The sequence below is a fragment of the Diceros bicornis genome, chromosome X (assembly GCF_020826845.1).
Source record: "Diceros bicornis minor isolate mBicDic1 chromosome X, mDicBic1.mat.cur, whole genome shotgun sequence".
NCBI lineage: Eukaryota > Metazoa > Chordata > Mammalia > Perissodactyla > Rhinocerotidae > Diceros > Diceros bicornis.
The window spans coordinates 60,233,232-60,305,320 of NC_080781.1; the positions used below are offsets into that span (position 1 = coordinate 60,233,232).

The 72,089-nt window shown below is 40.8% G+C and overlaps 1 protein-coding gene across 1 annotated transcript; it reads right to left on the bottom strand.

Annotated features, from left to right (window-relative positions):
* Positions 1–9,104: 9,104 nt before the first annotated feature.
* On the bottom strand, positions 9,105–34,332 carry EDA2R (ectodysplasin A2 receptor). Its single transcript, XM_058535077.1, has 4 exons — positions 34,246–34,332; positions 31,580–31,592; positions 12,306–12,470; positions 9,105–9,466 (listed from the first exon to the last, which is right to left on the bottom strand). Exons 1-4 carry the CDS (start codon positions 34,330–34,332, stop codon positions 9,105–9,107), a joined length of 627 nt encoding a protein of 208 aa, XP_058391060.1.
* Positions 34,333–72,089: the final 37,757 nt, after the last annotated feature.

Here is a 72,089-nt window from a genome sequence, read left to right on the forward strand (position 1 = left end):
GGTTTCCCTATGTCCTTCTGAGGTAAGGAGTAGGAGTTCACTTCCCTGTGAGTGGCACAAACATACACTGATATTAACTCAAAAACAGACAGGGCTGCCCACATGCTATCCCTTCCTGTGCTTTAATCACCATCCATAAATTAGAGGGTTCAATCTCCCCCATGGTACCAGCATTCAAAATTTTATTGAATGAGAATGGGAGGCCTGGTTGGGCAAAAAGGTCTTTTCTGACATGGATGCAGGACAGGTTCACCACAAGCCCTGGCCTCTTATCTACCAGATAATTCCCAGTTACTTCTCCCCTATTCTGTAGTGGCTCCCTCAATAAACTCCTCTGTAGCCTGTGATGGTATCTCCCAATATCTCTTTTCCTATACCCATCCCTGAAACTGTAGTGGTTTCCTTTGTTCTTCCTCCTTTGGTCTGAATGATACCTCTTAAGTCTTCCTCCTCTAAGTTCCTTCTGGATGCATCCTATCTCTCTTTCCTTCAGGCTATGTAGAGAGCTCAAAATGAAGAGAACTGAATAGGACTCAAGTTCTGTCTCTTTTGTTGTCTTGAATTGAGTAATTGGGTCGTGTGTGTGTGTGTGTGTGTGAGAGAGAGAGAGAGAGAGAGAGGCTGAGATTGTTTCTGACAATGCAAGTGTTTGGAAAGTAATCAAATTGCTAAACCAACATGAGTCTACTCAGAATTCAGTGATCCTAGAATATTTTTAAGACAGCTTTATTGAGATATATTTTACATATTATATAATTCAGCCATTTCAAATGTACATTTCAATGATTTTTTTTTTATGAGGAAGCTCAGCTCTGAGCTAATATCCATGCCAATCCTCCTCTTTTTTGCTGAGGAAGACTGGCCCAGAACTAACATCCCCACTTAACCGCTACGCCATGGGGCCGGTCCACTCAATGATTTTTATTAACTTTACTGAGCCACCATTGTAACTCAGTTTCAGAACATTTTCATTCTCATAAGATCCTCATGCTTACTTAAATTTAATCCCTTTTCTCACCCCCAGCCCCAGGCAACCACTAATATACCTTCTGTATGTATTAGCTTGCCTTTATGGATATTTTATATAAATGGAATCATATAATATGTGGTCTCTCGTGTCTGGCTTTTTCACTTAGCATGCTTTAAGGTTCATCTATGACATACAGAGTGTCATTGCAATCTTTTTTATTACTGAATAGTATTCCTATATATATAGGACATATACATATGACAATTTGTTTATCCATTCATCAGTTGATAGACATTTGGGTTGTTTTTACTTTTTGGATATTATAAATAAGGTTTATATGAATATTTGTATAAAAGTTTTGCGTGGACATATGTTTTTAGTTATCTTGGGGTGTCTACCTAGGAGTGGAATTAGTGGATCATATGGTGACTCTAACTTTAACTTTCAGAGGAACACCCAGACTGTTTTCAAAAGTGTGTGTATCATTTTACAATCCCACCAGCAATGTATGAGGGTTCCCATTTATCCACATCCTTGCCAAAATATATTGTTGTCAGGATCATAGAACATTAAAAATGGAAAGAAACTTGATTTCTCTAGTTCTTAAATAATATTATAGTAAAGCACAGCATTCAAAGTTAAATGGTATCTCTTAGGTGGTTGCTTGAATCTGATGAGATTGTAAAGACAAACATGGACTCTGAAATGGCAAAACAGTACTCTTTAAGAAGTAATCATTTTGATGGTCTAGATAGAATATGCTTGTATTTTAAAAAATATTATGATCAAAATGAAAACACACACATACACAAACTCCTACAGATTTTTCAGGCCTCAAAAGACGTATGCAGGGGCTGACCCAGTGGCATAGCAGTTAAGTGCACGCACTCTGTTGCTGGCGGCCCGGGTTCGGATCCCAGGCATGCACTGATGCACTGCTTGTCAAGACATGCTGTGGTGGCGTCCCATATAAAGTGGAGGAAGATGGGCATGGATGTTAGCCCAGGGCCAGTCTTCCTCAGCGAAAAGAGGAGGATTGGCATGGATGTTAGCTCAGAGCTGACCTTCCTCACAAAAAAAATAAAAAAGACATATGCACAGTCCTCTTAGGGCCATAGAACCCTGTTTAAGAAGTATTAGATTAGAACACAAGAATTTCTGGTAGATCTTTAGCACAGATGAGAAGATAAATTGTCATAATCAATTCAAAAATATAAAAGGAGAACTTGGACTATAACCCAGATTTCCTGGATGACAAGTCACTGAATCCTACTACCTCTAGTGCTGCATCCACTGATAAGAAACACATTTCCTTGCTGTACTCACTGAGCAAAGACACACCAGTCAAATGAGGCACCTTGGTTCTTTGAAAGTAGAGGAATAAACAAGGTGTTTGGATGTATTTACATTTATTGGCTAATAAGAAATATTTCCAGAGCATCAGAAACAAAACACAACTCTGCCAGTAGCCATACATGCACATGACCCAAGATTTAACAACATCTCTATAAATAACTGAAATATGAGGGAAAAGTAATTAAAATTTATCTATGTTCAATGTAAAACACCAAAGACGTTGGTAGTGAGGCAGGCAGGGGGTTAGGGGCATGAGAGATTATCTTCCCAGTATAGTAGTGCTGTGTGTTGGGGAGAGGGTGCTGCAGTATTGACATTCTTACCTAACCTACGTCTGAGAACCTTGGAGGAGAAAGTTACTGTCCCAGACTCTTCCCTGTCAAAATCTAAATCAAAGTGTACAGAAGAGAAAATAGTGAACCAAAAAATAAATAAACTCATCCCCAGCAAACACCTTCCCTCCCTTACAAACAAAAACAACTTTCTTTTACTAGTTCAAACATAGACAACTCAACTATTATCTAGGCTCCGAGGCACAGTGAAAATATTTCTATTAAGTGTCTTTTGTGCTTCCATGAACCAATAACCCCCAAGTATAAAAGATGCATGAAAGCAAGGTGCTCAAAGATGCCCATACTTTAAAAACAATTAAAAGGAAATCTTTAAAAGCACTCTCCAGGAGCAAACACTTGAGTGTGACATTTGCCATGGCTGAACAGCAATTATAAAGAAAAAAAACAATGTTTGCCTCACCTATACCCAAGACAACTTAAAAAGTAAAATAAAACTTTACTTCCATATTCCAATGGCCAACTCTAATTTTTGAACTTCTGAAAGAAAATTAGAACCAAGGTGATTCTGGGTATGGCTTATGGTGGTCACACAATGTTCATACTATGAGGACGTTGCTCCTGGCTGGCACACCTGTGCATTGAGGAAGCCCCAGCAACCAAGGCTGGTGTCTTCATTACTACAGAAAAAGTCAGTGTTAAGAAGCTATTCTGGGCTGGGCATTTCAGCCAGCAAGTTTTTGTCTTGGGTGGGGCTCACATTAAGCTTTGTAGTGATTAAGTTTATGGACAAACCATTGGGGAATTCTGTTACATGGCTGCTGGCTTTTCTGCAATGTTGCCTCCAGTGCCACTATGGTAACTGTACCATCCCAAAGCAGCTGTTAGGGGGAAGCCTTAAAGCAGTGGAAAAAGCCCTCATCTGGGAACTAGGAGACATGGGCCAGACTGACTTCTGGCCTGACAAGCCACATATCTAATATGAGCTGATTTCCTCTTCTTTAAGAGGGATATAATAACACCCAATTCAGGGGTTTGTGAGGATGAAATGAGACCATGGGTGTAAAAGAGCTTTGTAAATTATAAAGTCTAGAGCAGCCACAGTGAAGAGGGCAGACAGTATCATTTTATCATTATATTATTGTTATTATTACTGTGTTACAATCTTTCTCATAGAGAAGCAGTTTTAGACTTGGGCTTGAACCACTGCCAGGCACATGGTGACCTTTGAACACCTAAGGCCTGCTCAAGTTGAATCATCTTCTGCTTGGGTACTGGTGCTTACCCTACCAGGTGTAGACACGACTAATTAAAGCCAATGAGATAGGAATGAATCTTCCCAGAAAGAAAAGACCAGAGAACCTAAAGGCCAAGGCTTAAACCTTTGAATCCCACATATTTGCTAATACCTGTGTGAGGCCAGGCTGCTTGGTGCAGACTTATAATTCAATTGCTTCTAATCCCCAGTCCAGTACAATGGAACCTTTATACTTTTTCCCAGGTGCTTTTAGCACCCTGATCAATGGGTTGCCCCAGAAGCCCTTAATCAGTGTTGTAGACGGACTGTCCCCAAAGACGCATTTAATAAAATTTTGAAAGCAAAAGGCTTGCTGTAGAGAGCATTCCTTTGCCAGGGCTAGGACCTGGTGATCAAGTTCACATGCTGCTTAGTGTAATTAATTAACCATCAAGCACTTGTGGGACAGGAACTAGCTGTATAGGCTTCAGAAAAACAACCAAATAATAAAGAAGAATACAGCTTCCAAGGAACTTGTTTCTCCCTGGTCATGGGATGTATAGGTAGGAGCTAAAGCAAAAACACACTTTAGAAAGAATCAAATGGGAAGGGGTGGTGGGAGAGTTGGGATCCAATTGACATGTCAATAGAAAGAGGCAGTGGGGCTCCTTTCCTCTTCCTACTCAGCTGTCCCTAGATGGATTGGGGGGTATCTTTGGGGGACTGCTGGAAGGTAGTTTGGGGAAATCAGGCCCCAGAGGGTAGGTTAACTTGGCTTAGAAATTCTATGTAAAGTTCCAAGAGGGTAAATTCCAGCCCTGCTACCTGCTGGAGGTGGAGAGTTATAGCACCTCAGATAAAGGGTGAAGCCCAGGAGATCCACAGGGAAGTTGCTTACCCTGTCCTATGCTGCAACACAGGACCATTGCCCTTCAAACATGCATAAGAACTTCCAGCTGACCCAGGGAGTACAGTAAGTCTAGAGGGACCTGTAGAAGGCAGAGTCAACCTTACAGGCCATAGGAGATAAGAACTACAGGGAGAGAAAAGCAAAAACAAACCTCTCCATCATGGATGCAGATAAAGTCATGTGCTATTTTTCAATGAAAGACTACATTGCTGCCTCAGCAGGACTTAACAGACTATGGGGTGAGCTGATTTTCTTGGTGGTGGGGATGAGCTGCCTTAATCAATCTCCTAAGTCTCTTCCTTATGCTCCTTAGTGATCTTTTAAGGGTTATTTAGGGAATGTCTAATGGAGAGAAATAACCAGTACACTCCAACATCCCTACTTGTCCCTCTGCCATAGCCAAGAGCAGTTTCTGCCCTTCCTACCCTTCCCTGACCTCTACTCCCAGCCATGGAATCCACGCTGGGGTCTAGGGGTAGGCATGTGGGGCAGGCTGCCTTCCCCAAATATTAATTGCTTTGGGTAAGTTACTACTCTTGTCTAGGCTTCAGTTTCCTCATCTTTAAAATAGGCATAATATATAAAAGAACTTTTTTAGACCGCAAAGCACTGAAGTGGTATAATTGACAGATTTGCTCAAATATCTCCAATTTACCTGGGTGAGGCTTTTAAAGGTGGGATAATTGCCCCAATCTCACCTCTAAATAAAGTTAAAATTTCAAGTCTTTGCTCAAATTCAGATCAGAGATTCTTCAATTGAACAGAAGAATGTAGGGGAAAGACAAGTAGGATGGATGCTTCTACTGGCTCCAGCCTTTAGTCCTTCTCTTTATGCTCCAGGAACAAAAGGAGATAAGTTAGACAGTTAAAAAGAGTCTTGGCTGACCTTGCAGCCCTTCTCATTTTTTGACCTCTTGAGGGACAGCGCTGAATGGAAAGAGAAGTCTCTTAGCTTCCCACTGGGGTCAGACCTGCCTGGCAGAAAATGTACATCTAGGCTGGCTGCAGGGTGGGGGTGAGGGAGCTGGCAGGGATAGGATAGGCTTGGTACAGCAGGCAAGGACATTATCTCACTCACATTCAGACATAAGGGCCTTATTTTTTTCTCCACCCTTTTTCGTTCCAAAGAGAGCTGTTTTCTAGAACAGATATGCCAGAAAACCACAATTTTCATACTTCAAAACACTGTCTTCCAGAAAATGAAGATTTCAAGACATTGCAGAGACCCCTAGCCTTGCTATTGACCCCTATATCACTGAGCAATTTAAGTCTAGTCACTTTTCATCTCCGGACCTCAGTTTCCTTATCTACAAACTGGGGATGGTAATCTTTGCCTTGCCCACCTCAGGGTCTGTGTAAAGATCCAATGAATGATGGCTGTGAACATACATTGCAAACTGTAAGTGCAGCACTCATATATGTAGTAAATTCCAGCATTCCCACCCCAGGATAACTGTGCCCTATCCCCAGTCCAGGCTTTTACAAATTAAGTCACATTCAACATTGTGGACTATATAGGCTGCTCCCAAACAAAGGAGACAGTTGCTCCACTCATCTGAGCACTTCTTCCTTCCAAATCTGACCCACTGTGAGAGAGTGGGCATCAGCCCAAGTGGCCTATTGTGGGCATAAGGGAGACATAAAAACGATCCATTATGCTCATATCTGAGCCCTGAGGTTCTCATCTGCCCTGTGCCGTCAGTCATGGAGAGAGAAGTTCCGTTTCATTCTGAGAAGTGTGTGAAACTGGTGGTGAGAGCTCAGAAACTGGTTGGTTTTTCTCTAAACTAAGAAAGAACTAATGGTCCCTGAGCTGCCCTAGGGCCAGGCTTCAATGAGAACTTTAGGTCCTGAGTGTCCCCTATTAGATCTCACAAACTTTACTGTCACCCCAAAGACCAAAGCTCTGAGCTTTGAGTTTGGCCCTGGGGATCTAGAGACTCAGCCTTCGGCTTTAGAAGACAAGGCACCAGGAAAGGACAAAAAAGGTAAGAGTAGAAGAGAAATAAAAATGAAAGGAACTTTAGGAAGTACCATTTTAAAGATCAAAAAGACACTGAATTGAATTCCCACTAAAGAATGGTAGAGAACTACATGTGGGGAGGAAGACCCTGGCAAATGGGCTTGCTTCAGAGCACTCACAGCCACAGAAGTCTAGGAGATAAGTGGGGAATCAAGGTGTCAGGTCTCTCCTAAGATGTGTGTGTGTGTGTGTGTGTGTGTGTGTATGTATGTATGTCTGTGTGAGTGCGTGTGTATTGGGGGAAGGGCAGTGTGGAAGAGCTAAAAGGGGAAGGGTTTAATTGTGTCCTTAAACTGCTAGGTACATATATCAACGGAGTACTGAGGGACCCCTCCTTCAGGTCCACCTGGCCAAAGATTCAGGCAGTATAACTCTACCCCATTCATTGGCATCCCCTCCTCTCTTCTCTATAATCAAGCTGAGCTAGTAACATGTCTGGTAGTTCCATGGCTGGGGAATCTGGCTTTCCTGGCTAGCTAGAATAGGGAATCAGAAAATGCTGCAGATCAGCTTTGGGAAAATGATGAAGAATCAATCCACTGGTGGGATGGGATAGGATGTGCCCCATGTGTAGAGTACTGGCTGTTGTGGACACCACATCCTGGGCTCCTGCTGCTGTTGTGGCATAGGAACAAAGCATGAGTGTCCAGGGAGAAGACTGGGGAAGCCTGCCAGGAGCCCAAGGGACCTACGAAGGGAGCAGAGCAAGTTAGAAACCTGTGGGACAATCTCACTAGCTCCATCCTCTCCCCATTCCTCAAAACAAAAAACATGGTTTAGACCAATGGTTTAGGATACAGTAACAGAAGTATATCATCTGGCTAGGGTGATGACAGTTCTACCCTATTCTACACATGTGAGACCATTCTTCATGAAACTGGGTTCAGTTCTAAACCCCACATACTTTAGAAGACCTTAAAGTGATACTTTTCAGAGAGGAGGTGCTATCTTCAGACCTCTTCAGGGCTATCACAAGGCAGAGGAAGCAGATGAGGTCTGTGTGGCCCAAGGAGCAGAGCTAGGACCATGGGTGGGTACTATAGGGAGATAGAAAGATTTTCTTTACATTGAGCTCAAAGTCACCAGTCATAGCTGCAATACATGTTGGGCAATAGTGAGCTCTCTGACACTGCAAGTATGCCAGCAAGGATGACACAAACACTTGATGGAGATATTATAAAAGAGACTCAAGCACTGATTGGAGGACTTGGAAGGGAAATTGGACTAGATGACCTTGAAGGTATCTAGGCTAACTGGTTTTAAAGCAGTCTTGGCTTTCATCAACATATTGTTCACATTATTTTAGGTAGGATATAAGGAGGGTGAAGTCATTGGGAAACCTGGACAATATCTTAGCTGGAGAAATATGGTAATGAATGGTAAAAGGTAGTTGGTTAGTTGAAAAGAAATCTACCCACTCTCCTGCTTCATAGTGCCTCATACTACTTAAGCCTTTGGAAAAGTAACATTGTCTATGGAATAGTCACATTGATAGAATGGGACAAGTTCTGGATTGGAGCCCCAAAACCTGGGCTCTAGCCCAGTTCTGCCACTGATTTGCTCTGTGACTTTTGAGCAAATCACTTTCCTTCTCTGTGTCTCAGTTCCTGCCTCTGTAAAATAAGGCTTTCAAACCCTGACCTGCTTATCACAAAGGGGTGTTATGACAATCTGATGAGTGTAGTGGATATGGAAGGATGTGTAAATTGTGACTGGAGTGGGGGAGGGAAAGAAGAACTAACATGACTTAAACAGCTTTAATGCATCAGACACTGTAAAAGGCATTTGCACATGCATTTCTCATTCAACTCTCACAAGAACTTATGAGGTGTGTAGTACTTTCTACTTTTTACAGGTTAAGGACCTGAGGCTCAGAGAGGTGAAGAGAATTACACAAAGTTCACATAGCTATTAAGGAATGGAGGTAGATTTGACACACAGGGCTGCCAGATGCTAAAGGCTGTATATTTTTTCACTGTGCCATGGTGATTGTACACATAAAGGGAGATAACCGAATATAACTATTAGACAGTGGGGCCCTGAGACAGGTTGCAAAAGGCCAGAGTAGAGAGACTGGTGTCATGTCAACCTGGCCAGTTCCTTGACAATTGTGAGCCCAGAAATGTGATGTCTGATTGACTGGATCAAAAGATTAGTATCCCCTCCATCCACCAGTGTTCCTAGCTTGCTGCTCTTCTATGCCAAGCCCTACTGAACAACAGTATTCCAGAGGAGGATTCTTTGGGGGTGGTCCCCAATTTCTGGTCTTTCTGCCCTACCTTTTCAGCTCACCTCAGTAGAGTTAAGTGCTGGGGACTTCAAAGGGCACGTTGAGCTCCAGCTCTGTCTCCAGAGCTTTCATCTGTGTTCCCCACAAAGGTCTCAGCTCTAGTATAGGAGGCAGAGCTGGAAAACTTTTGCAGGTCCATCTCTGTGAATTCGATGGGACTGTGGACCCAGTGGGAGTGGCTCTCTGAAGTACAGGAGGCCATGGTAAAAGACTTCTGTGTGAGGAAGCCATGAGTCGAGCTGCAGTCGTCATCCAGGATGGGGTTAAGTGGCTGGGTTTCAAAGATGCTTTCACTCAGTGGGGACTCAGGACCGGTCTCCTGGCCAGGTGGCATGGGGAAGAGAGATTCCTCCTCTGCTGCCTCGTCAGCCTCAAACTGCAGCAAAACTCCTGCAACTCGAAGCAGAAAGCCACTGGGTCACCCAAAGGCAGGGGCTCCTCTCAGCAAGGCATCTGATTCTGAGCACAAGACGCAGAAGGGTCTGGGAGCTAACGCTCCCTTTTCCCTCCCTGGGGACCAGAGCACCTAGCACCAGGCTGAGGTGACACAGTTGAGAAACATACTTACATTAGGCTATCAGATTGAGGTTGATCAGGTGATCAGATTGAGGCTACCTGGTGGTGGATCGGGGAAAAGAGTCAATTTCTCCAGAGAAAGAAAAACCTTTTGAGAGAAGCAGGATATTGACACCCTTCCTCATGATCTTCATTTCCTAATGTTATGCCTCTGTGTATGTTATATGGTGAAAGGCACTTTGCAGGTGTAATTAAGATTATAGACCTTAAAATAAAGAGATTACCCTTGTGGGCCCAATGTAATCACATGTGTCCTTAAAAGCAGAATAGGGAGGCTGAAGAGTAAGAGAGTATCAGAGAGATGTGATATGGAAATGACTCGACCAACAATTGCTAGTTTTGAAAATGGAAAAAGGTCACGAGATAAAGAATGTGAGTGGTCTCTAGAAACCGAGAATGGCCCTCAGCTGACAGTCAGCAAGGAAATGGTACCTCAGCCCTATAACTGCAAGAAATTGAGTTCTTCTATCTTCTTGAATAATCAAGGAAGTGCATTCTTTCCTGGAGCTTCAAGAAAATAATACAGCCCTGCCGACACCTTGATTTTGGTCTTGTGAGACTCTAAGCAGAAATCCAGCCTAGCCTACAAAGCTTTTGATCTATGGAAATGATGAGATAATAAATGGGTGTTGTTTTAAGTCCTTAAATTTGTGGTGATTTGTTACGACAGTGATAGAAAAGTAATAGCCCTTCATGCATAAGCCTGAGTCAACATCAGGTTATAAACTGAGAGCCTATGGGATGTGTGTTTTTTTGACCTCCATGTCGTGGTTGTGGTTTTGTTTTTCGTTAGAACTCATTGCCAGAGCTTAATACTATTTCATACAAAGATCCAGATTTTTGGCTTCTCTCAAAAACTCAGAAGATCTTGAAACACTGAATATTCTCACATGGTAACAAACAGCTGGAACTGAATGGTAGATTCTCCTTTAGACAGGGGATGAACTTTTCAGTTTGTCACAGTTCCTACTCCTCTCTATTGCATCTTATATTGGATCTAATTCACATATTAATCTCACCTATACAATACCAATACACATGTAAGTCAGTGACTCCTGATAAACACCTTCCCCAGATGAGAAAATGTCTAACTCTCCCTACGGAGATCCTGAGGGAACTGCCTTCCTTCATATTCCCAGAGAAAGGTAGTGCATTATCATCTTGAGGACAGAGAATGAGCAGAGAATGGTTACCCATTTCTCCTCTCCTGAGGCAAGAAGAAGGAAACAGGCAGCTCTCAGATGTTGTCTCATCTTCTTTCTGGGCCCTGGGTCCCAAATGCTTCATTGCCCACATTTCATGCCCATGCCCAGGGACTGGAAAACAGCTTGTATCTGAGACACTGGCCTTCAAAGTCAGAGATGGATGGTCTATCCTGAACCACAATGTTTCAGGAGCCACTAAAGAGTAAAGGAGAGAGAATAGAGTTTGAGAAGGATCATAAAGGGACAACAGTGTTCCTTTGTGTCCCTGCAGCCCATGAAATGCTAGATTAACCTCTGCTTAAGCCAGAAGTATGGCCAAACACATCTGCTAGGCTTTTTGAAGATCATCTTGCAGACCCTAGAGCCAAACTGACCAAGACAGATCTATATTAGAAGGATTTTCCCACACAAATAGAGGTTAAAAATAGTTGTGTTGTTTTGGGCCCAGAATCTACTGGGCTGAGGAAGAGTCCTGAGCACCCATGTCTCTAGTAAACTTTGTCCTCCCCCTTCTTTATTAAATCAATGCCATTCACTAGTCTGGCTTCCTGTTTTGATGTCTCTTCCTAGCTCTCAGTTCCCTTCACTGCGCTGAAGCTGCACTGAGCCTCAGTACTCTTGGCTGGAGTTATACCCCTTGCCTAGTCCTGGCCAACAATCATCCCACCTCCTCCATCTTTGCCCTCAGTGACCTGGACTTTCTGTTCCATATTCTTGGCTAATGGCTGGAGTTGTACTGAAAACAGATCACAATGTTAGTCCTGATTTTAAATATGACCTTCCATCTGAAATTTCACATGGCCATCTCCTATGGGCTGGGCCAGGCCTCTTTGGATATCATCATTGTCTGTGGAAAAAAGTCTAGGTTTGCCAACTCCGGTAGATGCTGGGCTCTCAGTTACCCACATTTGAGACATTACCATACTGACAACAGTTGCCTAAGACCTCACCTAATTTTATTATAGTCATGTCTCAAATGCAGCCAGCCTTCCTCTATTCCTGACACCTTCCAGAATTTATACCTATTAGTAGAAATGAAGAATTGGAAAAGAACTAAGAAACCAACTAGTTCAACTCCATATCTCATTTTAAAGATTAGGGAGATAGAGGCCCAAAGAAACTAGATGACTTGTCTAAAACTACACAGTGATTTAGAGGTAGATTTAGAACCTAGGTCTCCAGATTCCTTTCCCAAGGGTTTTCCCATGATGTTGTGTTCCTTTATGAACCCCTGTACATTAATGAACCAGGTCCCATAAACTCACAGGTTTGGCCTTGGTCATCTCTGAAGTCCAGTGCTTTCTATTGCCACCCACAAATAGTCCACCCTTGGGATTTTTCAGCACTGTGGGGAAGGCCCATTATCTCTCAACCCCAGAAAATTCCTCTCTGCTGCTAATTAGATCCTTGCTCCTGATTCATGTAATACATGAAGCAGCTATCCTTACCACGCTGGCAGTGCCTGTTGAAGAACTGCTTACAGTAGAGGAAGAAGACCCCCAAGAAGGCCAGGGTAAACACCAGTAGCAGACTGCTCACCAGTGCAACAAGTGTGGCCTCCTGAGGTGTCACTGTGGGTACATCTGCCTTCACTAAGCTCAACTGGAAGGCACCTGTGAGACAAGAAAGTGGGGGAAGTCAGTCAGTAGGGGCAGTCAATAATCACCCTGACACTGGGCCTGGACTTCTTTAGGACATCGCCCTCTCCCTTGGGCCTTCCTCAATTAGGGCTGCTAAGCTGGGTTTATTTCTTTGTGGAGCAGGCAAAAGTATAAAGAACAAAGTGGAGGAACTCATATACTGCCATATAAATTAGTACAATTATTTGAAGATGCATATATCCTATGATCTTTCCATGTTACATCTAGTTATATAACCTAGAAAATGGAAACAAACTAAGATGTTCATCAATAGGGCACAAGATAAATAAGTCATGATATTATCCTATGATGTAATATTATAATATAGCACTTAAAAGACATGTATGGATCAATATAAATAATCCAGAGGGGAAAAACAAACTGGAGAGAGTACATAGCTTGATATTTATATAAAACAATAAACAATAGCATATATTGCCTATGAATATATACATATACTGCAAAAGAATACTAGTATTAAAACATAGGTGGAGAGTATGGCAGTCATAGTGGTCACCAATTATTCACATACTTCCCTGCATTTCCAATACATCCTTGTAGTAAGGCCATCAAGAGTACATCTGGGCAATGGACTGTGAGTGGAAGTAATGTGTGTCACTTGCAGACTGAAGTAGTTAAGAGGCAGTGTGTCTCCTCCATTGCCTCGACTGTTTTATCAACCTGGAAGCCACATGGTCTAGATGGTATAGCCACAAGATGGAGGAAAGTCTGTGCATAGTGAAAAATAAACTTTTTATTGTATTAAGTCACTGAGGTTTGGGGCTTTGTTACTGTAGCATAGCCTACCAACAAGATACATACAATTTTATGATAGTGGTTGCCTCTGGGGGATAGGGAGAGGATCAAAAAGGGAATTCCATTAAACATATGAAATTTTTGTTCTTTTAAAAAAAATCTGGCTCAAAGTCAAGATGGCAGTGTAAGCAGATGCTGAACTCACCTCCTCCCATGGACAAAGCCAATTAACAACTACTCGTGGAAAAATTGTCCCTGAGACAGAACTGAAAACTGGATAAGAGGAACTCCTGCAACAAAGAACAATCTTAATCAAGGTGGAAGAGGCAGAAATTAACTTCTGGAGAGAAAAAACACCACCTTCACAAGCCACCAGCTTCATGGCTGCCTGGGAGCAGCCCAAAGGTACGCAGCCCTCCCTGGAGGAGTGGGGCTCTGAGCCGGGGAGTGCTCCCGCTGTGGGCATTTTGTGGACTGAGCACAATCGAGATGAGTGACATAATATCTGACTTTACCTGCTACTAAAACATTGATGAGTACCCCCCAGAAAAGTTGGTTCACAAAGAAATTAAAACCGGCCCTTAAAGGGCCCACACACAAACTCGCCCGGTTCAGAAAGCAACCTAAAATCAACGAAAAGAAGGGTGCACAGTGTTTTGGTGAAAAGAGACTCACCTAATAGGTTCTGAGTGCATTGCAGTGAGAGGTGAGACCTGTCTAGGGACTGGGACATTGGTGGTGGCCATTGTTGTGGCCTGGTGTGGGCGTGCTGACACAGACACCATTGGAGTTCTCCCTGGGGCCTGCTAGCCCAGGTCTGCCACACCCACTAGAGCACCGATTTAATCTAGCTCACCCAGGGCAGGCAGCCCACCCTAGAGACTGGCCCCACCCAACAACAAGCCCTCACGAAACTTGTGGGCCTGCATAGATTGGTGACTGGATTCTCTGCAGCCTGGCAACTGAGCCCACTTCAGTGGGGCAGGGCGTGCACAAGGAGCAGGTGGAGAGTGTGGGGTGGTGGCAGAGTGTGTGGGGCTCCCGCCGTGGAGAGACTAGGTCCACTGCAGGAGTTCGGGGCACGCACATGGGACAGGACTGAGTTGACCGGGTGTGTGGACCTGTGGGCGACAGGGCTTGTCAGCTCCAGAAGACTTGTGCTTCTCAAAGACCCACATAGGGGGTTTGCCGCACCTTCCAAAGCCTGAAACAATTGGGTTCTCCCATGCCTGCGGCCAGCCCCACACAGCTGCAATCCTCAGAGAGCTGACAAGAGACATAAAGGCTGGAGGCCTATAGCAATTGTAAGCCCCTGAGCCTAACAACAGCCAGGCTGGGGGCCTACTCACTTAAAAGATACAGCAACACAAATCTATTAGAACTTGCAGCCAACTGTGCTGGGGCTCTCCACACCTGATAAAGAGACTGAAGGGCCAACAACAGCTACAAGTGGCTGAGCATAACAGCAGCTGGCCAGGAGCATAACTCGGCCTCCCTGGGCGCCCACAGGGAGAGCAAACAGGCCACAACAGAAGGAACACGTAGCCCACATAGGGATCACCGCTGGAACATTGAGAACTGAGGGAAGTACACTGCAGGCCTCCTAAGGCATCACTTATATAAGGTCACCTATGCAAGAGCAGGAGACATAGCTGACCTACCTAATACATAGACACAAGCACAGGGAAAGAGGCAAAATGAGGGGGCTAAGGAATACATTCCAAGTAAGAGAACAGGACAAAACCCCAGAAAAGGAAATAAGTGTAACATAAATGAGCAACCTACCCTACAGAGAATTCAAACAAAGAGTGTTAAGGATGCTCACTGATCTGGGGAGAATAATAGATGAACTCAACGAGAATGTCAACAAAGAAATGGAAGATATAAAGAAGAACAAATGAGAAATGAAGAATACAATACTGGAAATGAAAAATTCACTAGAGGGACTCAAAAACAGAGTAGAGGATACAGAAGAACGGATCTGCGAGATGGAGGAAAGACTAGAAGAAATTACCCAAGCTGAACAGGTAAAGGAGAAAAGAATTAAAAAGGGTGAGGACAGTCTAAGCGACCTCTGGGACAACATCAAGCACACTAACATCCTTGGTATAGGTGTCCCGGAAAGAGAAGAGTGAGACAAAGGGGCAGAGAATCTATTTCAAGAAATAACAGTTGAAAACATCCCTAACTGAAGGAAAGAAACAGACATCCAGGTACAGGAAGCACAGAGATCCTCAAACAAGATAAACCCAAAGAGGCCCACACCAAGACACATCATAATCAAAATGTCCAGAATTAGAGATAAAGAGAGAATCCTAAAAGCCGCAAGAGAAAGACAAGTTACAAACAAAGGAAACCCCATAAGGCTATCAGCTGACTTCTCAGCAGAAACCTTACAAGCTAGAAGAGAGTGGCACGATACATTTAAAGTGCTAAAAGGAAAAAACTTTCAGCCAGTAATACTCTACCCAGCAAGGTCATCATTCAAAATGGAAGGAGAGATCAAAAATTTCCCAGACAAGCAAAAATTAAAGGAGTTTGTCACCAAGAAACCAGTGCTACAAGAAATGTTAAAGGGACTGATTTAAGGGGAAAAAAGAAGACCACAAATAGGAAAAATTATCTTTTTCCATGATAAGAGGATAATGGGTGCAAATGCACAAAAAAGAGGTTAGATATGATATGAAAAACATAAAATGAGGGAGGAGGGGAGTTAAAGAGTATAGCTTTCAGACAGAGGTCAAACTAAAGAGACCATGAATTCTGTATAGAAGGAGAAAGGAACAGAGGAGGACTACTAAAACAATGAGAAAAAAAAAGTTAAAAAACGGTTGTAAGTGCATACTTTTATCAATAGTTACTTTAAATGTCAATGAACTAAATGCTCCAATTAAAAAGCCTAAGGTGGCTGATTGGATAAAACAATAAGACTCATATATATGCTGCAAACAAGAGACACACTTCAGACCTAAAGACACTCACAAACTGAAAGTGAAGGAATGGAAAAAGATACTCCATGCAAATGGCAATGAAAAGAAAGCTGGGGTAGCAACACTTATATCAGCCAAAATAGACTATAAACAAAAACTGTAAAAAGAGGCAAAGAAGGGCATTACATAATGATCAAGGGAACAATCCAACAAGAGGATATAACACATGTAAATATTTATGCATCCAATGTAGAAGCACTTATATATAGAGAGAGCAACTATTAAAAGACATAAAATGAGAAATAGACAGTAACACAATAATAGTAGGGGACTGGATAGATCGTTCAAACAGAAGATTAATAAGGAAACATTGGCCTTAAATGACACACTAGAACAGGTAGAACTAGTAGATATATACAGAGCAATCCATCCAAAAACCAAAGAATACACGTTCTTTTCAAATGCACATGGAACATTCTCCAGGATTCATCACATATTAGGCCACAAAACAAGTCTCCATAAATTTAAGAAGACTGAAATAATACCAAGTATCTTTTCTGACCACAACAGTACAAAACTAGAAATCAACAATAGGAAGAAAATCAGAAAAGCCACAAATACATGTAGATTAAACAAAATGTTACTGAACAATGACTGGGTCAATGTAGGAATCAAAGAAGAAATCACAAAATACTTGGAGACAAATGAAAATGAAAATACGACATGCCAGAATTTATGGGATACAGCAAAAGCGGTTCTAAGAGGGAAGTTTACAGTAATACAGGCTATCTCAACAAACAAGAAAAATCTCAAATAAACAATCTAACAATGCACCTAAAGGAACTAGAAAAAGGAGAACAAACCAAGCCACATCAGTAGAATAAGGGAAATAATAAAAATCAGAGCAGAAATAAATGAAATTGAGACCAAAAAAACAATAGAAAAAATTATTAAAACCAAGAGCTGATTCTTTGAAAAGACCAACAAAATTGACAAACTTTTAGGGGCCGGCCCGGTGGCGCAAGCCATTGAGTTCGGATCCCGGGCACGCACCGACGCACTGCTTGGTAAGCCATGCTGTGGCGGCGTCCCATATAAAGTGGAGGAAGATAGGCACCGATGTTAGCCCAGGGCCGTCTTCCTCAGCAAAAAAGGAGGAGGATTGGCGGATGTTAGCTCAGGCTGATCTCCTCACAAAAAAAAAAAAAAATTCACAAACCTTTAGCTAGACTCACCAAGAAAAAAAGAGAGAAGGCACAAATAAGTAAAATCAGAAATGAAAGAGGAGAAATTACAACAGACACCTCAGAAATACAAAAGAGTATAAGAGAATACTATGAAAAGCTATATGCCAACCAATTCGACAGTCTGGAAGAAATGGATAAATTCTTAGAATCATACAACCTTCCAAAACAGGGTCAAGAAGAAGTAGAGAATTTGAACAGACCAATCACCAGTAAGGAGATCGAAACAGTAATCAAAAACCTCCCCAAAAATAAAAGTCCAGGACCAGACGGTTTCCCTGGTGAATTCCACCAAACATTCAAAGACTTAATACCTATCCTTCGCAAACTCTTTCAAAAAATTGAGGAGGGAGGAAAGCTCCCTAACTCATTCTATGAAGCCGACATTACCCTGATACCAAAAACAGACAAGGACAACACAAAAAAAAGAAAACTACAGGCCAATATCACTGATGAACATCAAGGCAAAAATCCTCAACAAAACACCTGCAAATCGCATACAACACTACATTAAATAGATCATACATCATGATCAAGTGGGATTTATTTCAGGTATGCAGGGATGGTTTAACATTTGCAAATCAATCAACGTGATACACCACATTAATAAAATGAAGAATAAAAATCATATGATCATCTCAATAGATGCAGAGAAAGCATTTGACAAGATACAGCACCCATTTATCATAAAAACTTTGAATAAAATGGGTATAGAAGGAAAGTACCTCAACAAACTAAAGACCATATATGACAAATCCACAGCTAATATCATCCTCAATGGTGGAAAACTGAAAGCTATCCCTCCAAGAACAGGAACCAGACAAGGATGCCCACTGTCACCACTCCTATTTAACATAGTAGTGGACGTCCTAGGCAGAGCAATCAGGCAAGAGAAAGAAATAAAAGGGATCCAAATTGGAAAGGAAGAAGTGAAACTGTCACTATTGGCAGATGACATGATTTTATATATAGAAAACCCTAAAGAACCACCAGAAAACTTTTAGAAGTAATAAAGGAATATGGTAAATTTGCAGGATACAAAATCAACATACAAAAATCAGTTGCATTTCTATACACTAACAATGAAGTAGCAGAAAGAGAAATTAAGAATATCATCCCATTTACAATTGCAACAAAAGAATAAAATACCTATGAATTAACTTAACCAAAGAGGTAAAACATCTGTACACCAAAAATGATAAAACATTGCTGAAAGAAATTGAACAAGACACAAAGAAATGGAAAGATATTCCATGCTCTTGGATTGAAAGAATTAACATAGTTACGATGTCCATACTTCCTAAAGCAATCTATAGATTCAATGCAATCCCGATCAAAGTTTCAACAACATTTTTCACATAAACAGAACAAAGAATCCTAAAATTTATATGGAACAACAAAAGACCTCGAATACGTAAAGGAATCCTGAGAAAAAAGAACAAAGCTCGAGGTATGACACTCCCTGATTTCAAAATATACTACAAAGCTATGGTAACCAAAACAGCATGGTACTGGCACAAAAACAGACACACAGATCAATGGAATAGAATCAAAAGCCCAGAAATAAACCCACACATCTATGGACAGCTAAACTTTGACAAAGGAGCCAAGAACATACAATGGATAAAAGAAAGTCTCTTCAACAAATGGTCTTGGGAAAACTGGACAGCCACATGCAAAAAAATGAAAGTAGACCCTTACCTTACACCATACACAAAAACTAACTTCAATTAGATTAAAGACTTGAATGTAAGACCTGAAACTATGAAACTTCTAGAAGAAAACATAGGCAGTACGCTCTTCGACATTGGTCTTAGCAACATATTTTGAAGCACCATGCCTCACAGGGCTAGAGAAACAATAGAAAAAATCAACAAATCGGACTACATCAAACTAAAAAGCTTCTGCACAGCAAAGGAAACCATCAACAAAACGAAAAGACAACCTAACAATTGGGAGAAGATACTTGCAAACCATACATTGATAAGGGGTTAATCTCCAAAATATAAAAAAGAACTCATGCATCTCAACAACAAACAAACTAACAACCCAATTAAAAAATGGACAAAAGACCTGAACAGACATTTCTCCAAAGAAGATATACAGATGGCCAACAGACACACGAAAAGATGTTCAAAATAATTAACTATCAGGGAAATGCAAATCAAAACTACAATGAGATATCACCTCACACCTGTCAGAATGGCTATAATTAACAATACAAGAAACATCATACGTTGGAGAGGATGTAGAGAGAAGGGAACTCTCATACACTGCTGGTGGGAGTGCAATCTGGTGCAGCCACTATGGAAAACAGTATGGAGATTCCTCAAAAAATCAAGGATAGAACTACCATATGATCCAGCTATTCCACTGCTGGGTATTTATCCAAAGAACTTGAAAAAACCATTGCATAAAGATACATGCACCCCTGTGTTCACTGCAGTATTATTCACAATAGCCAAGACTTGGAAGCAACCTAAGTGCCCATCAAGGGACGAGTGGATAAAGAAGATGTGGTATATATACACAATGGAATACTACTCAGCCATAAGAAAATGTGAAATCCAGCCGTTTCTGACAACATGGATGGACATTGAGGATAATATGCAAAGCGAAATAAGTCAGAGGGAGAAGGTCAAATACCGTATGATTTCCTTCATTAAGTAGTAGATAATAACAACAATAAACAAACACATAGAGGTAGAGATTGGATTGGGTGTTACCAGAGGGGAAGTGGGGAGAGGGGAGGGCGAATGGGATAATTCGGTACATGTGTGTGGTGATAGGTTGTAATTAGTATCTGGGTGGTGAACATGATGTAATCTATGCAGAAATAGAAGTATAATGATGTACACTTGAAATTTATGCAATGTTATAAACCAAAGTTACTGCAATAAATAAAAATTTTTTTAAAAGTAAAATTAAATTAAATTAAAAAATAGAAATATTAAATCTATCTAGATACTGCTTTAAGAGATGGCTAAAACTGCTAAATAAGTGATAGTGATATATATGATAAAATTATAATATTTTCTGCAATGATTTATCATATGTGAATCCATTACAATATGTGAACGTGATATTTACATTTCATGGTCCATTTTGGAATCTAATTATTGCTTGAAGAAATATATTGATGACTCTAGTAGTTACTACTTCACAGAGCAATGTTTCTCCAATTTGAAATTAATAAAAAACTGAAAACTATGATAACTCAAAAAATGTTTAATCTGGCATTGATTCCATATAATGTGTAAATTATGGGAAAATCCTTATTACAATAAGATAATTAGTGATTTTGCTGAAATAAAAACAAGACAAAAAAAAAAAAAGACAATGAGATGGGCCAGTCCGATGGGATAGCAGTTGAGTTCGCCCACTCTGCTTTGGCAGCCCATGGTTTGCAGGTTCAGACCCCAGGCATGGACCTATGCACCGCTTGTCAAGCCATGCTGTGGTGGTGTCCCATATAAAGTAGAGGAAGACAAGCACAGATGTTATCCTAGCGCCAATCTTCCTCAGCAAAAGAGGAGGACTGGCAATGGATGTTAGCGCAGGGCTAATATTGCTTACATACACACACACAAAAAAAATAAATAAAATAAAATAAAAAAGACAATGGCAGACAAGAAAGGCAGTATATAATGATAAAAGTGACATTCCACCAAGAGGACATAACACTTACTAATATGTATGCACATAACACAGGGGAACCACAGTACATAAAGCAACTATTAACAGACTTAAAGGGAGAACTTAATAGCAACATAATAACAGGAGGGGATCTCAACACCTGACTTACATCAAAGAACAGATCATTCAGACAAAAAGTCGAGAAGGAAATAGTAGATTTAAATGAAACACTAGATCAGATGGACTTAGATATACACAGAGCATTACATGCAAAAACAGCAGAATACACATTCTTCTCAAGTGCAAATGGATCATTCTCAAAGACAAACCATACATTTGAAAACAAGGCAAGCCTCAATAAATTGAAGAAGATTGAAATCATCTCAAGCATCTTTTCTGATCACAATGCTAGGAACTAGAAATCAGCCACAGGATATGAACTGTGAGAGTGAGAAATATGTGAATATTAAGCAACATTCTACCGAAAAACCATTGGATCAATGAGAAAATCAAAGGAGAAATTAAAAACTACCTGGAGACAAATGAAAATGAAAATACAACATACCAAGTCTTATGGGATGCAGCAAAAGCAGTCAGAAGAGGGAAATTTGTAGCAATACAGGTCCATCTCAACCACCAAGAAAAATCTCAAATAAGTAATCTTAAATTACACCTATCAGAAGTAGAAAATGAAGAACAAACAAAGCCCAAAGTCAAGAGAAGGAGGGAAATAATAAAAATTAGAGTAGAAATAAATGAAATAGAGACTAAAAAAACGGTAGAAAGGAGTAATGAAACTAAGAGCTTGTTCCTTGAGAAGATAAACAAAACTGACAAACCCTTAGCCCACTCACCAAGGAAAAAAGAGAGAAGGCTCAAATAATAAAATTAGAAATGAAAGAGGAGAAATTACAAGATACTGCAGAAATACAAAGGATTATAAGAGAATACTATGAAAAACTATATGCCAACAAATTGGATAACCTAGAAGAAATGGATAAATGCTTACACTCATATAACCTCCAAAAACTGAATTCAAGAAGAAATAGAGAATCTGAATAGACCAATCACAAGTACAGAGATTGAAACAGTAACCAAAAACCTCACAAAAAACAAAAGTCCAGGACCAGCCGACTTCTCTGGAGAATTTTACCAAACATTCAAAGAAGAATATATACCTCTCCTTCTCAAACAATTCCAAAAAATTGAAGATGGAACGCTTCCTAACTCATTCTACGAGGCTAACATTACCCTGATACCAAAACCAAACAAGGAAAACACAAAGAAGGAAAATTGCAGGTCAATATCTCTTATGAACATAGACACAAAAATCCTCAAGAAAATATTGGAAAACCAAATACAGCAATGCATTAAAAGGATCATACACCATGATCAAGTGGCATTTTGTCCAGCGACGCAGCAATGGTTCAACATCCGCAAATCAATCACTGTCATACACCACATTAGCAAAATGAGGAATAAGATTCACATGATCATCTCAATAGATGCAGGTAAAGCATTTGACAAGAACCAACATCCACTTATGATAAAAACTCTCAATAAAATGGGTATAGAAGGAAAGTACGTCGACATAATAAAGGCTATATATGACAAACCCACAGTCAACATCATACTTAATGGTGAAAAACTGAAAGCAGTCCCTCTGAGAATAGGAACCAGACAAGGGTGCTCACTCTCACCACTCCTATTCAACATATTACTGGAAGTTTTGGCCAAGAAATTAGGCAAGAAAAAGAAATAAAAAATATCCAAATTGGCAAGGAAGAAGTAAAACTCTTGCTCTTTTAAGATGACATCATTCTACATATAGAAAACCACAAATGGCTAAAGAAGCCATTTGTGATAACATGGATGGACATTGAGGGTACATATAGAAAACCACAAATGGCTAAAGAAGCCATTTGTGATAACATGGATGGACATTGAGGGTATTATGTAAAGTGAAATAAGTCAGAGGGAGAAGGTCAAATACCGTATATTTTCCCTCATTAAGTAGTAGATAATAACAACAACAAAGAAACACATAGAGACAGAGATTGGATTGGTGGTTACCAGAGGGGAAGGGGGGAGGGAGGAGGGCGAAAGGGATAATTCGGCACAAGTGTGTGGTGATGGGTTGTAGTTAGTATTTGGGTGGTGAACCTGATGTAATCTATGCAGAAATAGAAGTATAATGATGTACACCTGAAACTTATACAATGTTATAAAGCAATGTTACTGCAATAAACAAAAAATTAAAATAAAAAGAATCCATCAGAAAACTATTAGAGATAACCAACAGCTACAACAAAACTGCAGGGTACCAAATCAACTTATAAAAATAGGTTGCATTTCTACACACTAACAACGAACTAGCAGAAAGAGAACTCAAGAATGCAATCCCATTTACAATCACAACAAAAAGAATAAAGTATCTATGAATAAACTTAACCATAGAGGTGAATGACCTATATACTGAAAACTATAAAACATTATTGAAAGAAATTGAAGAAGACATAAAGAAATGGAAAGATATTCCATGCTCATGGGTCAGAAGAATCAACATAGTTAAAATGTCCATATTACTAAAGAAATCTACAGATTCAATGCAATCACAATCAGAATCCCAATGATCCCAATGACATTCTTCATGGAAATAGAACAAAGACCCCTAAAATTTATATGGAACAACAAACGACACTGAATAGCCAAAGCAATCCTGAGAAAAAAGAACACAGCTGGAGGCATCACAATCCCTAACTTCAAAATATACTACAAAGCTAGTAATCAAAACAGCTTGGTACTGGCACAAAAACAGACACACAGATCAATGGAACAGAATTGAAAGCCCAGAAATAAAACCACACATCTACAGACAGTTAAACTTTGACAAAGTAGCCGAGAACACACAATGGAGAAAGGAAAGTCTCTTCAATAAAATGGTTCTGGGAAAACTGGACAGCCACATTCAAAAGAATGAAAGTAGACCATTATCTTGTGCCATACACAAAAATTAACTCAAAATGGATTAAAGACTTGAATGTAAAACCTGAAACCATAAAACTCCTAGAAGAAAATATAGACAGTACACTATTTGACATTGGTCTTAGCAGCATCTTTTCAAATACAATGTCTACTTGGGCAAGGGAAACAAAAGAAAAAGTTAACAAATAAGGCTATATCAGACTAAAAATCTTCTGCAAAGCAAAGGAAACCATGAACAAAACGAAAAGACAACCCACCAAATGGGAGAAAATATTTGCAAATCATTTACCCATAAAGGAGTTGATCTCCAGATTATATAAAGAACACATATAACTCAAAAGCAAAAAAACAAATAACTCAATCAAAAAATGAGCAGAGGTTATGAACAGGCATTTTTCCAAAGAAGATATACAGATGGCCAACAGACACATGAAATGATGTTCAACATGACTAATTCTTAGGGAAATGCAAATGAAAACTACAATGAGATATCACTTGACACTGGTCAGAATGGCCATAATTACCAAGACAAAAAACAAAAAATGTTGGAGAGGATGTGAAGAAAAGGGTACCCTCATACACTGCTGGTGGGAATGCAAACTGGTGCTGCCACTATGGAAAAATTATGGAGATTTCTCAAAAAATTAAAAATAGAAATGCCATATGATCCAGCTATTGCGCTACTGGGTATTTGTCTAAAGAACTTGAAATCAATGATCCAAAGAGATTTATGCACCCCTATGTTCGTTGCAGCATTATTCACAATAGCCAACATATGGAAGCAGCCCAAGTTTCCTTCCATGGATGAATGCATTAAGAAGATGTGCTATATATATACAATGGAATACTACTCAGCCATAAAAAAGATGAAATTGTGAGTGACGTCAGCATCATGGCGGAGTGAGCTTTCACGTGAACTCTTCCCCCGACAAGATACAACAAAAGCAACAGTCACAGACCAACAACGGAATCCCAGACAGTGAAAACCTAGAGCGGAGGGATCCACACTGCCGCACATCTGAGAGCGGAACGTGCTGGGCCCCCAGAGGAAGTGGGGAGAGGTAAGGAGAACTCCTCTCCCTCCCCATCAGATCAGCAATCCCGGTCCACGCGGCTCCCAGAGAGGGGGGAGGGGCGGCCCTCACGGGGGAAACCGTGGCTCTTTGGACTCTCTCAGCCAGTGGGAAACTCCCGCACAGAGGACTCAGAGGAGCCACAGGGCTACCATCAACATCTGAGCATCCCAGAGAGCGGATAAAGAGGGGCAAATGAGAAGCCTCCCACGTCAGGGACCCAGAAGGCAAAAGAGAGCGCTCCCCTGTCCCTGCAACCCGGACTCTGCAGCTCAACCGACCAGACCAGACCTAGCGATCCGAGGCAGACCTGATCAAACGACTGGACCCGTGGATTGCAGCGGGGAAAAAACAAAACAAAATTGCGGATCGCAACAGAAAAACCGGGGCAGAGCGCAGGGGGCTTGGACTACACAGCCCTTGACCACCAGACAGTGGCGGCAGGTGGAAATTGCAACCAGAGACTTCCAGGATGAGGAAAAACAAAACCAACACAGGAACCACAATGCAAAAATATATGAAATCACCAGACCAGAAACAAAATAACAAGCACCCAGACATCAACCCCGAAGACACAGAAATCCATAAACTAAATGACAGAGATTTCAAAATAGCTATCATAAAAACACTCAACGAAATACGACACAACACAGACAAATAATTCAACGAGATTAGGAGTTTCTTCACAAAAGAGATTGAAATCATAAAGAAAAACCAATCAGTGCTGATGGAGATGAAGAACACAATGGAGGAGATAAAGGAGAATCTGGAATCTTTAAAGAACAGAGCTGACAATATGGAGGAAAGAATTAGTACTTTATAGGATAGGAATACAGATATACTCCAGATGGAGGGGGAGAGAGAACTAAGACTAAAAAGAAATGAAGAAAGACTCTGAGAAATATCTGACTCTATTAGAAAATGTAACATAAGAATTATAGGTATTCTTGAGGGAGAGGAGAGGGAAAGAGGAACAGAGAGCCTATTCAAGGAAATAATAGCTGAGAATTTCCCAAATCTGGGGAAGGAGCAGGAAATACCAGTAAGTGAAGCCAACAGGACACCTATACATATTAACAGACAAAGGCCTTCACGACGACACCTATGGTAAGGCTAGCCAGGGTCAACGACAAAGAAACAGTATTAAGGGCAGCTAGACAAAAACAAAAAATAACGTACAAAGGAACTCCCATCAGGCTCTCAGCGTATTTCTCAACAGAAACTTTTCAGGCTAGAGGAGACTGGAATGATATATTCAAAATACTTAAAGACAAAAACGTTCAGCCAAGAATACTCTATCCAGCAAAAATATCCTTCAAATATGATGGAGAAATGGTAACTCTCCCAGATAAACAAAAGCTAAGGGAGTTCATGGCCACGAGACCCCCACTACAAGAAATACTCAAGAAGGCCCTCAGGCCTGAAAAAAAGAAGAGAAAGGGAACACAAAGCTTGGAGGAAGGAGAAAAGTAGGTAGACAAAATCAGAGAAATAGTAGATCTTTACCGGAATAGGTTAGCAACCACTTAAATACTAAACTCAAAGATCAAAGGAAGAAATTCACCAAAAATAAATTTAACCTCATCACTGTAAACACACAGCCACAACACAAGATAGAACAAGGTATAACAAGAACAACTTAGAAGGGGAAGAGGAAAGTGACTGAATTGACTTAGTATAAGGAAATAGGTGGCTATCAGATAATGGACTATCTCATACACAAGATTTTTTGCCCAAACCTCAAGGTAACCACTAAACAAATAATCAAAGCAAAACCACATATGATAAACAAAGAGAAAACTAGAAGAATCATAAGACAGAACAACCAAACTGAATTAGCAGTCCAAAACAAATGGGACAAGAAACAAAGGAAATGCAAAAGAACCAGAAAATAAGTGACAAAACAGCAACATTAAGCCCTCATATATCAATAATTACCCTAAATGTAAATGGGTTGAACTCTCCAATCAAAAGATAGAGTGGCAGGATGGATTAAAAAGCAAGACCCAACAATATGCTGCCTTCAAGAAACACATCTTAGCACTAAAGACAAGCACAGGCTCAGAGTGAAAGGATGGAAGACAATACTCCAAGCTAATGGCAAACAAAAGAAAGCAGGTGTTGCCATACTCATATCAGACAAAGAAGACTTCAAGATAAAACAGGTTAAGAAAGACAAAGAAGGGAAATATATAATGATAAAAGGGACACTCCATCAAGAAGACATATCACTTATAAATATATATGCACCCAACATAGGAGCACCAATGTACATAAAGCAACTATTAACAAACCTAAAAGGAGAAATCAACAACAACACAATAATAGTAGGGGATCTTAACACCCCACTTACAGCAAAGGATAGATCATCCAGACAAAAAGTTAATAAAGAAATATTAGACTTAAATGAAAAACTGGACGAGATGGACCTAGTAGACATATACAGAGCACTCCATCCAAAAACAGCTGACTACACATTCTTCTCAAGCGTGCATGGAACATTCTCTAGCATAGACCATATATTGGGAAACAAAGCAAGCCTCAACCAATTTAAGAAGATTGAAATCATAACAAGCATCTTTTCAGACCATAAGGCTATGAAACTGGAAATGAACCATGAAAAAAAAACTGGGAAAGTGACAAAAATGTGGAGATTAAACAACATGTTACTGAACAACCAATGGATCATTGATGAAATTAAAGGAGAAATCAAAAACTATCTGGAAACAAATGAAAATGATAACATGCCATATCAAACCATATGGGATGCAGCAAAAGCGGTCCTGAGAGGGAAACTCATAGCAATACAAGCCCACCTTAACAAACAAGAAAAAGCCCAAATAGGCAACCTTAAATTACACCTAACAGAACTAGAAAAAGAAGAACAAACAAAGCCCAAAGCCAGCAGAAGAGAAATAATAAAAATCAGAGCAGAAATAAATGAAATTGAGACGAAAAAAACAGTAGAAAGGATTAATGAAACAAAGAGTTGGTTCTTCAAGAAGATAAACAAAACCAACAAACCCTTAGCCAGGCTTACTAAGAAAAAAAGAGAAAAGGCTCAAGTAAATAAAATTAGAAATGAAAGAGGAGAAATTACAATGGATACCACGGAAATACAGAGGATTATAAGAGAATACTATGAGAAATTATATGCCAACAAATTGGACAATCTAGAAGAAATGGATAAATTCTTAGACTTATACAACCTCCCAAAATTGAACCAAGAAGAAATGGAGAATCTGAATAGACCAATAACAAGTAAAGAGATTGAAATAGTAATCAAAAACCTCCCAAAAAATAAAAGTCCAAGACCAGATGGCTTCTCCAGTGAATTTTATCAAACATTCAAAGAAGATTTAATACCCATCCTTCTCAAACTATTCCAAAAGATAGAGGAAGATGGAATACTTCCTAAATCATTCTATGAGGCCAACATCACCCTGATACCAAAACCAGACAAAGACAATACAAAGAAAGAAAATTACAGGCCAATATTGCTGATGAACATTGATCCAAAAATCCTCAACAAAATATTGGCAAACCGAATACAACAATACATTAAAAAGATCATACACCATGATCAAGTGGGATTTATACCAGAGACGCAGGGATGGTTCAACATCCGCAAATCAATCAACGTGATACATCACATCAACAAAACAAAGAATAAAAACCACGTGATCGTCTCAATAGACGCAGAGAAGGCATTGGACAAGATACAACATCCATTTATGATAAAAACTCTCAATAAAATGGGAATAGAAGGAAAGTACCTCAACATAATAAAGGCCATATATGACAAACCCACAGCCAACTTCATACTCAATGGGGAAAGACTGAAAGCCATTCCTCTGAGAACAGCAACGAGGCAGGGCTGCCCACTCTCACCACTCCTGTTCAACATAGGACTGGAGGTTTTGACCAGAGCAATTAGACAAGAAAAAGGAATAAAAGGAATCCAAATAGGTAACGAAGAAGTGAAACTCTCACTATTTGCAGATGACATGATTGTATATATAGAAAACCCTAAAGAATCTGTTGGAAAACTATTAGAAACAATCAACAACTACAGAAAAGTTGCAGGGTACAAAATCAATCTACAAAAATCAGTTGCATTTCTGTATGCTAATAATGAACTAACAGAAAGAGGGCTCAAAAAGATAATACCATTTACAATTGCATCAAAAAGAATAAAATACCTAGGAATAAATCTTACCAAGGAGGTGAAGGACGTATACAGTGAGAACTACAAGACATTATTAAAAGAAATCCATGATGACATAAAGAAATGGAAAGATATCCTATGCACGTGGATTGGAAGAATAAACATAGTTAAAATGTCTATATTACCTAAAGCAATCTACAGATTCAATGCAATCCCAATCAGAATCCCAACGACAATCTTCACAGAAATAGAAAAAAGAATACTAAAATTTATATGGGGCAACAAAAGACCCTGAATAGCTAAAGAAATCCTAAGAAAAAAGAACAAAGCAGGAGGCATCACAATCCCTGACTTCAAAACATACTACAAAGCAATAGTAATCAAAACAGCATGGTACTGGTACAAAATCAGACACACAGATCAATGGAACAGAATTGAAAACCCAGAAACCATTAAAACATCAATAAAAAAAATGAAATTGTCCCATTTGCAACAACATGGATGGACCTTGAGGATATGATGTTAAGCGAAATAAGCTGGACAGAGAAAGACAAATACTGCATGATTTCATTCATACGTGGAAGATAACAAATACATGGACAAAGAGAACAGATTAGCGGTTACCAGAGGGGAAGGGGGTTAGAGGATGGGTGAAAGGGGTAAAGGGGCACGTATGTATAATGACAGACAAAACGCTAAGACTACTAGTGGTGAGCACAATGAAGTGTATTCAGAAATTGATAAATAATAATGTACACCCCAAATTATACAATGTTATAAACCATTATGATCTCAATAAAATTACTGGAAAAAAGAAAGAAATAATAAAATGTTTAAAAAGAAAAAAAAATTATTTAACTCAAAAAAACATGATCAAAAATGGTTTATCCTAAGAATGCAAGATATTTTAATTTTTGGAATTTATTAATATATGTCATCTAATTAATATGTCAAAGGAAAAATAAGTGAAATAGTCCAGAGATGATGATAAATTGAAACAAAATTCAAAACCATTTCTGATTAAAAATCTTAAACATTATATAAAAGACTTAAAAAATACTCCATATTCTGCTATGTGTCTGTCTACTCAAGTGCCTTACATGAGTAAAGAATGAACAATAAACAATGAATAAAATAGAAAAAGAAGCAATTAGAAACAGTTCACAAAATTGGAAATGCAAATAGACAAGCACAGAAAAGTTGGAGTTCTTCCATAAAATAGAAAAAAAGTTCAAAAATTTATGACGAAGTTCTCATAAAGTAGTAATTTAATGTTTCAAAGGAAGGCATAAAAATAACAGATGATAGAAACATGAATTATTCATGTGTGGTTAGGCTTCTGGGATATAAGAATTCCATGCACTGTTAAAAATAAATGTAATTGTAATGGAAATTATTTTTAAAAATTCAGAAGTGTTATCTGCTAATATATTTCAAGAATCGTACAATTGTATTCATTATTTAGTTTGGTAATTATACTTCTGGAAATATGTACTGAGGAAACAGTGTTGATTTCCTGTAAAAACTCATTTACAGTGATGTTTACAATTCATATAAGTGAACTAAATAAAAATAACTGTAAAAAACAAGGCTGTGGCTGCTTATCCAAAAGTCATTGCCCATTTTCTTCCTTACTATCAGAACATTGATTTCATTCTGGGTGGCAAGGTGACCAGCCTCAAGAACTGATTTTTGATTGGTCTGAGTCAATCACGGCAATCTCATTCCTGTTTGTCAGGTACTTATTTCCTAGCCTCCCTTGCAGTTTAGAGATACTTACAGCACCCAGTTCTAGCCCATAAGATATAAGGGGAAATCTGCTGAGGAGCTTCTAGGAAAGTACTTCTTCCCTAATAAAAGTCAAGCTACTTTGTCCCTCCTCTTCTTCCTGACTTTGACTATGGTGTGAAGATGTGATGATTTGAGTTGTGGCAACCGAGAGGCCACAAGCATTAGGACAAAACAGCAAGGTGCCCAAGGTGAAGGACAAAAAGAGCCTGGGTCCTTGATGACATTCTTGATCTGCCCAACCAACCACAAGGCTCCCTGCCTCCAGACTTCATTACATAAATAAATGTGTTTATGGTTCAAGTCACTGTTAAGTTTTACGTTACTTTTAACAATGCATTCTAATTGAGTCAGAGATGAACTATTTGCCCACAGCAAAGCTGAGACTCAAACCCATGTGTATCTGTCTCATGTTTATTTTTAGCGAATCATTGTGACTTTGAGCAAATCACATATCTTATTTGAGTCTTAGTTTCCTCATCTAAAATGAGACTCATAATACCTTCTTGGTGGTACTGAGAGCCAAATGAGAAAATGCACATGAAAGCTCTTTACAAAATACAGACTGCTATACAATATAAGTTGTTTACATGTAAAGCTTTTACAGGAGCACAATATTGCAATTCATTCATTTTCTCTGAGCTTTCTAATGGTGCTGAAATAAATGGCAACCAGAGAGGTGTCTAGACAAATGTACATTTCATCACAGGCCACTTTTTGAGAGTCTGGTAACAGCAGTTTGACAGATAGAAAGACCTATTTTTCTCCCTTGGAGTAGTTCAGGTTTGTAAATATGGGTGGCTTTAAAGGTAATGGCCAGGTCCATGACAGGAACAATTGTAAGAGATTTTTCTTATGGGCATACCAAGACTTTTTATCATGAAGATCACAGTGATATTTAAAATAGATTTTGTGTGAGTAGTATTCCATTGTGTATATATACCACATCTTCTTTATCCATTCATTCCTTGATGGGCACTTAGGTTGCTTCCAAGTCTTGGCAATTGTGAATAACGCTGCAATGAACACAGGGGTGCATGTATCTTTACGCATTGGTGTTTTCAAGTTCTTTGGATAAATACCCAGCAGTGGAATAGCTGGATCATATGGTAGTTCTATCCTTGATATTTTGAGGAATCTCCATACTGTTTTCCATAGTGGCTGCACCAGTTTGCACTCCCACCAGCAGTGTATGAGAGTTCCCTTCTTTCCACATCCTCTCCGACACATGTTGTTTCCTGTCTTGTTAATTACAGCCATTCTGACGGGCGTGAGGTGATATCTCAGCCATAAGAAACGATAAAATCCAGCCATTTGTGACAACATGGATGGACATTTAGGGTATTAGGCAAAGTGAAATAAGTCAGAGGGAGAAGGTCAAATACCATATGATTTCCTTCATTAAGTAGTAGATAATAACAACAATAAACAAACACATAGAGACAGAGATTGGATTGGTGGTTACCAGAGGGGAAGGGGGGAGGGAGGAGGGCGAAAGGGATAATTTGGCACATGTGTGTGGTGGTGGGTTGTAATTAGTATTTGGGTGGTGAACATGATGTAATCTATGCAGAAATAGAAGTATAATGATGTACACCTGAAATTTATACAATGTTATAAACCAATGTTACTGCAATAAACAAAAAATTAAAAAAAAAAAAAACTTCAAAAAAAATAAATAAAATAGATTTTGTCAGGCGAAGCAGCTTATTCCATTGGGTCCATTCTAATGTTCAGCATGACCTAATCTCTAATGACCTTTTCTTGGTCCTGGGATCCCTTATCAACGGTGTGGGCACCCCTCCATGGCACAAAATATTATGGGTAGAGAGTTAAAATTAGAGTTAGTGCTTGTATTTGTTGCTATCCTTGGGCCCTTAGTGTCTTCATTTGTGAAATAAGGAGGTAGGAAGGAGGTGTGCTAAATAATTGCTATATTTTCTTTCATCCAGAAGATTATGTCTCTCTCCTACCCAAAACCCTCTGAAGGGTTCCAGGTGCACTTAGAAGACAAATGAAAATTCTCACCATCTCCATATGGTTTGACCCTTACCTCTGTCCGTGACCTCACTGAGTACCACTCTCTCTCTCATTCACCATACATCAGGTGCACTGACCTTCTTCCTCTTTCTTGAACATGCCTACTTCATTCACACCTTGGGACTCTGCTATATCTGCTATATATAGCTATAGCTATATCCTCTCCCCAGAAGGCACATCCTTAGAGAGACCTTCTCCTGCTACCTGATCTAAAGTAGCCACCAAATCACTCTGTATCAGATCATTGTAATATAATTCTCATTATACCTCCATATCTAAATTCTCCATTTATCTATGTGTGTAACTTGTTCATTGTTTGTCTCATTAATTAAAAGATAAGGTCCATAAGGGCAAAGATTTTTGCCTGTTTTGCCCTATCCACAATGTCTACAACTATGCCTGTCACTTTGTAGGTATTCAATACGTGATTGCTGAGTTAATGAACAATTGCATAAAATAAGATGTGTGTGTGTGTGTGTGTGTGTGTGAAGAAAACATCTGCTAGCTGTCTGCTCCCAGCCTTTGTGGGTCCAACAGTCTAAATTTAACACCACCTCCAGGTTCTTGGACCAACGGGGACCTGAGGCAGGAACAATTAGGCAGCTCCAGCTTTGCAAACCAGGACAGAGCCTTGCCGGTGGTTTTGTTCTGACTCTTACTGCTAACTGGGATTCTAGACCCTCCCTAGTTCCCCATCCCTGAATCCTCCCTTGCACATCTTCCTTGATGGCCTAGTCCCTCTAAGACAGAGACTACACTTCAGCCTTCTCAGTTTTCTCTTTCCCATCCCCAAGACCAGATATCTGGATCCTGAACACCAAGTAGGTGGGCTTTGCTTTAGTTGGCAGATTTCCCTAATGCCAAAGAGCCTTCCTAGGCCTTTGCATTCCACATCTCTTCTTGAAATACCCCATTATCTCATGGAATCCTCCCCTGACCTTGATTCTGCCAGATTGACTTCTTGGTGGAGCTGTGACTGCTATTGTCATAATCTTTGGATTCCATGTTTTGCCTGATGAACTGGATTAGCTGAAGGTAGGGTTGACTCTCCTAATATTGGACCCTCTCAGTTGTCAGGCTGGTTCATAAAATGTGACAGAAATAAGTATCCTGACTAGCGGGACTTACCTTGGAGAGCTCTTGTGCAGGCCCACACAGTTGGCAGGTGACACACTGTCCCCATTGGTCCCAGTACTCATTTTCTTGACAATCCATGGTAGGAAGCCTGTGGGTAAAAAATACAAAAACTAGGGAGATAGTGAAAAGGGATTGCAAAGTAAGTAGTGGCTTCCATGTCGCTTGGTTTATAGGTCCTTTCAATGTAGTCTCTGGCTCTGAGTTAGAGGGATTGAGGAAGCCAACCCAAAACAGCTAGTGTTTATATAGCCCTGACCATGTGCCAGGAATTCTTTTAAATGCTTTACATGTAATAATTCATTCAATTCCTAAAACAACCATATCCGGGATTATTATTAGCCCCATTTTGCATATGAGGAAACTGAGGCACAGAGTCCAAGGAATTTGCCAAAGTTCACACAGTTAGTGGCTGCAATACTTGCTGAACTAGAAAGAAAATGATATGACAAGGATCTGGCTTCTACCTGGGGGGTGGAGAATAACCACAGTCTCTTACATTTGACTAGCTATTAACAGTTTAGAAAGCACTTTCACATCCATTGTAATTGTTCCACACAACATCCGTGTGAGGCAAGCAATATAGGGATTATCATCCTTCTTTTGTGGATGAGAAAGCTGAAGAACGGTTCTCTTTTGCCAAAACTGTCTTACGTATCTTTAAGGACCACTAGCTGCCATTGCTTCTGTCCTAGCCCGAATGAGAAGAGAGGATGACCCCAGCATGAAGAAATATCCTGGTGCACTAAGGTGTAGAGAAGGGGAAACACTATTGAGATAGCAGTTCTAAGAATACAGACAGCATAGGGCAGTAGCACTAGCATTGGTCTGAGAGTTGGGAGATATGAGTTCTAATCCTGGCAATAGAGTAAGCAATCATACAGGTTTTCTCAGGACTGAGAGGCTTCCCCATGACATTAGACTTTCAGTGCTAAAACCGGGATAGTCTCAGGCAAACTGGGATGGTTGGTCAACTTACCTGGCTCTTCTTTTTTCAACCTATGACCTTGGATGAGTCACTTTACCTTTTCTGGCCTCAATTACTTAATCCAACAAAAGGGGACAGTGTGTTCCTTACCTACCTTATATAGCTCTTGGGAGGATTAAATGAGCTAAGCTCCATCAAATCATTCTGAAGGCTTTTAAAAGCTATACAAAATAAGACAGAGTTAAGTATGCAGAGAGAGAATTTTCTACAAAAATGAATTTTAATGAGGGAAATGTGAGTAATTGATACACAGGGCTTACACTGCTCAAAGAGAAAAATGGGGTGAGATTCTTTTGCTCACTCCTTAACTTCATACCAAGGTGAACTTCAGGTGGCTTCTCAAAGTACTGAAAGTCCTAAGTGTGTACTTGCAGTCAGAAGAGAGGAGAGTGTGCATGTGTACCTTGAGAAGCCATCACTCCTCCCCTCAAAAGTCCCCAATGGTTATGAGATAAGTCATCCTGAATGGCATTCTTGCTTGAATGTACCTTTTCCCACCATCAAGTGGACTACTCTTTCCCATTCCTTCATTCAAAAGAAAGTGGGCTATAAATTCACTTTTGCACAAGCCGAAGATGCTTTCCCCTGTGTTGTTTGGATTATTAAACATAGTGTCCATGGCGTCAGCCTCAGTAGGCATGCTCTCATCCCTACCAACCCTTCTCATTAAGGACAAAAACCATAAGGGGCCCCTTGCCCTCATGAAAAGGAAATTAAGTGTCATGGGCACAGGGCCAGCATACTGGTCTGGACAACTCCTCTGTATCCTTTTTCTTGTCCACAAAACCAGAAAAACATTGGCAGGAGCCAAGGAGTATCCCTGTCCTTGAGGTAAGCTCCTGACATAGACATCTGAAATCTCTGTAGCACCTGCTTCTGGCCTTTGGGTATCTGAGACACCCTATTTTGTTTGGTTTCCAGAGCCCCATCCATCTAATAAACATCATGTGGCATGAATCTTAACACATCCCTCTAACCGCGGCTTTGAGACCCATGTCTACGCAAGGTAGGATTATTGCCAAATCCTCATATCAGGACCCAGGAAATGAACAGAGAGCTTTTGTCCCTCTTTTTTTGTCAAACTGTTTATGTGAAACATATGAACTAAATTATCTTTCATTATAAGCTTAACAAATTACCTTTATTAAACAAAATCACACAGACTGTGGTCTGTTCTCTAGAAGTCAAGGAATATGGGTAAAACTGTTTAATAATGGTTAAATGTCATTATCCAGGGACAAACTCAGACCTTACGTCAAATTCTCCCCTGTGGTCAACAGTGTTCTGTGGCAGATGTAACTGCCTTTTTATTTTAAGAGAAGGTAAGAGAGAATAATTAGTTTTGAGAACATCAGAACTACTCTGAGGTGTCCCATAACTGCACTTGTACACTCTTCTAAAGTATCACAGAGGATGTGGTTGAATCATCCAAACTACTGGATAAGTTAGCAATATAGACAGGCTTATAAAATTTTTACATACGTATACACTCATATAAACACTATCCAGATAAAGATACAGAAACTTTCCATTACCTCAGCAAGCTCTCTTATACCCCTTCCCAGTCAATATCATCCCCTTCTCCTAAGTAATTTCTATTCTGGCTGCTATCACCATTATTAATTTTACCTATCTTTGAACTTCATATAAATTAGATTCATACAAAAGCACTCTTTTGTTTCTGGCTTTCTTTGCTCAAAGTAATGTCTATGAGATTTCTCCATTATGTTGTGTGTAGCAACATTTGTTCCTTACCATTGCTGTGTGGTATCCCATTGTATGGATATGCCATAATTTATTTACACATTTTTTTTTGGTTAATGGACATTAGGTTGTTTCCAATTTGTGGCCATTATAAATAAAGTTGCTATGCTATAGTCAATTGATTTTCAGAAAGAATGCCAAGACAATTCAATGGACAGGTTTTTCAAAAAAATGTGTTGTGACAACTGGATATCCACATGAGAAAGAATCAAATTGCACCTTTACCTCACACCAATTACAAAATTAACTCAAAATGGACCAAAGCACTAAATGTAAGAGATAAAACTATAAATCTCTTATGAGAGTTTTCATATAAGAAAACATAAAAATTTTTACAATTTTTAACTATTTTCTTATAAGAAAATATAGGTATACATCTTTGTGGCCTTGGATAAGGCAATGGTTTGTTAGATACAACACCAAAAGCACAAGCAACAAAAGAAAAAAATAAATAAATTGTACTTAATCAAAATTTAAAACTTTTGTGTTTCAAAGGACACTCAAGAAAATAAAAAGACAACCCACATAATGGGAGAAAAAAACTGTGAATCATAGAGATTTGATAAGAGACTTATATGTAGAATGTATAGAGAAAACTTACAACTCAACAATAAAGACAACTCAATTAAAAATGGGCAAAGTATTTGAATATACATTACTCCAAGAATATATACAAATGGCCAATAAGCACATGAAAAGATGCTCAATATCATTAGCAATTAGGGGAATGTAAATCAAAATCACAATGAAATCCCACTTCATACCTGCTAGGGTGGCTATAATTTAAAAAAGGGGGGGTGATTAAGTGTTGGCAAGGATGTGGAGAAATTGTAACCCTCATACATTTCTGGTGAGAATATAAAGTGGTGCAGTCCTGTTGGAAAAGAGTTTTACAGTTCCTCAAAATGTTAAACATAGTTACCACATGACCCAGCAATTCCACTCTTAGGTATATACCCCCCAAAATTGAAAATATATATCCATATGAAAATTTGTACACTAACATTCCTAGCAGTATAATTCATAATAGCCAAAAAGTAGAAACAATCCAAATGTCCATCAACTGATAAACGGATAAACAAAATGTGGTCTATCCATCTAATGGAATATTATTCAGCCAGAAAAAGGAACGATGTACTTGGTACATGCTATTAAGACAGTTGAACATTGAAAACGCTTTTCTCAGTGAAAGAAGCCAGATACAAAAGAAAAAAATATTGTATGATTCCATTTACATGAAATGTCCAGAATAAGCAATTCATAGAGACAAAAAGTAGACTAATAGTTATTAGGGGCTGGGGGAAGGAGAGAACGGGAAATGATTGCTTAATGGGTATGAGTTTCATTTTGGCATGATGAAATGGTCTGGAAATAGATAATGGTGATAGTTGTACAACTTTGTGAATATGTTAAAAACCAGGAAATTGTAAGCTTTTATGAGGAAAATTTTATGCTATGTGAATTATATCTCAATTTTTTAAAAAAAGCTGGTTATTCAGGTTTTACATTAATACTGTGAACTACCCTATATTATTTCAATAGATATTTCCTGGTAGCCCCAAAATTAAAAATTTAAAAAGCTACTCTGAATATTCTTATATATGCCTCCAACTGTGATTTTTTTCACCCAAATTTACCTAGTAAGTGCTATTTATGTATATTGATTGGGTTTAGCCAGAGAGGTTGACAAGTGGCAAAATGACTAGAGTGTCTTTTTATTTCATCTGTCTCTGCTCCTCCTGCCCATCTCTGTCTTGATTTCTCAAAAAAATAAAATAAAATAAAATAAAATAACCCACAAGAGTAAGAGTGCAAGTAGACAGGGAAGAGAAGAAGCAATGAGGCTGACTTTAATAATAACCCCCACATTAGCTCATTGTGCCCTGAATAATTGATGTTGGCCAAGTTTCTGCTGGATGTTAGGTATTCAGGCTACTGATGGTGCAGCTGCCTCTGGCCACAGCTTGTGGCTGCTGCTCTTCTCAACTTGCACATGCCTGTGAGGTGAAACGTGCTATCTCTATCTAGGACAGGTGGCCAGGACAGGATGACAGGTCTAAGTTAAGAACTCAGGACTTCAGGGAAGATATTTGCTTTGCCAGGGCAGTGCAGGAGGTGTGGGGTTAAAGAGGGCGAGGAAGACAGCAGCTGGTCCATGACCTGCCCATTCCTTTCCTGTGAGCCTAGCCATTCGCCCACGTCCACAAGACTGGCAAAAATCAAACCAGTCACTCAGCCTGGCCTTGAGGACATTATTTTCTTTGAAAATCAAGCTTCTAATCTGTACAGTGCCCTCATTTCCAGATGTTGGGCCTTTAATCCAGATGTTGCTTTATTATTTGGTGCTGGCACTCAGCCTTCCCTTTCCTATTCTAGCTTTCTCTTGCCCAGAATCTGCTTCCGAACTACCAAACATCTTATCTTCCTCCTGCCCCAGGAGGAGGTGAATGTTGTATTCTTCAGTATGGTGAGTGGTCCCAGGCCCAGCTCTGCCATCAAAAGCATATTCCTCCTCAGTGCTAGACTCGAGGTCTCCATTCCGTTCGTACCATGAGGGTTTGGCCAATCTCTTTGACTCGTGGTTCTCAGTATAGGCTGCACCTCGAGAGCTTCAAAAAATACTGGTACTTGGGTCCTATTCCTGAGATTCTGATGTAATTAGTCAGGCGTGTGGCCTGAATATTTGGAATTTATAACTTTCAGCAGGTAATTCTCACGTGCACCCAAATTTAAAAATCACTGTTTTAAGGGCAGTTTTTGGTTCTGTCCTGATTTGCCTGAATATAAGGTACAGTCAGAAGAAGGTTTTTTGTTCCCCTACATTCAGAGGGAACTTGGTGAGGGAGCAACCTGGAGCCTACCTATTTTTTTTCCTAGAAAGAATGGGCAATAAACATAAAGGAGCTGAGAGAAGAGTGGTTCTTTTTTGTGTGTGTGTGTGAGGAAGATCAGCCCTAAGCTAACATCCATGCTAATCCTCCTCTTTTTGCTGAGGAAGACCGGCTCTGAGCTAACATCTATTGCCAATCCTCCTCCTTTTCTTTTTTCCCCAAAGCCCCAGTAGATAGTTGTATGTCATTGTGGCACATCCTTCTAGTTGCTGTACGTGGGACGCAGCCTCAGCATGGCCGGACAAGCGGTGGGTGGGTGCGTGCCCAGGATCCGAACCCGGGCCGCCAGTAGCAGATTGCACGCACTTAACGGCTAAGCCACGGGGCCGGCCCAAGTGTGGTTCTTTTAAAACATGTTATATCATGTCATTTCCAGCCTCAAAATCCATCAATGGCTCACCACCTCACTCAATAAAAATAACATCCTTATAATGGCCAATGAGGCCTTAGATGATCTGCCTACCTCCCCTTACCCTGTTACCTCTTTGACCCCATGATCTACTACTTTTCCTCTTATTCTCTTAACTCCAACCATGCCAGCCTCCTTGACATTTCTCAAACTAACCAGGAATGCTCTCACCTTAAGGCCTTCACACGTGCTATTCCCTCATTCAGGCATGTTTTTCCCCAGGTATTCACATGGCTACCTCTCTCTCTTCTTCAGTTCTGTGTTCTTATACTATCTTCTTAGTGAGGCTTCCCTCACCACTCTTTTAAAACTGCAACTTCCCTCCCTATTCCCTATGCCCCTTTCCTGTTTCATTCTTCTTAAAGCCACTTATGACCATCTGACATACTATATATCTTACTTATTTTCTTCTTTATTGCCTATTCCTCCCCCAACTAGAATGTAAGCACCATGAGATCATGGTGCCTGTTGTGTTCAGTAATTCATCTCCCGTGCTTAGAACAGTGCCTGGCACATAGTAGGCACTAAATAAATATTTGTTGGATGAGTAGATGGTAAAAATCTACAGAATAATGGTAAGAATCTTCTGCCTGAGTGAAAGGTTTCACAGTTTGTAAAGGGTTTCATATTAGTTAGCTCAACTGATCCTTACAATAACCCTAGGAGTAAGCCAGGGATTATTATCACCAATTAATAGATTTAAAAAAAAATGAGGATCGAAGAAAAAAGATTCCCCTAAATTTATTTAACTAGTAAGAAGTAAGGCCAGAACTCACAGGTAATTTAAGACTCATGAGTCTGGTGTGTTTTCCAAGGCAGTATTGAACTCTAAAATAGGGAATGGAGGTCCTCCCAACCTGGCACTGAAATTTAATTTTTCATCAGTAATATTTTAGGTTGGCAAAATGTATTTTCTGAATGTTAATCTTATTGTGCTTTAAAGAATGGCTAGACAAGGTTACTGCCCAGATCTTAGGAGATAAGGGCCAGGACAAAGTTAGTAGCAATAGGAATAGAAAGGAAGTGATTGTGGGAGATACAGACCTTACAACGAAAGTCAATAGGACCTTAAAATTCCATGCATGTGAGAACAAAGAGAAAGACATGAATCAGAGAAGATTCTCCGCTTGGGAAACTAGGAGACCCTCAGGGCCACGAAGAGTGTGAAAAGGGAATTGTTTGTTAGAAAAAAAGACAACATACTCAATTTTTCAAATCATTTTAATTATGGAGAGTGAGAGGGGACAGAGGAACATGTCAGTGGTGGTGCCCAACAGGAAATTAAAATGTATAGAACATAGGTTGGGGCTAGACATAAGTCAAATGCATAAAAAGACCAGTTCATGGATGCACATCAGAATCATAAGGGCAGCTTTAAAAAATATATATATATCTTAGACCAATTAAATCAAAACCTCCAGGAGGCTGAGAACCACTGGCCTAGGTAAATCACAGCAGAGGCTTGGATGAGCAAAGAAAAACGCCAAGAACAAACATTGAGGGGCATCCACACGTGAAGCTAGAAGAGGAAGAATAGCCAGCAGCAGTCAAGAAGGGGAAGGCAGGGAAGAAAGAAAGGAACCTGGATAGGGTAGTACAGGACTAAGTTTTAAGTAAGGGGTGAGCAACAATGTCAGCTCTTGGTACAGGGAGGTGGAGGAACATCAGGACTGAGGATGTATTATTTTGATTTTACTTTGTGGGCATGTGAGAAAAGTAAATTGTCTTTTAATTTTCAAGTATATTATAATATGTGCATGGAATAGAAATAATTCAGAGGCTACAGGTGGTTATTACAGTTTTTTTAAGGGGCTTCTCTTTCTATTTCCAAAGTGGCCAAAGAATTTCAACTGTTAGTGATAGCAACATCTGGTCCGGTAATTTTAGGATTAGTACATCAACAGAGGAGAATGAAGGGAGTTGTGCAAAATTAAAGAAGCCTCACTTATTTACCTTGTCCTTTATTCCAGTATACAGAACAACAGATAATGCCTCAGCAACAATAAAGATGTTAGGGTAGAAAAAGAAAAAAAATCTTATTAAAAGCAACTGTCATTATACAGATAGAATTAATAGCCAATAGAACTGGGCCATTTCCATTCAGCCAAAGGAAAATGTTAACCATATGAGTTAAATACATTTTCCTTCAAAATATATGTGAGCATACACATTCACAACAAAAAAACACAAACCTAAGAAGACAAACATAATTTAAAAGACTGTAAATTGAAGAGAAGCAAAAGCTAAAATATATATAAATATTTGGTTAGTGTCTGGCAACTGCTGGAAAAGAATTGTTAAAGGGAGGGGAGAAAAGAATTGTGTAGCCAAGAATATAGTGAGATAATTAATAAAAGCAATGGGGTGAAATTAAGACCAGCAAACTTTGGGCTGATTATGAGGGGAAAATATCCTTTTAGTGATTGCTGAAACAGTCTTCCCCAAGTGGGAGCAAAGGCACAGAAACTACCCTGGATGATGTTCAAGGGAAAAATGAGATAATGTAAGTGAGAGTGCTCTGGAAACTCTGGATTGTGCTACACATGTGAGGGGTTGCTATGACTGTTGTTACTATTCCACCCAGAGCTGGGGAGCAGAGGGTGTTAGAGACAAGAAACAGGCCAGACAAACGCTCAGCCAATACTCAAAGCCCCTGCTTTTCTCCACTGTGGCCCTAGCAAAGTGAGTCACTTATTCATGTACCAACTACCACAAAATATCATGAAATTATGGTATCATCAAAAATTAGTTACCCCACCAACAGTACTGGAGGTCGATATTTGTTGACTTCCCAAGGAGGATATGCTTTTGGCTGAGTTGTCCCAGCTAAGAATTGGATTCATGGTCTGATTTCTTTGAAGAGCTGGGAACTGGATAAAACTCAGTCAAGTGCACTAATTTCTGATTTCTATTAATGATTTTGGTCTTGCCTCACATTCTCTCTACCCTGTCCAATTTACCAAGCAATCTGGAATAGCTGTATCTCTCTGAAGATGTCAGTAAGAACAGTGACTTTTCTCCCATAGTAATCTAAATTCTATCAAGTATACTATCCCTTCCTCAAAGGCCAGGGAATGAAATATCCTAAAGAAGTCAACATACAAACTGATGGGCATTTGCAAGCATAGCTCAGGACCACATATACTTCTAATAAGAATGGGAAAATCAGTCCACAGAATGAAGCCTTTCTGTACAGGATGAGATACTGATGCCAAAATATTTCTTGCCTTTTTTTTTTAGGATAACCAAGAAAAAGAAGACAGGTATAGGACTTGGTGGGGTACTGGGGAAAAGATGAAACTTACATAACAAGAAGCGTATGATCTCATATGTAAATGTGTATTCTGTAAGACAATTTTCAGCATCCTACAATCTTAGAGTCAGAATCCTACAATAAGATGACTTTCAAACTCATCTTATTCCCAGCTGCCTGTTGCTCAATAAAGAAATAACATCCAGCTCTACTTTAACTCTTTTAGTAACAGGCACCTCAGTACTCACAAGACAGCACATTTCATTATGGTTTATTTTTTTCTCCTCTCTGGCAACTGGTTAAAACTTCAAACCATCAGATAATTGGAAGCATGTTGTCATGGAATCCTAAAAGGATTCTTCAAGACAACCTAACCCTGTTCCCTGATGATCTGGATGGGGAAACTGAGGCCCAGAGAAGAGATAGAATTTTCCCAAAGTCATATAGTTGGTTGGTGACAAATCCAGGACTAGAATTTGTCTCCAAAATCAGGGCCCAGCAGTTTTCTATTTTCCATAATTAAAGAGAGGGGTGGGCCCTGGTTCAGGACTGATTACTCAGTGAATATATTACCAAGGCTCTAGCTTTTCTTTTTTTCCCCACACTCCCACAGCCTAATCTTGGCTCATTTTACCCTCAACAGGAACAATTCCAAGGGGTGGGCTGGGTCAGGGAGACGTGGCCCATGGAAGGGAAGTGGTGTTGTCCACTTCTTTTGGCTTATACATAATGGTGAAAAACAACATCCTGGAAGTGAAGATATCTTACTCTTTGATTCCACCATATATGTTACATGACAATTCCTTTATTTTTGAGAATGTCATGATGTCTTTTGGGGTACTTGAGGGATATCATAACTATAGTCTCCCCGGGATGGGAAGGATGGGTTCCTGGTCACTCAAAAAACATTTGACAAGTATCTTCTAAGCTAGGCATTTTGTTAGGACTTGGTGGCAAGAGGAAGAACCAGGGGTGAATAAAACATCTTCTCTAACTTTAAGAAATCATAGTCCTGTGAGGAACATAGAAAACATACACAGTTAACTCTAATCCAAGACAAACTATAGCCACCTTCATATCTCTCATGAGGACAGAACAATATTCCTTCCATTATGTAGACTGATGGTGAAACTGATTCACATCCCTCCTTTAATGCCCAAGAGGAGAACTGATGGATGGAGCTTGTCTCCAGAAAAAAAAGCAGAAGAAAACAGCTTCTGCTTCAATATCAAGCTTTAGCTCTGAGGAACGGCTCCAACAGATACCTCACTCTCTGCAGGAGGCATTCAAGTAAAGACGATATCTAAAGGATAGTTTTGTGGCCTGACTTATGCTTCCAGGTAGAGGTACTGTTTGCCTCTCCTCTGGGACTAAGGAATTTTGCCCTCCTTAAAGAGCTTCTCTAAATTAGGTCTTTCAAAGAAGGAATAACTAGTGTAAGATAATTAGAGGATCCTATCTCCTCTTGTCTATTTCTTTAGCGCCAAATTTGACCTAATTGCCCAGCCTGAACTTTAAACCCAAACAGCTGTGGAAAATGAAAAAAACACACTGACCATGGAGTAAGAAAATCTGGCTTCCAGTTTTGGCTCAGACACTTCCTAACTAAACAATCTCTAGCAAGTTTTATTTTCTTTGGGCCTGTTTGGCCACCTGTACAATTAAGACAAGAAGACCTGCATCTTCCCAAGTTGGAGTAAGGAGTCAGTGGGATGATAGATTTGAAAGTACCTGGCACATAGTCAGAACTTAATAAATAATAAATTACAAAGGAACTTGTCACATTCACCCATCCCATTCCTTTGCAGTATTTCCTATCACTTTGAGGGCACCACTATCACCCTAATTTATATAGCTCAAAACCTTAGAGTCTTGGGGCTGACCTGGTGGCATAGTGGTTAAGTTCACATGCTCTGCTTTGGTGGCCTGGGGTTCATGGGTTTGGATTACAGGTGCAGACCTACACACCACTTGTCAAGCCATGATGTGGTTGTGTCCCATGTACAAAATAGAAGAGAATTGGCATGGATGTTAGCTCAGGGACAATCTTCCTCAAGCAAAAAGAGGAATATTGGCAACAGATGTTAGCTCAGGGCCAATCTTCCTCACCAAAGGACAAAAAACAAAACTTCAGAGTCTTATTTGACTTGACACCATGCCATATGAGAAATGGTGGAACAGTTGGGCTGTTTGACCTGAGAACAGAATATGCAGGAGGATCTGGTCTCTGGTCTTTAGATCTCTAAAGAACTGCCATGGAAGATAATGAGCAGACTTCTCTGAGTGGCCACAAGGAGAATGACTGGGACCTCTGGGTGGAAGCCACAGGGAGACTGAGTTTAGCTTAACAAAGGGAAGAACTTTTGAAGAATCAAGGCTTTCTTTGAAGGGAATGGACTCTCCAGGAGATCACTAAATACGCTCCCTCTACAAATGTTCAGGTAGAGAATAGCAAGGATGTTTTAAGGTGAAGTCAATTGGGGTGAGAGAAAATCATGATCATAAAAGTCTACTATGTGTCAGATATTGTGCTACTTTATAAGGATGATCTCTTGTAATCCTCCCAACAAAAACTAGGACATGGGTACTATTCTTTCTCCCTGTTTTTCAGAGTAGAAAACTGAGGCTCAGAGAAGTTCAATATTCCTCACTGGGCTTACTACTGGTATTATAAGTGGGCAGGAGGAATAATTTTTTGTTATATCAAACTGGTTGGCACATGTACAAATGCAGTAGTACCTCAGTCTCTTTGTAAAAAAAAAAATCACACTCCTCACATATATTTCTAAATGCCCTATGGAAATACTATCCTGATTGGGAATGATGAATAAATAATATACTTAGGATCACAAACAGCAGATAAGTTAAGCAGCAGACCAAGGACTTGAACACAGTGTCTAACTCGGAAAGTGAATATCCTTTCTATTGCACTATCCACAGCAGTGGCTGGAAGTGGGATTGGAATGCAGTACCTTTCAAAATCTAAACCAATCCCAAGAGATTCTGATTCTCTCATTCCTCCTTTTTCAGTCCCATATAATTTGTCAATTTCTAAATTCTGTAGATTCAACTTTTGTGATATCTTGTTAAATTCATTGTCTCCTTTCTATTCCCACAGCCACCACCTCAGTTCCAAGGTCTCATTCCCTCTGCATCTCATTTTCTACCTCTTGTATTTTCTTATTCCAACCCAGTTGACTCATGCTTACCAGATTATTCTTCCTGAAACACAGATATGACTTTTTCTTTAGCTCAGAAACTTTCAATGGCTTTTCACTGCCCGCCAAATCTAACAAAGTCTATCATCCAAAAGTCTTCCACAGTTTGCCACCAATCTACCATGGCAACTTTAACTTCCACTTTTTCCCTAATTTTACTCTAAAATCCAGTTCAGCTGGTCTTCTTTTCACATGCCCTGAGCTTCCCGGCCTCCAAACAGTTGTTCCTGTTTTCTCTGCTTGGACTGCCTTCTCTCCTATCTCCACCTGTTGAAATCCTATCTGTGCTGCATGGTCCATCTTAAACATTAATAGTTAACAATTATTGAGTGCTTATTTTGGTCCAGCCAGTGTGCTAAGTGTGTGCAAGTATTTTACATAGATTATCTAATTTATTTCTCACAAAAACTTGATGAAGTAAGCTCTATTATTATCTCCATTTTAGCCTGGAGTAAACCAGAGTTCAGACAAGGGGAAGTAACTCTACTCGTCCAGTGTCACACAAGTTAATAAATGGGGGGGGGGATGGGATTTGAACTCAAACAGTCTGGCTCTGAAGCCCTGAAATATGTTACAATGTTGAAAAACAAACGATCAAAAAGCCCTTTATGATATTCCCTGGCTCAACTTGATGTGATTCTTACTTGACAACCTCAAAGCATTTTGACTGAACCTTTAAAGCCTATCTTGTGCTATATTTATTTGTTCCTATACCCATGATGAGACTGTCAGGTCCCAGTGAGCACAGCCTTTGTCTTAGGTATCTCTCTGTCTCATACAGTGGTGGCACAGAGTAGGTGCTCAATGAGTCTGTTATGCTGAATTGAAGGCATGTTGGGGTGAAGGAGAGTTATGTAGAGGAAGATGCCCCACTTTCCTGCCTTAGCCACTCTGCATGACATGACATTGGCCAACACCTGTCCAAACCAGACATTGTAGTCTCTGCTTTCCAAGCCTGATTTCTGGTGGGTCTATTCTTGTCCCCCAATTCTCACAGCTGCCTTGACCTAGGCCAGTGTTTGGGATAAGGCAGGATCAAAATATCAATGCCCTGGGCACAGCTTCCAGGAGTGAGAATTCAAGTGAAACCCAGCCTGGTGGGTGAGGGGGCAGACTGAAAGCCCCCAAACAGAGCCTGCATGTTCTTTCCACAAGCCCTGACTTGCCCAGTGGCCACGTGGGTGGGCCGGCAGCTCAACTTCCCTCAGGATGTTTCACATGTCTGATCCAACCCCTCCCTCCATCCCCTAGGCTACTAGCCTCCTTCTTTTCCTTATCTCCCAACCCCAAATGTTCAGGGTGGTTGGATGAATCCAGGAATGTTCCCAGAGGCCATATGGGTCCAGTAAAAGCCTACACAGGGGGGAACTGGCTCGCCAAGGCCATCAGAGTATTAGCCCAGGTCCTTGATACTGTAGACCGCGCTCGCTCTCTGGAAACAGATGGCTGGATGGACAGACGGCCATGGGACGCCTTCCCAGCCATTCTGACTTTGTAGCACCTTAGCAGGGTCATCCTAATCTGATCCTGAATTTCCACCCCTATGCCCCACAGGTCCAAGCCGCCTTGCCCCGCCAGGGCGTGTTCTCACACTTACCCTGTATGTGGTTGGATGGATGGATTTTGCTTCAGCAACGCAATTCCTGGACAAACGAACCTCAGCGCAGGCCAGACATCCCACCAAGCCCCAACCCCTCAGCCCCCAGCCTGCATACCATGCTTACAGTAGATGAAATCCATTGCAATCAAAGTTCCCCTCCAACTCATTTCACATCCACATGTAACAACAACAGCCCAAATCCATCCTCTTTTCCTTTCATGTTATGCCTGCCTACTTCTCCGCCCCCATGAGGCTCCTGAGGCACCTATTGGACTATTCCAGTGTCTAGGCATGGCTTTGCAAAGAAGTCTCGCCCCTAAAAAGGACACTGTGCGAGGTGGGAGTGGAGTGGGGGGCTGGAGGAGGAGGGTGCAGTAGGGTTAAACAATGACCAAGCCACTCCTAAGGCAGGAATCAAAAAGCTCCAGGGACTGAAGGGGAGTGAGAGGGTTGATGGGCAGGGAGTGGGGTCCTGCCCAGTCATTGGGAACAGAGGGCGGGTCAAGGGGTTGGAAGCACCATTCAGATTCCATTTCTTGTGACTATTTCAGGGTAGCATTCAGCTCTGCTCCTCAAAGTTCCTGAGAGTGTTAGTAAGCCTGGAGTTTGAGAGTGAAAATTAGTGATGAAAAAGTACTGATTTTCAGACACATGGAAAAGCTCTGTCCCTGTTTTATTATTATTATTATTATTGATGTTTTAATAGTTTATAACATTGTGAAATTTTTGGTTGTACATTTTTGTTTGTCCATCACCATATATATGTCTCCCTTCACCCCTTGTGCCCACTCTCCACCCCCACCCCCATTGACCCTGGTAGCCACAATACAGATTCCTCTGTCCATGTGTTGGTTTATATTCCACGTATGAGTGAGATCACACAGTGTTTGTCTTGCTCTTTCTGGCTTATTTCACTTAATATAATACCCTCCAGGCCCATCCATGTTGCTGCAAATGGGACGATTTTGCCTTTTTTTATGGCTAAGTAGTATTACATTGTATATATATACCACATCTTCTTTATCCATTCATCAGTCGAGGGACACTTGGGTTGCTTCCACTTCTTGGCTATAGTGAATAATGCTGCAATTAACATAAAGGTGCATAAGCCTCTTTGGATTGCTGATTTCAGGTTTGTTGGATAGATTGCCCGTAGTAGGATAGCAGGGTCATAGGGTATTTCTATTTTTAATTCTTTGAGGAATCTCCATACTGTTTTCCATAGAGGCTGCACCAGTTTGCATTTGATCAGCTGTGTATGAGGGTTCCTGTTTCTCCACATCCTCTCCAACATTTGTTGTTTTTTGTCTTGGTGATTATAGTCATTCTAACAGGCATGAGGTGATATCTTAGTGTTGTTTTGATTTGCATTTCTCTGATGATTAGTGATGTTGAAGATCTTCTCATGTGTCTATTGGCCATCTGTATATCTTCTTTGGAGAAGTGTCTGTCCATTTCCTCTGCCCATTTTTTGACCAGGTTGTTTGTTTTTTTGTTGTTCAGTTGTGTGCGTTCTTTATATATTATGGATATTAACCCGTTGTCAGATATATGTTTTGCAAATATTTTCTCCCAGCTGGTGGGTTGTCTTGATTCTGGCTTCATTTGTCTTGTAGAAGATCTTTAATCTGATAAAGTCCCACTTGCTTATTTTTTCTTTAGTTTCCCTAGTCTGAGTAGGCATGGCATCCGAAAAGATTCCTTTATGACCAATGTCAAATAGTATGTTGCCTATATTTTCTTCTATGAGTTTTATAGGTTCAGGTCTCACCTTCAGGTCTTTGATGCATTTTGAGTTAATTTTCGTGAATGGTGATAGCAGATGGTCCATTTCATTCTTTTGCATGAGGCTGTCCAGTTTTCCCAACACCGTTTATTAAAGAGACTTTCCTTTCTCCATTGTATGTTCTTAGCTCCTTTGCTGAAAATTAGCTGTCCGTATATGTGTGGTTTTGTTTCTGGGCTTTCAATTCTGTTCCATTGATCTGTGTGTCTGTTTTTCTACCAGTACCATGCTGTTTTGATTACTATTGCTTTGTAGTATGTTTTGAAGTCAGAGATTGTGATGCCTCCAGCTTTGTTCTTTTTTCTGAGGATTGCTTTAGCTATTCGGGGTCTTTTGTTGCCCCATATGAATTTTAGTATTCTTTTTTCTATTTCCGTGAAGAATGTCATTGGGATTCTGATTGGGATAGCATTGAATCTGTAGATTGCTTTAGGTAATGTAGACATTTTAAGTATATTTATTCTTCCAATCCATGTGCATGGGATGTCTTTCAATTTCTTTATGTCATCATCAATTTCTTTCAATAATGTCTTGTAGTTTTCATTGCATAGTTCTTTTACATCCTTGGTAAGATTTATTCCTAGATATTTTATTCTTTTTGATGTAAGTGTAAATGGTATTATCTTTTTGAGCTCTCTTTCTGTTAGTTCATTATTAGCATACAGAAATGCAACTGATTTTTGTAGATTTATTTTGTACCCTGCAACTTTGCTGTTTATTTCTAAGAGTTTTCCAATGGATTATTTAGGGTTTTCTATATATAAAATCATGTCATCTGCAAATAGTGAGAGTTATACTTCTTCATTGCCTATTTGGATTCCTTTTATTCCTTTTTCTTGCCTAAGGTGCTCTGGCCAAAACCTCCAGTACTATGTTGAATAAGACTGGTGAGAGTGGGCAGCCTTGTCTTGTTCCTGTTCTTAGAAGAATGGCTTTCAGCCTTTCCCTGTTGAGTATAATGTTGGCTGTGGGTTTGTCATAAATAGCCTTTATTATATTGAGGTACTTTCCTTCTATACCCATTTTGTTCAGAGTTTTCATCATAAATGGATGTTGTATCTTGTCAAATGTCTTCTCTGCATCTATTGAGATAACCATGTGGTTTTTATTCTTTGTTTTGTTGATGTGGTGTATAACGTTATTGATTTGCAGATGTTGAACCATCCTTGCGTCCCTGGTATAAATCCCACTTCATCATGGTGTAGGATCTTTTTAATGTATTGCTGTATTCGGTTTGCCAATATTTTGTTGGGGATTATTGCATCTATGTTCATCTGCGATATTGCCCTGTAATTTTCCTTCTTTGTATTGTCTTTGTTTGGCTTTGGTATCAGGGTGTTGTTGGCCTCGTAGAATGAGTTAGGAAGTGTTCTATCTTCCTCTATTTTTTGGAATAGTTTGAGAAGGATGGGTATTAAATCTTCTTTGAATGTTTAGCAAAACTCACTGGAGAAGCCATCTGGTCCTGGACTTTTATTTTTGGGAAGGTTTTTGATTACTATTTCAATCTCTTTACTTGTGATTTGTTTATTCAGATTCTCCATTTTTTCTTGGTTCAGCTTTGGGAGGTTGTAAGAGTCTAAAAATTCATCCATTTCTTCTAGATTGTCCAATTTGCTGGCATATAATTTCTCATAGTGTTCTCTTATAATCCTTTGTATTTCCGTGGTATCTGTTGTAATTTCTCCTCTTTCATTTCTAATTTTATTTATTTGAGCCTCATCTCTTTTTTTCTTAGTTAGTCTGGTTAAGGGTTTGTCAATTTTTTTTATCTTCTCAAAGAACAAACTCTTTGTTTCATTAATGCTTTCTACTGTTTTTTTGGTCTCAATTTCATTTATTTCTGCTCCGATTTTTATTATTTCTCTCCTTCTGCTAACTTTAGGCTTTGTTTGTTCTTCTTTCTCTAGTTCTGTTAGCTGTAATTTAAGGTTGCTTATTTGGGCTTTTTCTTGTTTGTTAATGTGGGCTTGTATCGCTATGAGTTTCCCTCTCAGGACAGCTTTTGCTGCATCACATATGATTTGGTATGGCATATTTTCATTTTTGTTTGTTTCCAGATATTTTTTGATTTCTCCTTTAATTTCATCAGTGATCCATTGGTTGTTCATTAGTGTGTTGTTTAATCTCCACATCGCTCTCACTTTCCCAGTTTTTTTCTTGTAGTTGATTTCCAGTTACATAACATTATGGTCTGAAAAGATGCTTGTTATGATTTCAATCTTTTTAAATTTACTGAGGCTTGCTTTGTTTCCCATCATATGGTCTATCCTTAAGAATGTTCCATGCGTGCTTGAGAAGAATGTGTAGTCAGCTGTTTTTGGATGGAGTGCTCTGTATATGTCTAATAGGTCCATCTTGTCCAGTTTTTCATTTAATTCCACTGTTTCTTTATTGACTTTTTGTCTGGATGATCTATCCATTGATGTAAATGGGGCACTAAGATCCCCTACTATTGTTGTGTTGTTGTTAATGTCTCCTTTTAGGTTTGTTAATAGTTGCTTTATGTACTTTGGTGGTCCTATGTTGGGTGCATATATATTTATAAGTGATATGTCTTCTTGGTGGAGTGTCCCTTTTATCATTATATATTCCCCTTCTTTGTCTATCTTAACCTGTTTTATCTTGAAGTCTACTTTGTCTGATATGAGTATGGCAACACCGGCTTTCTTTTGTTTGCCATTAGCTTGGAGTATTGTTTCCGTCCTTTCACTCTGAGCCTGTGCTTGTCTTTAGTGCTGAGATGTGTTTCCTGGAGGCAGCATATTGTTGGGTCTTGCTTTTTAATCCATCTTGCCACTCTGTATCTTTTGATTAGAGAGTTCAATCCATTTACATTTAGGGTAATTATTGATATATGAGGGCTTAATGTTGCTGTTTTGTCACTTATTTTCTGGTTGTTTTGCATTTCCTTTGTTTCTTGTCTCATTTGTTTCGGACTGCCAATTCAGTTTGGTTGTTCTGTCTTATGACTCTTCTAGTTTCCTCTTTGTTTATCCTATGTGGTTTTGTTTTGATTATTTGTTTAGTAGTTACCTTGAGGTTTGGGCAAAAAATCTTGTGTATGAGATAGTCCATTATCTGATGGCCTCCTATTTCCTTATACTAAGTCAATTCAATCACTTTCCTCTTCCCCATCTAAGTTGTTCTTGTTATACCTTATTCTATCTTGTGTTGTGGCTGTGTGTTTACAGTGATGAGGTTAAATTTATTTTTTGGTGAATTCCTTCCTTTGATCTTTGATTTTGGTATTTAAGTGGTTGCTAACCTATTCCGCTAAAGAGCTACTATTTTTCTGATTTTGTCTACCTATTTTTCTCCTTGCTCCAAGCTTTGTATTCCCTTTCTCTTCTTTTTTTCAGACCTAAAGGTCTTCTTGATTATTTCTTGTAGTGTGGGTCTCGTGGTCATGAACTCCCTTAGCTTTTGTTTATCTGGGAAAGTTATTATTTCTCCATGATATTTGAAGGATATTTTTGCTGGATAGAGTATTCTTGGCTGAAAGTTTTTGTCTTTCAGTATTTTGAATATATCATTCCAGTCTCTTCTAGCCTGCAAATTTTCTGCTGAGAAATCCACTGAGAGCCTGATGGGAGTTCCTTTGTACATTATTTTTTGTTTTTGTCTAGGTGCCCTTAATATTGTTTCTTTGTCATTGACTTTAGCCGGCCTTACCACTATATGTCGTGGAGTGGGCTTTTGCCTGTTGACATATTTAGGCAACCTATTGGCTTCGCTTACTGGTATTTCCTGCTCCTTCCCAAGATTTGGGAAGTTCTCAGCTATTATTTCCTTGAATAGGCTCTCTGTTCCTCTTTCCCTCTCTTCTCCCTCAGGAATGCCTATAATTCTTATGTTACTTTTCCTAATAGAGTCAGATATTTCTTGGAGACTTTCTTCATTTCTTTTTAGTCTTAGTTCTCTCTCCTTTTCCATCTGGAGCATATCTGTATTCCTATCCTCTATAATGCTAATTATATCTCCTCCATATTGTCAGCTTTGTTCTTTAAAGATTCCAGATTCTCCTTTATCTCCTCCATTGTGTTCTTCATCTCCATCAGTACTGATTGGTTTTTCTTTATGATTTCAATCTCTTTTGTGAAGAAACTCCTAATCTCATTGAATTGTTTGTCTGTGTTATCTCGTATTTCATTGAGTTTTTTTTTGTGATAGCTCTTTTGAAATCTCTGTCGTTTAGATTATGGATTACTGTGTCTTCAGGGTTGGTTTCTGGGTGCTTGTCCTTTTCCTTCTGGTTCGGTGATTTCATGTACTTTTGCATTGTGGTTCCTGTATTGGCTCTGTTTTTCCTCATCCTGGAAATATCTGGTTGCAATTTCCACCCACCACCACCATGTGGGGGTTAAGGGCTGTGTAATCTGAGCCCCCTGTGCTCTGCCCCGACTGCTTGCTGTGATCTGCCAGCCCCTTGGTCTGGTCTAGTCAGCTAAGCCGCAGTGTCCAGCATGCGGGGAGGGAGGGGCTCTCTCTTTTGCCCAATGGGTCCCTGGCATGGGGGGCTTCTGAGTCGCCCCCTGTCATCTGCTCTCCTGTGGTGCTCAGATGTTGCGGGTACCCCATAGCAGTTCTGAGTCCTCTGTGTGGGAGTTTCCCACTGGCTGAGAGAGCCTGAAGAGCTATGGTTTCCCCGCAGAGGGCTGCCCCTCCCCCCTCTCTGGGAGCTGCGCAGACCCAGATTGCTGATCTGATGGGGAGGGAGAGGATTTCTCCTTACCTCCCCCCACTTCCTCCGGGGGCCCCAGCACGTTGTACTCTCAGATGTGTGGCAGTGTGGATCTTTCCAATCTTCCTTTTTGCTGTCTAGGGGTCTGTTGTTTGTCTGTGACTGTTCCTTTCGTTGTATCTTATCGGGGAAGAGTTTACAGGAAAGCTCACTCTGCCATGACGCTGACGTCACTCCTGTCCCTGCTTCTTTTATACTCATCTATTCAGAAGAGTAGGTAGGATTTGGACAGGAGGACGAGAGGAGACATAAAGCAAGGGAAATATCACTAAAAATCAAGGAGTATTGAATTGTGGAATCACCTACTCTGGGCCCCAGGGTCTCTGTACAAACAAGAGATTGGACTAGATAGTCTCTAAGAGCTCTTAGAGCAATGACACTCTGGGAGTTTATGTCTATGATCTCAGAGGCAGCAGTGGACAAGTCCTGGAATGTTACTAGTTTCTGACCTTGAAGAACTTGCAGAAGAGTTGGGGAGATAAGACAGACTGGACACAGTCAAAGAACAGCATACAGTATAGAATGAAGGGCCAAACTATGAGGTACAAGCTAGAAGGGCAGCAAGGGGGGCAGGGAGAATTTTAAAAAAAGAGAGAGAGAATATAGCCAGGGATGGCAAATGCCCTTCAATAGGTTGGGGGATTTAAAAAACATGGAGGAGCAAATAGCATTATGAGTAGAGCGAAAGGAAAGCTTAAGCCAATGCATCAAGAAGCGGACCAAGCAAGATGCCATAATCAGACTCTGAGGGGTCTCACCTGGTGTGGGCAGAGACTGTACACTAGGAGTTTAGGGTAAGGTCTCAGTATAGGGGGTGCAAAGCCTTTTGTGGAAAAAAATGGCTAAATAGGCCCTGAGGTGACTTTGAATAGATCCTGAATGAACTCCAGATATGGCCTCTGGTTAAAGCTGGGACCAAAATGTGGCCTCTTAGACTGTTACTGTGCACTTATGTCTAGAAGGAGAGAAAACTGCCTGAGTTGGAATCCTGCGTCTGCCCCTACTAGTTGTGTGACCTTGGGCAAGTTACTTAACTGCTGTGTGGTTCAATAGCCTCATCTGTACAATGAGAACAATAATAATCCCTTCCTTATAGGGTTGTTTTGAGGATTACATGAGTTAATATATGAAATAATGTTAATATGTGTAAGGATCTTAGAACAGTGTCTAGGACATAGTAATTAACATACAAGTGTGTCTTGAGTTTAAATAAATAAATAAAGGCACTTTAGGTTCCTCTGATGCCATCTGTGAGATTAAAATAAAAATAGCTACCCTATGTACCTCTTCATTCTTTCCTGTCCTTTCCCAGAAAAGGGACCTTCTGCTTTTTCTCCACTCTGTGTCATCCAGAGAGGCTCTTTTATAGACAATCTTGAGACTCTATTGTAGCATAAAAAACCTTGGCTTGAGATTCAGGAGTCTTGGCAAAACTGACTCCATGTGTAAAATCAGGTAAGTCTCTTTCTTACTCGAAATTTTCCTGTCTTCATCTGTAACCTGAAGAGGTCGTTGGACTAGATGACCTTGAAACTTGAGAGAAGTGCTTCTCACACATTAACGTGCATACAAATCATACAGAGATCTTATTAAAGTACAGATTCTGATTCAGTAGCTCTGGTATAAGGCCAAGACCTGGACTTTCCAACAAATCCTCAGGTGATACTGATGTTGCTGGGCCACAGACTATACTTATAGTAGCAATGGTCTAGATGACATCTATTATTACATATTCATTCAAAGCACAAAGCAGAGAGCCTACTTTCAAATCCTGGCTGTGCCACTTCCCTGGGCCCCTTGTGGGACCTTAGGAAAGTTCTTCAGCCTCTTTGTACCTCAATTTCCTCATCTCTATAATGGAGATAACAGTAGTACATATTTCATAGAGTTGTTTTGAGGATTGAATGAGTTAATACATGTAACAGTGTCTGACACCTGGCAAATGTTATGTAAGTATCTGCTATCATTATTCCCTTGGGTCCACAGTCATCAAATAATGAATAAAATAAATGTTCAGGAAGGCAGCTGGAAGGAATACAGACACTAGAATCCACATACCTCTCTTCCAACTCTGGGTCTAATCTACTAGCTCTTGGCTCTTCAGCAGAAGACTTATCTGCTCTTTACGTCAGTATTCCTATCTGCAGATTACTTTCTTCATGAAGTTGTGAATGTGAAATGAGCTAATGTTCATAAAGCATGAGAATACAATAGGTGCTCAAAGGATACTCGAGGTCTTAGAGTTTAGGAAGATGGGTGTGGTTGCAGGATAGGAAACGGATTGGTGGTGTAAAGGTGGTGGTAGATACTGATTAGGAGATTACTGCTATGATCAAGGCAAGAGGTAACAAGGAGCTGATCTATGGTGATGAAAAGAGGGAATGGAAGCAGGAGAGATTGTGGAGCTGAAGTTAAGATCTGTGGTGTCAAGGGAGGATTTGAGTCTTCGTGGTAGAACGTCACTTCTTCATATAAGCCTCACTTGTCCAGTTCTCCCCCTGTCCCCTGCACCCTGTTTACTTCCTTACTGGCACTGAATTACAATTAATAATCATTAAATTAATTAATTTGCTTGCCTGTTTAATGTCTGTTATTTCCATTCCACTAATCGGTTGGCATCATGAGCTAATACTTAATAACTAGCACTTACAGAGCACTTGCTATCTGCCAGGCACTCTTCTCAATATTTTACATATGTTAACTCATTTAATCCTTCTAACTACTCTAGTATTATTTATAGCTTAGAGGTAAGAAAACTGAGACATAAATTGAGTTGCCCAATGTCAAACAGCTAGTAAGTGGCAGGACTGGGAAGGAGTCTAGTACACAGCAGAAGGAATAAACAAATTAACAAGAAGACCAGTGTGCAAAGGACAGAATGGGAGAGATCAGAAAGACTTTGGATATGTTGAACTTGAGTTTCTAAGGAGCCTTCTCTGGTGAAGTGTCTCACAGATGAAGAAATGTGAGCTGGAGCAAGAAGGACCCTTTAGCCTGGGGAGGCTGAAAGAACGTGACCTGACACAACCACGCTGTCTTTTATTTTTTTTAATTTTATTTATTTATATATTTTTATTTTTTTGTGTCTATGTGAGGAAGATCAGCCATGAGCTGACATCCATGTCAATTCTAGAACTTTTTTTTTTTTGATGAGGAAGACTGGCCCTGGGCTAAAATCTGTGCCCATCTTCCTCCACTTTATATGGGATACCGCCACAGCATGGCTTGCTAAGCAGTGTGTTGGTGCGTGCCCGGGATCCAAAGTGGCGAACCCCGGGCCGCCACAGCGGAGCACATGCACTTAACTGCTTGTGCCACCGGGCCGGCCCCTCTTATTTTTTTATATAAGGAAGATCAGCCCTGAGCTAACATCTGCCAATCCTCCTCTTTTTGCTGAGGAAGAACTGCCCTGGGCTAACATCTGTGCCCATCTATCTCCACTTTATATGGGACGCTGCCACAGCATGGCCTGACAAGCAGTGCCTCGGTGCACACCCCGGATCTGAACCGGCGAACCCCGGGCCACCGCAGCGGAGGGCGCGCACTCAACCGCTTGCGCGACAGGGCTGGCTCCTTATGGCTTTTATTTTTTTAAACACAAGTCCCTTCCAGCTAAGATGGGAACATTTTTGAAGGCCAAAATTAGGGGCCTTTTGACAACTCCAGTCTCCAGGGTTCACCCAACCTTTGTACTCTCAGATACACTGCTCTACCTCTTTCGATTCTGCTCAGCAAACTGAGTGCAAGAACAGGGAACCAGGCTAGGCCACTGGCAATGCTCACCTGAGTGAACTGAATTGGAAGGACATTTGCTGGTGCATTGGCTAGGGGACAGCATCATCAGAATTCATGCAAATGTGCCTCTTCATAGCTTACAGCAGTCCTATGAGATAGGGATTACTATTCCCTTCTTACGGATGACGAGGTTCATTGTACTTAATGATGCTTCCTGGAGGACAGGAGGAAGCCTGAGATAAAGGTACCAAGGAAACTTCAGGATCCACAAGCTGTTGCTTCATTATTTGGAAAAATGATCTTAAGCAACAAATATGAAACTAGTGCCCTCCGCCATAACTTATCCAATAATACCATCATAATGGCTAACCCTCATCAAGCACTTGTTAGGCACTGTTCCAAGTGTTTTACATTGATTTACTTATCTCATCCTCACAAAAACCCTATGAGACCAAAAACATTGGAATCATTCTTGCCTCTTCTTTTTCTCACATCTCACATCCAACCTATTAGCACAACTGATCAGCTCCGCCTTCAAAGTAAGCTATGAATCCCACAACTTCTCAGCACCTTCACTGCAAACTGGTCTGTTGCAAGCCGCCTTCACCTTTCACCTGGATTATTGCCATAGACTCCGACGAGTCTCCTTGCTCATGTCCTTACTTCACTCCACTGAATTCTCAGCACAGAAGCCAGAGTGATCCTTTGAAAATTTAAGTCAGCCCAAATCTGTCCAAACCATTCCAATGGCTGGCTTCTTATTTAGAGTAAAAGCCAAAGTTCTTAACAATGATCTACAATAGTCTACACTCTGCCATACTCCATCCCACCCCCACCACACTACCCCTCTATCTCTAATGTCATCTCCTACCACTGCCCTTTGAACACCCTATCCAACCACACTGGCCTCCTTACTGTTTCTTCCAACACTCAAAGCATGATATAGACTCAGTCTTTGCACTTGCTGTTCCTTCACCTGGGCAACTCTTCCCTCAGATATCTGTATGGCTCCTTCCCTCACTTCTTCCATGTCTCTGCTCAAATTTTACCTTATCAGAGAGGACTTCCCTAAACACCCTATCTAATATAGGGTAATAGGATTGCCAGGCCCTTTTGGACTTTTCCTCAGCACGAGCCCCAAGGACTTGAGGTGCAATGTCGGGGTTGGTAGAGTTAAGGCTTTCAGCTCTGCCCTCTATGGGAGAACCACTCTGGCCCCCTGTGCCTGGACTGTAGAAGTGATGTTGGGTCAGCTCATTTCTTGGGGGCTCTCCCTGTCCCCTCCTCTTAAGATGGGCAGTAATCACTTCATGAACTCAAACCAAGTACTCTCAAGTAAAGGGTTTCTCTGATTACACTTCACTGCTAGAATCAGTCTGACCTGACAGCAAGAATAGACAGGGCCAGCCTCCCTCCTGCCTATCATTGCACCAAAGATGTTCTTCTGGGGCCCAGTGGGAGATTCCAGGCTTCCTGATACTAACCCCAGCTCTCTCTCAGAGGTTGCCTAGGGTCATTCAGAGGAATATTGACCTTGCCTATGTCTTAGAGAAGCCTGAACAGCCTCTAGTTCCAGGGTTTGATACAGGCAGAGTGACCTCTCTTGGGAGAGCCTCATGGTTATCCAGGCAGACTGAGGCCCTTAAAGCCCCTCTGGAGGCTGGGAACAGAAAGCACAAGCAGATACTGAAGGCACAAGGGGATACTGAAGCCTATGGGGCAGTCCCTATGGACTCCAGCATCTTTAGGGATGTCCTCAAATACCATGATTAGCTCCCAGTGCCCTTTAGTCAGCCTGTGGAATGTGTGCAGATAACCTTGGCCATAGATGTCTGAAGCAATAGCATATACAAGGCTTGGATCTTCTGGATCAGAAACCTGAGGTACGAGAAAGCGCTACTCCAAGCCCTGGGATTTTTCAAACTTCATTTGGGTCCTAGTATAGCTCAACAGTCTTTTCTCTTATCCTTAATTATCTTCCTTTCCACCTGCCCAAGATGGATGTTTTAAACTCACTCCTCTTATTCAAGTACCCAACACTAATACATTTACCCCAAACTCCTAGTAGATTACTTCACTTCTAGTTTCACTGAGACCATAAAACAGCACCAGGATAGAACCCTCTAAACAACTTCTGATTTCTCCACCTTCAAGCTTATCCTTGTCTCTTATCTCAAAGTTTCCTCCTGTCCCAGACTAATCTCTCTGTGTCCACCCCTCATGTCTGCTCTGCTTTGCTTTATCTTGCATCTTCACAGTCTCTCTTCCTCTGGCTCCCCTAAACTCTGTCTTTCCATGTGGAGACAAGATTCTGGGTAGGGTTTTCCATAGTCATTGCTTCCACATCCTCACCTCTATCTCTTCATCTCAGAACTCACTACATTCTGCTCTCCTCAGGGTCACCAATGAATTCTTCACTGTCAAACCCATGGATTCTTCCTGTCTTCGTATTTGAATTCTCTGAAACATCCAAAATTATTTGGTTCATTTTCTTACTGACTTCTCTTGACTTTCATGGAACCTTATGTCCCCTGGTTTCACTCCTTCCTCTATAACTTTTCCCAGATTATCCTTCTCCACTTGCCCTTCATATGCTGGAGTTTTCCAGAAGACCCCCACAACATTGGCCCTCTTTCTTTTTTTTTTTTTGTGAGGAAGATCAGCCCTGAGCTAACATCCGTGCTAATCCTCCTCTATTTGCTGAGGAAGACTGGCTCTGAGCTAACATCTATTGCAAATCCTCCCCCTTTTTTTTCCCCAAAGCCCCAGTAGATAGCTGTATGTCATAGTTGCACATCCTTCTAGTTGCTGTATGTGGGACGTGGCCTCAGCATGGCCGGAGAAGCGGTGCATCAGTGCACACCCGGGATCTGAACCCGGGCCGCCAGTAGTGGAGCATGCGCACTTAACTGCTAAGCCACGGGGTCGGCCCCATTGGCCCTCTTTCTTGATTCTAACTTCTCTCACTGGAGTATGAACCTATGTGGCAGGGATCTTGTCTGTCATTTCACTGATTAATTTCCACATGCAGAACGTACCCAAAGCATACTAAGTGCTCAATATATCTTTGTTGAATAAATGAGTGAATAAATAACTCAATGGGTAGGTCCAAGGAGGAGAATGCTCACCTTTGAAATCATCCTTCTTTAATGAGTTCCCTGACCCCAGGTGAGCCACCACACAAAGATGATGGCCAAAAAGACCATTGATGCCTACACCCAAAATAATAATAACATCCAATACTTGATCAGTACTTGATCGATTCTATATGCCAGTTCCTGTATGAAATGTTCTACATGTGTAAGTGAGCATAAGTGAGACCATCTTGTTACACTAAATGGCCCCAGCCCTTCCTCTGTGTGACTACTTGCTGTTCTGCATGTACTCCAAAAAATTCACATGCCCATGGGCCGGCCACGTGGCTTGGCGGTTAAGTGCGCACACTCTGCTACCGGCGGCCCAGGTTCAGATCCCGGGCACGCACCAATGCACCGCTTCTCCGGCCATGCTGAGGCCGCGTCCCACATACAACAACTAGAAGGATGTGCAACTATGACATACAACTATCTACTGGGGCTTTGGGGGGAAGAAAAAAGGAGGAAGATTGGCAATAGGTGTTAGCTCAGAGCCGGTCTTCCTCAGCAAAAAAAAAAAAAAAAAGAGGAGGATTAGCATGGGTGTTAGCTCAGGGCTGATCTTCCTCACACACAAAAAAATTCAAATGCCCTCCTGATTTATGGCCTCTGCTTACGTGTGTACTCCCCAATAGCTTGATAAATTGAAAACTTTGTTCTATGAGTTTCTCTCCAGGAACAAGCTGACCATAGGCGGGAAACACACCTACAAGGTATCCATCACAGCTGACAGAACAATGGAACAATGTCATGCCTGGAGCCCATCACGCCTGGAGACCAACATCCCTGGACCTCCTCCTTGCTGCCCATTTTCCCTATATAACTGCCTCAAGATTCTGTAATATTTGAAGATGGATCTTTGAGATATTAGTCACCTGTCTTCCAATTTTCCGGCTAATCTAATTAAACTTCGTTTCTTGCTCTCTAACTAGTCGTGATTAATTGACTCAGATCACTGCAGGCAGAGTTAGCCCATTGCTTGGTATCAAATTCTGGCGACCCAGATAGGATGAGCCTCTGCCCATGGCTAGTCGACTTGGAGGAAGCTGTTTTGGGATTTTTTCCCTGCAGCTGCTGGGTGGATTTTTTTTTCCTTTTTTTTCCCACCCAGGGAATTCCCTTTGTGGATTCCTCACTTGCCGACTGCCTCTAATGCTTCAGTGATTGCAAACAAAGGACTGGATCATAAGCTGATGAGCTTGCAGCTGCAGCTAGGTGAGTCCTCTGGAGTGAACCTCCTGGGTACTATATTCCTTTTCCCTTGTCTGGGGGCTTGGGCAGGCCAAGGTCCATCTGGTTTAGGCACCATTTTTAGGGATACAGGAAAGTACAGACTGCCTAGTATATTATCTGGAAGAATAGACTTTGGTTTTTCTGTGGTGCGCATGCTTGTATGGTCTGTTCTCTTGAGCGTGTGTATTGTTCCACTAGTCTGTGTGTCAGTTTTTCTCTGTGTCAGACTCCCACAGCATACTTCCAGTGCTTGTTACATCATCTGTGGGGATGTGAAGTTTGCGACCGATTCTGTCAAGTGTCAAGCCGGAATTGTACGCCTCAATGCAGACACTGCTGTTTGTGTGTTAACACTTGGGCGGAAGCTGTGAGAGCATGACCCAACCATCTTTTCCCCCTCTTTGTCTGTCTTGTCTAGCACCTTCTTTGCTGTCATTGTGTGGAAGTTAGGTTTGGGCTTAAAGTAAGCTGGACTTGGACTTCCTGCAAAATAGAAACTTTCTGCCAGGCACCAGACTTCCTACAGTGGCATTGGGAAGTTAGGTTTTACCTCTTGCCTCTTTGGCTTGTTTAACACTGGTGTGAGAATTGTATGCTTGGACCCAGTGGGATTTGGATAAGTACCATTGTTATCTGGACACCCAGAGTCAAGCCATGCACCCTTTTCCCTGTCCATTAATTGTCAGACACAAACTTTATTGCCATGGGCACCACTCTATTCATCCCAAAAAAGGGGCCCACTAGGGTGCATGTTGGCCATTGGGGCTGATTTCATTTATGAGCTCATGACAAAAAAAAGGATGATATTTTACTGTAATGTAGCCTGGCCTCAGTATATACTGATTCAGGAGAAAAATGGCCCCCAAACAGGTCACTAAATTATGATGCGATCTTGCAGCTAAAATTGTTCTACAAGAAGGGAAGAAAAGAAAAGAAAATTCCCTATGTTTAAGCCTTTATGCTGCTATATCTAGATCAGGGAAGGGAGGACAATGGACCGAGTCATCCCCAGGCTCCTCCTCCTCCTCCTCCTCCCCCTTTTCCCAGGCCCACTGCTTGTCCAGTGGAAAATGCCTGCAGGATTGCCAGGTCTAAGAGAGGGACTCTCTCCTTCTTGAACCTGGCAAGGGACACAATTTGGTCAGGGGCCCCTTCCAGGAGTGGAGCAATTTCCACTGCGACAATATCCCACAGTCATAAATGGACAAGGGAAACTGGCTGGCTTCATTTGGATGCACTCTCTTTTATCTACCTTGGATTTTTTTAATTGGAAAAATTTTATATGCCTGAATGTCCTCTTCTTCTCCTGGGATGAAACCTTCTATGTAAATTGAATGCTCAAGTGACTTTTGCTCCAGGCCGGCTAGAGGTTCAAGTTCTACTGGAATAATCTTTATGGTTCCAGATGGCCCTGCTAGATGTTCACACACCACCACCAGACCCACTACCACCAGAGCTCTTCAGGGAGTTAAGACTGGACATGTGGGCAGATGGGAAGCCTGGGAAAGCAAAGAATGTCCAGCCAATACATATACCCTTAAAAACCCAAACGATAAAGCCTAGCCTGAAACAATAGATGCTAAAACAGGAGGCTCAGAAAGGCATTCAGCCAGTGCTGAAGAAATTCCTGGTGGCAGAATTAATCAGACCTGGCCAGTTGCCATGTAATACTCCTATTCTTCCAGTCAAAAAAGCACACACATACAAAAAAAAAAAAAAACACAAAAAACTAATTAAAAGGAATATCAGTTTGTTCAGGACCTTTGTGCCATAAATGAGGTGGTTCAGGACTGGCACCCTGTGGTGCCCAGCCCTTACACCTTGCTAACCAATATTCTGGGTGAATACAGCTGTTTTTCAGTTTTGGACTTAAAAGATTCATTCTTCTGCATACTGCTAGTGGAAGAATCACAACTCTTTGCCTTTAAATGGTGTGACCCAGATACTCAGGCCACTCAACAATATTGTTGGACAGTGCTCCCCTAGGGCTTCAAAAACTTCCCTATGCTATCTGAGGAGCCCCTAGATAAAGACTTTAGCCACTTAAATTACAAGGATTGCTGTTACAGTATGTGGGTGACTAGCTGATAGCGAGCCCCACTTATGAGCAGTGTCTGGCCAACACCATAAAGACCTTAAATCATTTGGCTGAATGTGGGTACAAAGTCTCACAAAAGAAAGCACAGATCTGAAAACAAAAAGTTACATACTTAGGGTTTACACTATCAAAAGGCCACAGGGAGCTGCTGCCAGACCAAGAAAAGGGCTATAGCATGCCTGAGCCTTGCCACCACCCTGCAACAACTACAAGGATTCTTGGATTGCTGGTTTCCGTTGGCTCTGGATTCCTAACTACGGTCTCATACTAAACCCCTCTATGAGGCTTTAAAAAGGCTAGACTGGGAGCCACTAGAATGGACAAAGGAATATCAGGTGGCCTCTGATACCATTAAGACAAAGTTAATTTCAGCCCCAGCCTTGGGGCTTCCTAACTTGGACAAGCCTTTCAGCCTATATGTACATGAGAGGCATGGAATAAGCTTGGGGGTTTTAACTCAAAAACTGGGCATGGTCCCCCAGCCAATGGTTTATTTTTCCAAGCAATTGGATCAGACTGTCAAGGACTGGCCCCCCTGCCTCAGGGCAGTGGCTACTACCTGCAATATCCTGAGAAAGCTAAAAAATTCACTCTGGGCCAAACCACCATGGTATATGTGCCACATCAAGTACTCACATTATTGGAGCAAAAAGGAGGATACTGACTCACTTCAGGATGGATGAACAAATACCAGGTCATCCTTTTGGACAATCCAAATGTATGGATGCAAGTATCATCCTCCCTAAACCCAGCCACCTGACTCCCTAATGAGACACCAGAAGCCTTAGAACATGACTGCTTACAAGTTATGGAGACAACGTATTCTAGCCAACCTGATTTGTTGGACTGTTCACTGGAAGAATCAGACTTAAAACTATTCACAGATGGCAACAGCTTCATGGATCAGTGTAAGAGACACATGGGGTACATGGTCATGACTTTACAAGAGACCTTAGAGGCTAAAGCCCTACCCACAGGGACATCAACTCAAAAGGCAGAAATCATCACCCTCACTCAGGCTCTAAATCTAACTCAAGGGAAAAGAGTAATTATATACACAGATTCTCATTATGCCTTTGCTGTAGTTCATGCTCATGGGACAATATGAAAGGAAAGGGGACTCTTAGCAGCAGGAAAAAAGAAAATAAGACATGGCCCTAAAATCCTAAAACTACTTGGTTCTATTAATGAGCCTGCCCAGGTAGCTGTCATACATTGCCCTGGCCACCAGAGGGAAAATCCAATGGGTCCAGAAGTACATCACAGGGCCCCACCTACAAAAGACTATACAACAGGTGGCCAAAATTGCATAATCTGTGCAAAGAACAACCCCAAGACCACTTCCAGTCCCCCACATCTGGGCACCCAACATAAAGAAAATTGGCCTACTAAAGACTGACAAATAGACTTTACCCAGATGCTCTGGGCAACTGGGAATTTCAGGTTTTTGTTAGTGTTTGTGGACACCTTCACCAGGTGGGTAGAAGGCTTTCCCACTAGGAATGAGACAGCATCAGAAGTCACTTGCATGTTGCTAAAAAAATCATCCCTAGATTTGGTCTGCCTAATACCTTACAGAATGATAATGGACCAGCTTTTGTCTCCCAAATAACCCAACAAGTGTCCAGAAGCTTAGATATCTGATGAATACTACATTCAGCTTGGAAAGCTCAATCACCTGGAAAGATGAAAAAATAAATAAATAAATCACACCTTAAAGAAAACCATTGCCAAAATCTGTCAGGAAACACAGCAAACTTGGGGTAAGGCACTGCCCCTTGCCCTGTTACTGGTTAGAGTAGCTCCACAAAGTGGACTTAAATTGAGTCCTTTTGAAATTCTAAATAGGAGACTCTTTCAGGCATCTTCCCCTGGGACTGAATCTCGGGACATTTTAAGGAATGTCATGATTGCTAATTATGTTAAATCATTAAGCTCTGTATTAACTTCTGTCCATGAGTTTGTTTCTCATAGGTCTGCATATCCGTCTGATGTCCCTCCACATGCCTTCTGACCTGGTGATCATATTTTGATGAAAACTTGGAAAGACCAGAGACCCAAAAACCAGTTGCCACCCAAATGGACAGGCCCTTTTAAAATTCTTCTCACCACTCTTTCATCTGTAAAACTTGCAGGCGTGAAACGCTGGATACATCACTCCCGGATCAAGGTAGCCCCCAAATCACAGGAAGATATCCCGCATGTATTGAGGGCAAAGTGGGGGGCAGAACCCCTTGAAGAGCTAAAATATGTCTTTAAAAGAAAACTTTGATCTCTTCTATCTAACCCTTCTTCTTAGAGTTCTATTTATTGGGGTCAAAAAAAGTAACTCTTTCCATATTATGGTCCCCCTACGACGTCCTGATTTAGCAGGACGTAGCTAGAGGAATTACGACGCCCTGTATCCCCCTTGACCATAAGATTATGGGTTACTACTGATAAGGGGGAAAATTCTAAGAGAGGCCATCTTGTTACACTAAATGGACCCAGCCCCTCCTCTGGGTGACTCCTCGCTGCACTGCACGTACTCCAAAAAAGTTCACATGCTCTCCTGATTTATGGCCTCCACTTACGTATGTACTCCCCAATAGCTTGATAAATTAAAAACTTTGTTCTATGAGTTTCTCTCCAGGAACAAGCTGACCATAGGTGGGAAACACACCTACAAGGTATCCATCACAGCTGACAGAACAATGGAACAATGTCGTGCCTAGAGCCCGTCACGCCTGAAGACCAACCTCCCTGGACCTCCTCCTTACTGCCCATTTTCCCTATATAACTGCCTCATGATTCTGTAATCTTTGAAGATGGGTCTTTGAGACATTAGTCACCTGTCTTCCAATTTTCCGGCTAATCTAATTAAACTCCATGTCTCGATCTCTAGCTTGTTGTGATTAATTGGCTCAGATTGCAGCAATGGAAGAGCGAGCCCATTGCTCAGTATCACATGCAATATCTCATTGAATCTTTACAATAAACTATGAGGTAAATACCATATCATTCCTATTTTATAGATGAAGAAATTGAGGCACACAAATGAGAGGTAACTTGGCCCTAGTGCCACAACCAGTAAGTAACAATTGACCCAAGACTCTCAGGAATAGCTGATGCCTGAGCTATTCACTATCACACTCAAAAGTACAATCCTTTTTTTCCCTCCCAATTAAAGACTCTTTTCATCCTTCCTGGACAGCTATTCCAAACTTTTACTTTTTCTTTAAAGTCCCTACTCTGGCACCTAATTCTCAGTCCAGAAAGTAGACTCCTGTCCCCTTAATCAAGAAAACAAATGCTGGTAGGCATGAAGTTCCTCTCCCTCCTTCCTTTATGTCTGTAAGTTTCTCTCTCTCTTCACACATTCTGGCTTCTCCTCTGGGAGGAGAGGAGGAGAGCATGAATCTCTTCCCTCTCCTCTGCTCGCTAAAGACCATGCTTAATTTTTTAGCCCTCTGTCACCGGTATCTTTGTTATTTACCTTCCCTCTTGTGTCCAACCACCTACCCACAAATATATTCAAATTCCTCCCATTGCAAAATAAAATCAAACCTTCTTCTACACCACCTCCTCCTCAAATAGCCTCATCTTTCTTCCTTCCTTTCTCAGCCAAACTTCTGGCCAGAGTTGTCTCCACTCACTGTTTCCATGTCTTCACTCTCCATTAGCTTCCCAATCTATTGTAATTTGGCTTCTAGCCCTATGTTATCTCTCTGAGGTCACAAGTGACCTCTTTATTACCAAATTTTAAGGAACATTTTCACTCATTTTCTTATTTATTTGCAGTTTTTTCCAACACTGGTCACTTTTTTCCTTGGGAAATGTTCTTTCTTGTGTTGGAATACACCACTGTCTCCTAGTTTCCCATTTCTCTAACTCCTCTTTCTCAGATTGTGTTACTGGATATTCTCCTTTATCTCACTCCATGACATTGGTGAGACTAGGGCCCTCATAACACTTACACAGATAATCTCATTTATCCCATAGAACAACCCTTTGAAGTGTGTATTACTTTCCTTATTTTATACACATGGCAACTCAGGATTAGAGAAGTTAACTGAATTGCCCAAGGGCATACAGCAAGTACAAACTTAATCCAGAACTACAGACAGAACCTGACTCTAAGCATGCCACATCATGCTGTTTTGCTCCAGTGAGTAAGGACATAGCACAGCAATAGAGTGGCTTTGGATTCTGAATTAGTATCCTAGGTCTATCACTTACTAATTTGCATGCTGTGTGACCTTGGGCAAGTCTTTAACCTCTCTGAGACTCAGTTTCTTCATCTGTAAAATTTGGAAAGGAACAAGGTTGCTGGGAAGATTAAAGAGGAATGTTTACAGACTTCCTAATCCAGTTCCAAACACAGGAACTCAATAACTGAGATAGATCTCTTAGGATGATGGTGATAACAATGACTATAGTTACTAACCTTTTGCCCCTCAACTAATTTTCCTACACTTTGTCTAACCTGATTAGTCTGCTTTATTGTCACTAGTTCCTGCTTTTGTTTGTTTTTGCCTGACTCAAACATCCTCTGAAAGAACGTAATTTCAAACGAGGCAAGTAGCCAAACCTCTGTGTCTTCTCTATACACTGTCTCTGGAGGCCTAGGCCTAGAAACTCAACACACGCTGACCAGAAGGCTGTGCAACTCCAACTCTTCTACACATGTATTTGTTAATAATATTACTTTAAAATAATGGGTAGCATAGCCCTTTAGAGTTCTATACACATGTATCTCATTCAATCTTTATAATCACAGAAAGACGGTATTACTATTATTATGCCAATTTACTAATTGGAAAGGGCACAAATGCCATCTGTTAGAGTGCACTACATGCAGGCACTATGATAAGCAATTTATATGTTATCTCACTAACCCTTTCAGAGCACTTCCATGATCTGGGGGTTATTAGGTCCATTTACAAAAATAAAAGGTGCACGTCCCACTCTCGTCTGGGCTGCTGCTCCATATAATGGTGGAGATGATTTTAATTTTTTTAGGCCAGGGGAGATCACTTCCGAAGGTGGTAAGTGAAGTCTCCAGGTCCATCCAAGGTGATGCCTGCAGGACTTCTGGTCTTTCCTTGTCTTAGTCTTTGCTTCTGGGCCCCTCATCCCGCCCCCCCCCCCGCCACGGGACTTCCACCTGGTTTTGCAGATGGACTGGGGTGAGGAGGGGACTCTCATCCCTTTCGTAGGTCCAGACGCTTCAGACCGAGTTCTTGCCAGAGAGCGACACTGCTAGTTCTTAACTGATACTGGCTCAGCTGTGTAGCTTCCTATCTACATTTAGAGCTGACTAGCCAGATTCCCACCCCAGGGGCCTCCACCCCGCTTCGCAGGAGCTGCAAAGCAGATGGGAATATAGGGGGAAGTGATACCACCAACCTCTCCTCACCTCCCCGCCCCGTTCCCCAAGCCTGGCAAGTTGCTGGTGGCATGTTTCTAGTAGGCATCGGTGAAAGCTCTGCCTTTGTTGGCAGCTCCTGCAGCCGGGGCACCTGCAAGTAATGTTTTGATGTATCGATGACCCTGTCCAAGAATGAAGACCCCAAATTAGAGTCCCTGGTTGATTGTTTCCTTGAACTAACAGAAGTTGGACCCAACACTCTTAAAGTGAACTAAGTTGTGGGAGCAGTATTTACCCGGATGTTTCTTTGATCATTTATAGCATAGGGAGACCTAGCAACGTTTCAAAACTAAACAGTTTACACTGTGTTCCTGTGTCTGAGGTTCTTGCTGCTGCTATCCAAGCTACAACTAGGGAGTAACATACTATTTCATGGGTTCTCTAGCTTTAACACCTTTCTAGGTTTGTTGAGAAAATGCTTTCAATTTAACTGCACTAGAAGTAATGTGAATACGTTTTATTTTAGTTCAAAAGAAATAAACCTTTCTGATAACTCCAAAAATAAATACATAAATAAAAATAAATAAATAAAAACAAAAAAATGAATATATAAGACATTAAGTGACATCCAAATGAGCACAGAATTGCTAAGTAGGCATGTTGAAATTTGAACCCAAATTTTCTAAGGTCAACCGCAAAGCTCTTTTCACTGTACCCTGCTACTTCTTACCTGCAGACAGCCTTGTGGGGATAGAAAACTATCACTGGGGATACAAAAAAAGGTTTAGATACTTCACTTTAAAACTCTATTCACAAGATGAGGGCCATAGGGCTTTGCAGCAGCATTTCTGCAAAATATTAGGATGTTTAGCTCACTTCAATTTCAAATGAAATCTGTAGCATGATGTGCCAGGCACAAAAATAAATAGTAAATAAATAAATGGGAGAAAGAAAGAATAAAAATTATTGCAGTGAGTGGCAACATTAAGGGATACATAATCATGTAAAAGAGTCATAATAATATAAGAGATTTATCTATTTATCTGCCTGTCCAGAGGGCAGGTTCTAAAATTCTTATTCTCTTTAGTATTGGTAAGACATCCAGACCCCCATTGCACTACCACCCCCTACCACTGTGTTTGGTTTGAGAAGGCTCAGGGGGACTTGGTCACTTTCTGTCAATATTGGACAGGCTGTCACAGGGTAGATAGAAGGAACAGATGAAATTTGTATAGCTTAAGGGGACAAAGTGAGGACTTATGGGTAGAATGTACAGGAAGACAGATTTTTGCTCAATATAAGGAATGGTTTTCTAATAATCACAGTGAAGGGTCAGGTCAGTCTCCAGGCCTCCAGATAACAGTCTCTTCCATTTATCTTCACTAATATAATGTTACAAATTTGGAGTCAGGCAGCCAGGGTCATTCTCTTCAGCGTCTGCCTCTAGCCTGTCTGGATCCAGAGTGATTTCTCCAAGAGAGAGTTTAGACCTAAGATTCCCCTCTAGCCACCTATCAAGACCTCTCCTCAGGAGGGCTTTGCAGGTCCTGGCTGTGTCTCCATTCAGTGAGATGCAAGTTGGCCCCTCATGGGAAAGCTCAAGGTTAACCGGGAAGGTTGGGGCTCTTACAGTCT

What these genes read in the sequence shown, in the direction of transcription:
- EDA2R (XM_058535077.1), bottom strand. Translation starts at nt 34,332, where the DNA reads ATGGATTGTCAAGAAAATGAGTACTGGGACCAATGGGGACAGTGTGTC. An exon ending in CAACAGGCACTGCCAGCGTG is followed by an intron (nt 9,467 to 12,305) that starts GTAAGGATAGCT and finishes TTCGAGTTGCAG; the next exon opens with GAGTTTTGCTGCAGTTTGAG.